The 64234-nt window shown below is 53.7% G+C and overlaps 5 protein-coding genes across 18 annotated transcripts; 4 read left to right on the top strand and 1 right to left on the bottom strand.

Annotated features, from left to right (window-relative positions):
* The first annotated feature begins 4568 nt into the window (after positions 1 to 4568).
* Mast3 (microtubule associated serine/threonine kinase 3) lies at positions 4569 to 27828 on the top strand. 8 transcript variants are annotated; one of them, XM_045148619.1, is made up of 28 exons: positions 4569 to 4701; positions 4867 to 4956; positions 13757 to 13845; positions 13921 to 13990; positions 14141 to 14161; positions 14608 to 14686; positions 15007 to 15167; positions 15283 to 15358; positions 15543 to 15752; positions 16065 to 16166; positions 16246 to 16378; positions 17201 to 17259; positions 17643 to 17728; positions 17837 to 18045; positions 18293 to 18431; positions 20591 to 20723; positions 20831 to 20996; positions 21233 to 21334; positions 21956 to 22078; positions 22512 to 22621; positions 22745 to 22881; positions 23237 to 23478; positions 23716 to 23931; positions 24200 to 24426; positions 24719 to 24841; positions 25028 to 25164; positions 25253 to 25434; positions 26055 to 27828. In XM_045148619.1, exons 1-28 carry the CDS (start codon positions 4655 to 4657, stop codon positions 26573 to 26575), a joined length of 3990 nt encoding a protein of 1329 aa, XP_045004554.1. In that variant the 5' UTR covers positions 4569 to 4654; the 3' UTR covers positions 26576 to 27828. The 8 variants fall into 8 exon arrangements, with proteins under 8 accessions (XP_045004554.1, XP_045004551.1, XP_045004561.1 ...); XM_045148616.1 differs by having other exon boundaries at positions 13918 to 13990; XM_045148626.1 differs by lacking the exon at positions 14141 to 14161.
* Positions 27829 to 29264: 1436 nt separating this feature from the next.
* On the top strand, positions 29265 to 38595 carry Pik3r2 (phosphoinositide-3-kinase regulatory subunit 2). 3 transcript variants are annotated; one of them, XM_004665935.2, is made up of 16 exons: positions 29265 to 29359; positions 30731 to 31440; positions 34032 to 34124; positions 34319 to 34366; positions 34464 to 34595; positions 34739 to 34949; positions 35315 to 35400; positions 35547 to 35655; positions 35731 to 35829; positions 35919 to 36099; positions 36196 to 36321; positions 36550 to 36692; positions 36866 to 37042; positions 37236 to 37307; positions 37439 to 37609; positions 37745 to 38595. In XM_004665935.2, exons 2-16 carry the CDS (start codon positions 31119 to 31121, stop codon positions 37974 to 37976), a joined length of 2202 nt encoding a protein of 733 aa, XP_004665992.1. In that variant the 5' UTR covers positions 29265 to 29359; positions 30731 to 31118; the 3' UTR covers positions 37977 to 38595. The 3 variants fall into 3 exon arrangements, with proteins under 3 accessions (XP_004665992.1, XP_045011586.1, XP_045011585.1); XM_045155651.1 differs by lacking the exon at positions 29265 to 29359 and adding an exon at positions 29556 to 29576; XM_045155650.1 differs by lacking the exon at positions 29265 to 29359 and adding an exon at positions 29560 to 29581.
* A 1537-nt stretch (positions 38596 to 40132) lies between these two features.
* Ifi30 (IFI30 lysosomal thiol reductase) lies at positions 40133 to 44531 on the top strand. Its single transcript, XM_045131286.1, has 7 exons — positions 40133 to 40290; positions 41285 to 41467; positions 41566 to 41640; positions 41818 to 41910; positions 42808 to 42960; positions 44124 to 44177; positions 44268 to 44531. The coding sequence occupies exons 1-7, from the start codon at positions 40168 to 40170 to the stop codon at positions 44331 to 44333; spliced, it is 747 nt and encodes a 248-aa protein (XP_044987221.1). The 5' UTR covers positions 40133 to 40167; the 3' UTR covers positions 44334 to 44531.
* A 1780-nt stretch (positions 44532 to 46311) lies between these two features.
* On the top strand, positions 46312 to 49273 carry Mpv17l2 (MPV17 mitochondrial inner membrane protein like 2). Of its 2 annotated transcripts, none has more exons than XM_045141574.1 (5): positions 46312 to 46514; positions 46615 to 46785; positions 48233 to 48309; positions 48551 to 48619; positions 48806 to 49273. In XM_045141574.1, the coding sequence occupies exons 1-5, from the start codon at positions 46328 to 46330 to the stop codon at positions 48866 to 48868; spliced, it is 567 nt and encodes a 188-aa protein (XP_044997509.1). In that variant the 5' UTR covers positions 46312 to 46327; the 3' UTR covers positions 48869 to 49273. The 2 variants fall into 2 exon arrangements, with proteins under 2 accessions (XP_044997509.1, XP_012805971.2); XM_012950517.2 differs by having other exon boundaries at positions 48491 to 48619.
* Positions 49274 to 49384: 111 nt separating this feature from the next.
* Positions 49385 to 55862, bottom strand: Rab3a (RAB3A, member RAS oncogene family). 4 transcript variants are annotated; one of them, XM_045141571.1, is made up of 5 exons: positions 55753 to 55862; positions 54518 to 54745; positions 53527 to 53645; positions 51859 to 51983; positions 49385 to 50153 (listed from the first exon to the last, which is right to left on the bottom strand). In XM_045141571.1, the coding sequence occupies exons 2-5, from the start codon at positions 54743 to 54745 to the stop codon at positions 49963 to 49965; spliced, it is 663 nt and encodes a 220-aa protein (XP_044997506.1). In that variant the 5' UTR covers positions 55753 to 55862; the 3' UTR covers positions 49385 to 49962. The 4 variants fall into 4 exon arrangements, with proteins under 4 accessions (XP_044997506.1, XP_044997508.1, XP_004666080.1 ...); XM_045141573.1 differs by lacking the exon at positions 55753 to 55862 and adding an exon at positions 55425 to 55447; XM_004666023.2 differs by lacking the exon at positions 55753 to 55862 and adding an exon at positions 54894 to 55030.
* Positions 55863 to 64234: the final 8372 nt, after the last annotated feature.

Below are 64234 nucleotides of genomic sequence, written 5' to 3'. Positions count from 1 at the left end.
AAAAAATAGTCACCACCACCCTCCCGGTGTTATCTCCATGTTCCAGAAGGGGAAACTGAGCCAGGGCATTCCCAAATGGCTTGCATTTCCTGGAACGGAACCAGATGCAGGTTCTAGACATGTGTGCCACACAGTCTTCAGGACTAAAGAAAATTCAAGACTGTAGATGTGGCCCAGCGGGTTCGACCTCCAGAGTGCATAAACTGGCACGGTGGGGCACACCTTTCATACTAACAGGAGGTTGAGGCAGGAGGTTCACTATGAGACTGAAGTTAGCCTTGGCCTATCTAGCCTGGGCTAGCTTATCAAAAAAGAAAAAAACAAAAACAAGCAACAACGATAACAAAAACAGGCTGGAGAGATTGCTTAGTGGTTAAGGTGTTTGCCTGCAAAGCCAAAGGACCCAGGTCTGATTCCTCAGTACCTATGTCTGGAGGTCTTTCCCAGTGGCTAGAGTCTCTGGCTTGCCCATTCTCTCTATCTGCCTCTTCCCCCATTCTAATAAATAAAAATAAAATATGAAAAAAAATGTCTCTTCTCAGGCAGGTAACGTTTGAGTGTGGACTCTGGGGTCCCAGTAGACATCAAGCCCTTGGTTTTCTGTTCTGTGCAAAGTGAGGGCAGCAAGAGCTGATGGGAGTCAGTGTCCTGAGCTCCTGAAGGGTCTTTAAGAGGGAGTCATCTGTCAGTGTCCCCACCCTGACCAGACCCCAAACGTTCGATGGCTATAGGGGTGACAGACCAGGAGAACAGACACAGAGCTGAGAGGACAAGATGATACCCGTGGATGAATTTCTTCCCTCACGGTTGTTGGCCTTGAGGCTGGAGAGATGGCTGAGTGGGTTAAAGGCGCTTTGTGGCAAAGCCTGATGGCCTGAGTAGAGTCCCCAACCCCTGTGCTTAAAGCCAGATGCACAAAGCGGCACATGTGTCTATAGTTCATTTGCAGTAGCACCCATTCATATTCCCCCTCTCCCTCCCTCTCTCTCTCTCTGCCCCCTCCCCTTGCCTCTTTCACTTTGTATCTCACAAATTAAACTGGGCATGGTGGTGGCGCATGCCTTTAATCTCAACCCTTGGGAGACAGAGGTAGGAATATTGCTGTGAGGCCACCTGAGACTACATAGTGAATTCCAGGTCAGCCTGGGCTAGAGTGAACTCTACCTTGAAAAACAAAAATCAAACAAAATACAAAACAAAACTAATTTAAAAACAACATTAAAACATTGTTGGCCTTTAACCCAGTGTGGTAAACCTTTAATCCCAGCACTTAGGAGGCTGAGGTAGGGGGATCACCATGAGTTTGAGACCAGCCTGAGCAACAGTGTGAACTCCAGGTCAGTCTGACCCAGAGAGAGATCCTACCTCAAAAAAGAGCAAGCTAAGCTGAGTGTGGTGGCATATACCTTTAATCCTAGCACTGGGGAGGCAGAGATAGGAGGATCATTGTGAGTTCAGGGCCACCCTCCAACTACAAACTGAATTCCAGGTCAGCCTGAGCTAGAGTGAGACCTTCCCTCAAAAAACCAATGAAAGGAAAAATAAAACCAAGGAAACAATAGCAACAAAGATTGTTGGTGTTTAGCCAATGTATTTTGCTTCATAACTAATTGTGCATTCATTAATGTTTATAAAATATTATTTATTTGTATCATGGAAAATGTTAATAAAAATTGAGAAAAAAACTTAAAAAATATTATTTATTTGTAAAGAGAGAGAGTGTGTCTATGGGTATGCCTAAGCCTTCTGCCACTGCAAACAAACTCCAGACACATGCATCACTTTGTGCATATGGCTTTACATGGGTACTGGGAATTGAACCTAGGTCGACAGGCTTTGCAAGCAGGTGCCTTTAACCACTGAGCCATGTCTCTGGCCCCTTAATTTTTAATTTTGTTTTGTTTTTTTGAGGTAGGGTCTCACTCTTGCCCTCGCCTAACCTGGAATTCACTATAGTCTCAGGCTGGCTTCAAACCCATGGTGATCCTCCTACCTCTACCTCCCCAGTGCTGAGGGAATTAAAGGTGTGCATAATCATGCTCAGCCTCATTTTTTTCAATTTAATTTAATTTATTTAATTGAGGCGCCCAACAGACTGTCCTTTTTATTGCATTTTTCAAATTAATTAATTAATTAATTGCAAGCAGAGGGAGAAAAGAGAGAGAATGGGCATACCAAGGCCTCTAGCCACTGCAAATGAACTCCAGATGCATGTGCCCCTTGTGCAGCTACCTTACATGGGTCCTGGGGAATCAAACCTGGCTCCTTTGACTTTACAATCAGATGCCTTAACCGCTAAGCCATTTCTCCAGCCCTTCCCTTTTTTCTTTTTTTTTTTTTTTATGTGAGAGAGCTAGAGTGTGAGAGAGAGGCAGACAGAGAGAGAGAGAATGGGCCTCTAGCCACTGCAAACAAACTCCAGAAGCATGTGTCACCCTATGTGGGTCCTGGGGAATAGAACTCCAGTCCCTTGTCTTTGCAGGCAAGTGCCTCAACTACCAAGCTATCTCTCTAGCCCTCATGGTTTTTAGGAGGGGTGGACAGTTTCCCTCTGTAGTCCAGGCTGGCCAGCAAATTGAGATCCTCCTGCCTCAGCCACCAAGTGCTGAGATGACAGGCATGGACCAATGCACCAGGTTTCACTTGCTATTTCACATAGTTATTTTTTAATGCTATCAAGGTGAGGTGCTGGGTGAGTCAGAACCTGGGGGAATGAGCACCAGTTCCCTGAGACCAGTGAGGGGCAAAGACCCAGAGGCAGAGCCAAGTGTAGTGTGTGTGGTGCACAGGAAGGAGGTCTGGCAGTGCTGGGAAAGGAAAGGTCTGATTTGGGGGTATGCTGGGTGACCTGGCCAGGGGTTGAAAGGGATTGCCTTCTGGGAGATGACCCCCACTTTATTTTTAATTTCAGAAGGAGTTGAGCCTGCCACGCCGTGGACGTGGGTGAGTTCACCTGGGGCTGGTTTGTTGGGTGAAGCCCTTTGGCTTTGGGTGGTGTGAATTTAATAGTTACTACAAAAAATTTCTACACTTTCCACCTTAATCCAACCCAAGCTGGGTGTGGTGTGGTGTGTGTGGTGTGGTGTGGTGGCACACAGCTCTAAGCTGAGCACTTCCAACACTGAGATAAGAGAATTGTGAGTTCTGGTCTAGCCTGAGTTACAGAACCAGACCCTGTGTTAAAAACCCGGTGGCTGGGGATGTAATTCCACTGTGGAGCAGCACTATGCAGCCTCCGTCCCAAGCACTACAAAAACTGAGAAGAAAAAAATAAATGTAAGCCAAGTACACTGGACCAGGCTTGGATGCCTCCCCTGACAGGAGCTGAGTTCTTTTTAGGGGCTATGGATCCAATCAGTGCTGTGACATCCCTGTTGGCTGGCATTAGGGGACCCCAAAACTCAAAGAACATTTTGTTCAGTGCCTTCCCGGGTTCCAGATGGGAGAAAGTCCAGGAGGGTGGCACATGCTTGGTGGGCTGGAAGCATGTGTCTGCAGACACCCCATCTTCTTTGGGGGGCGCGTTTCTCAGAGGAATCACTACACATTTTTTGAGCACTTATCATGTTGGAGGAACTGAGGACAGAGACAGCTCATCCTGTTCCTGCCCCTGTTGTAAAGAGACAGACAAGGACTGGTGCCCTTTGGGAGGAGGTGGCCACTAATTTAGATCTGTAGAGGAGAAACGGCCAGAGAAAGTGTGGGGGATAGTAACATTCCGGGGCAGAGGGACAGGCGTGGGCAGTGTTCCCGAGGTCGGCAATGGAGTGAGCACCGGTAGGCGGAGGGAGAGGAGGAGACCGGAGTGGACCCCAGCTCAGACACCCGCTCTGGTTGGCGTGTCTGGGTGCAGCGGAAGGAGAGGGCAGGCCGGACCTTGCTCTTAGAGCAGGTTGGCCAAGCTGGGTACTCGCCGGAGGGTGAAGTCCACGGCCACGGAGCACACTGGGACCAAAGACTCCCTGGGGCTTGGCTCACACCGAGCTACCAGTGTCGCGATGGTTCGGTCCACTCGGGGGCCCAGGTCTGGGAGAGCGAGTGGGACGACGCTCCTGGCAGAGGCGCCGCCGCGGTGTCTGGGGACGCGGTGGTGGGGTGGGGTTCGAGGTCCCTGGGGCCGGCGATGGAGCCCCAAGGGGCCGCCCTTCCGGAAGCGGGGGACCCAGGGGTGCTTGGTGTTCTCCCGGGCAGAGGGTGGCGACTGTGTTTGCCACTCGCTTCTCACACGCAGCGACTCATGGTCCCCGGCTGGGCAGACGTGCGGGTGACAGCCTAGAGCCCCGCCCCTCTGCCGACACGCCCTCTAACCAGAGTCCCGTATCAAGCCCCGCCCTCGAGCCCAGGCCCCGCCCCTACGTGCGCCCCGCCCCTACGTGCGCCCCGCCCCTTCGCCGAGCTCGGGGCGTCAGCGTCGTGGACCACGCCCCCGTCCTCCGGAAGCACCGCCCCTCGGCCGTAGGCCACCCTCCACTATTGCACGTCGGCCCGAAGCCGTGCCCCTCATCGCCGAGGCCCCGCCCCGCGCCCCGAGGCCCCGCCCCCACGTCGCGCCGCGCCCGCCAGTAGCGCCAGCCCCTTGTCGGCGTCCACCGCGTCGCAATCAGGGAGGTCTTCGGGTCCGGCGTGGGGGCGTTGGGACCGGCTGCGCGCAGCCATGAAGTCCCGTAGGGACAAGCTGCTCGTGCCCGCATTGACGCTCGAGTGAGTACCGAGCCCGGAGGGAGCCCCTGTCCCAGCGGGCGCGCAGGCGCCACCTCCGCCTCCGGGGAGCCCTCCCGGCTCTCCGGCCCGGCCCCGCCCTCCAGGCCTGCGCGACGCCCCGCAGCCCGGGCCGCAGGGTCACTGTCCCCGGCCTCTGTCTTGCAGTCTGTCTCCGAGCAACCAGAGCCCGTCCCTGCTGAGTCCCGGCAGCCCGTGCAGTCCCTGTAGCCCCTCCTTGGGCCTGCAGCCCTGGAGGTAAGTGACGGTGCGGCACCTCCGCCCAGGCTACCCGGGAACACGCCATCTGTAGGGTTGGCCCTGAGACTGGCAGGTGCTGGCTTCCCAGGGCCCGACCGGGCTGTGACCTCGGGGACCCGGTGCCCTCACCCTTCTGTGAGCGCAAGCTGCAGGTGGCACCGAAGACCAGAGCCTGCCACCCCAAGGGATAGTTCTGTCCAGGTCCCTAGCGTCCACCCGGGAGGCGCCGTGCCCGATCCCGTTTGCCAGTTGAAGAAACTAAGGCCTGTCCTGATGACATACGTCTGGAGGCCTCCTGGTGCCCAGCGCGGCCTCGGTATGACGTCTTGTCACTCACTTGCAGGCTTCGTCTATAGTTAATAGGAGAGGCGCTCAGCACGCTCCCCTAGACCTTGGAGGAAAGAACAGTGTGGAACCCACAGTAGGTCTAGCCAGACAACTCACACTCAGCGGGCACTTACTAGGCACCTGCTGTGTGCCAGATACTCATGCAGTAGCTGTGGACAAGTATCCACTGTCCTGTCTTTGGGGGATATCAATTGGGTGAGGAAGCGCGTACTGAAAAAGCGAAGGGACAAATGAGGCTGCCCTGATGGGACCTTTTGGGGAAGTGGTGTCGCAGCAGGGTGTGGACAGACCTGTGTGGAAGGTTCGCATCTAGCACTGGGGTTACTCTGCAAGGGTCGCGGAGCAGGTGGAAGGGTTGTTTTTTAGGATGCTTGGAAGGTGAAGGTCTTTTGACAACAAGAGTGGCTAGGGTAACATCCAAGCAAAAGATAGTGGGTCACCCGGTGGGAAGCAGGGTCTCCTGCCACCCCTGTCATCCCCACCACTAGTGGGAAGATAGGTGGGGGAGGCACAGGACCTCAGAGCACCTCAGGGGCACCCTGAGAAAGGGTGAGAGCGAAGTGACAGGGAGGGACACTGGTGGTGGGTGTGGCGTAGCAAGTTCTACTAGGAGGAAATACAGTTTGGGGCTGGAGTGAGGCCGGCGGCTACGGTATGGCCAGCAGAGGCACCGCCAGCAGGGGGCAGCAGAGCTCTTGCCTCTGGCTCCTTCCCTTGTGCTGCTGGAGGGAGTAAAGATGGATCCTCACGTGATTTTCTTGGCAACCATTTACACCTGAGTATGAACAAGATGCTGAGCGCTAAGCATCCTAGCAGTAACATCCCATTCGAAGCAAAGGCTTCAGAAGTCACAGATCCTTGAGGCTTCCCCCATCTGCCTTCCCACCCCTCACTGCTGTCACCTGACCTCAGAGTAGAGCTGATCCCACGTCAGACCTCTCCACCTGCCATCTCCTTACCCAGATGTTCCGTCGCTCCTTCCTCTGTGTGCGGGTCTGACCCACCCCACCACAGGGGAAGCCTTGGTACCGCTTCTTTCCATACCTGGCCACTTTCCTCTAAGTTGTTTTCTTAGTTTCAGGGTTTTATTTGTTCTTGTTTTTTCGAGGTAAGGTCTCACTCTAGCCCAGGCTGATCTGGAAGTCACTATATAGTACCAGGCTGACTCAAACTCACAGTGATCCTCTTACCTGTGCCTCCCGAATGAGTGCTGGGATTAAAGGAGTGTGCTACCATGCCCAGCTTCAGTTTTGTTTTTGTTGTGATGCTTGGGGTGCAACCAAGGACCTTGCACATGCTCTGCCCCAAGCCATGTTCTCAGCTTAGTCCTCCCTTGGAACAGCCACTCCCCCCTCCTCACTAGGATCCTAAGGGGGGGCTCCGCCTCTCAGCCACGCTCCCTCCTCCCTGGGAATCCTACCTGGGAATCTCTTCACTAGGATTCTAGGCTGGGCTCTAAATCCCAGCCACATCCTTGCCCCAAGCCAAGCCAAGTGCTTGGACTTGAGGGATTTTTAAATTAAAAAAAAAAACAAAAAACTTTTTTTGTTTGTTTTTCAAGGTAGAATCTTGCTCTAGTCCAGACTGACCAGGAATTCACTATGTAGTCTCAGGGTGGCCTTGAACTCACGGCTATCCTCCTACCTCTGCCTCCTGAGCAGTGGGGTTAAAGGCATGGGCCACAACGACCAGTCATCATCATTTCCTCCTATTATGATGGTCTTGTGTTGGTAGTGCCAGGCACTGCAAAGTCATGAATATCCAGGCCATTTTGTGTTTGGAAGAGTGTGTTGTAAGGAGTCCTACCCTTCCTTTGGCTCTTACATTCTTTCTGCCACCTCTTCCGCAATGGACCCTGAGCCTTGAAAATGTGTGATAGAGATGCCTCAGCGCTGAGCACTCCTCTGTCACTCCTCAGCACTATAGCATCTTTTGAGTCATCTCAGAGGTCACCACCTGAAAAGAGTAGCTTCTCTAATCAAAAGTGAGAGTAACATTAATACATGGATATGAACATTTACAGAAGTGCTTACCAGGTAGTTTGTTGAGTATGATACATGCTTGTAGCCAGACACCAGCAGACGGTACACCCCTAGGGCTCATGACTTCCCCTGTCATAGGTTTTTCAGTATCAGGCATGTATTTCCTCCTGTGGAGCAGGCCTCAAATCCAATTAGAGAGTGGTTGTTTTTCCCCATAACAGACATGTCACTATTGCACCTGTTGGCTCATTTAGCCTGGCTAGCCAAACTTAAGGCTTGCAGTGTCCACTGTTTATTTCCACTGATGGCTTCTCTCTGTCCCATAGAGCTACATGCAGTATAGCTTTTTCCAGCTTTCTATCAGCTGGTTTACAGGGAGGAGGTTCTCAACTCAGCTGCAGCAGGATTTCTCAGTGGCCTTGCAGTCCAAGCATGTGGTATTCAGCAATAGGGTCCTACCATCCATTTCTGGTGGGAAACCAAGAGCTTCGGCAATGTCCTGTAATGTTTTGGGGATATCAGGGACCTCCCTGGCCAACAACTCCCTGGAAAGTATCCCATCCCTGGCGCTGAAACTTTTCTAGTAACAATCTATGGCTTCTGGATGTGCTGTTGTCCAAAAAAGTAGGTTTCCATATGATTTATTCATACCTCTTAGATTTTGATTAACCCTCCCTCCACACTTCCTTTACTCAATCTCTTCCCCTGACCTCACTTAGGCCTTTCTGCCCCCACTAGTCTGTTCTTCTATTTCCATATATACAATACCATCTCCTTAAGTCCTCCCCTCTCCTCCCTCTCTTATATCCCTATATTAGGGTTCTCTAGAGGAACAGAACTGATAGAATAACTTGTATTAAAAGGGAATTTATTGGATAGCAGTTTGCAAGCCAGAGTCAAGAAACCCAGTAGCTGCTCAGTCCATGAGGCTGGATGCCTCAGTACTCCCAATTTAGCACTGAAGACCTAGAGGTTTCCTGGAGAGCCACTGTTCTTCAGTCCACGCTGGTCCTCAGTCCACACTGAAAAGCAGCAAGCAGCACTGGCAGCCAGGTGGAAGGAGGGGAGACTTTCCTTCCTAGAGCTTCTTAGATAAAGCCCCCTTCTGCAAGGGGACACCCACTTTGGGGAAGGGCTCACCCTGGGGGAAGGACTTCCTCCTCCAGTTAATCCTTCCTGGAAGCAACCCCACAGACACACTTATGAGGAATATCTGTGAATTCCTAAACAGATTAAGTTGACACAAAATTTAACCATCACAAACCCCTTTCTAACTTACTGGCTTCTGCTACCAAGTTTTACCCCAACTCTCATGCAAATTCAAACATTTGTAGCTAAGATCCGCATATGAGAACATGCAGCACTTGGCTTTCTGGTCCAGAGTTACCTCACTAAGTATAATCCTTTCCAGGTCCATCCATTTCCCTGAAAATTTCATAATTTCATTTTGGTTTTTTACTGCTGAATAGAACTCCATTGTATAAATGTACCACGTTTTCATTACCCATTCATCAGTTGAGGGACATCTAGGCCGGTTCCATCTCCTAGCTATTGTGAATAGAGCAGCAATAAATATAGTTGAGCAAGTATCTCTAAAGCATTTTTGTTGTTGTTTTTCAAGGTAGGGTTTTGCTCTAGGTCAGGCTAACCTGGAACTCACTATGTAGTCTCAGGGTGGCCTCAAATTCACAAATACACCTTGCTGACATGCACATCTGTTTGTTTACTGTGTTCATTTAGAACCTTGGGCTCCCTCAAAGGAGGAGGTGCTCATTTGAGGCTGGTGGTGTGAAAGAATGGAAGCTGGTAGGAGGCTCCTGGTGTGAGTGTTGAGGATGATTGCTAGCTGGCCTTGGACTTGCCTGCAGGACCAGCACTGTGAGGGGCGATGAAAGCCCTGGACACAAAATGCAGGGTGTATGGGATGTGCCTGTGGCCAGGTAGGGAGGGCAGGAAGGAGGCACTAGTCCCACTAAGAATGGATCTCATGGACATGGAAGACACAGCTAGGCTTTGCCATTTAAGCAGCAGCAGGAGGCAGAGTGGTCCAAGAGCGCATCAAGGACACCACTATGATCCCAGCCCTGAGAGGGAACTTGTCCAAGAGTGTTAATTTTTCTGTGAGGGCAATAGGGAGTCATGGAGGCTATTTGAGCAGGAGAGGTGGGTAATGAATCTTGGCAGTAAGGCGGTGGGCCCTCGGGACTGCTGGCAGAGCTGAGTTCTGCAGTGGGGGAAACTGAGGCCAGATGGGCTGGAAGAAGTGCTGCAAGGGTGGCCAGGGTGACAGTGTGTGAAGTGGACGGGGCAGCTGTGGTTGGGATGAGGGAACAAGTGCTTCCCTGCAGCTGTCTGTGCTGAGGTATGTTCCTCACATGTGGGGTGGGCGGATGAGGGTGTGGAATTCAGGGCTCCACTCCCTCTTGAGTCCCTAGAGCCACACCCACCCAGGCTGGGGCCCTGTTCCAATTCAATACAAGTCCACAGGCCACACACTCTCCAGGGCCCTTATGGTGGTTTGGGGTGGTTCCTCCAGAAGCAGCCCCTGCCCCTCACTGGGCTCCTGCCAGCCCACCTACCAGGTTCCTGCATTCCTGAGTCAGGTGTGGTTATGCACACCCTTAATCTAATCACTGTGGAGGTGAAGCTGAGATAGAATTGCTGAGTTCTAGGGCAGCCTGAGCTATTTAGTAAATCCCAGGTCGTCCTGCGCTGGAGTGAAACTCTGCCTCAAAAAAAAAAAATGATGGTCCTGTAGGGTAGCATATGCCTTTAATCCCAGCACTCTGGAGGCAGAGGTAGGAGAGTCCCCTTGAGTTTGAGGTCACTCTAAGACTACCTAGTGAATTCCAGGACAGCCTGGGCCAGAGTGAAGTCCTACCTCGAAAAACCAAAAATACAAAACATACCAAAACAGAACAAAACAAAACCCTAGGGCTGGAGAGATGGTTCAATGGTTAAGCACTTGCCTACAAAGCCTAAGGACCCACATTCAATTCCCTAGTACCCACATATGCTTGTGTCTGGAGTTCCTTTGCAGTAGCTGGAGGCCCTGGCGTGCCCAATCTTTTGTTTTTGCTTTTTCAAGGTAAGCGTCTCTCTCTGGCCCAGGCTGACCTGGAATTCACTACCTAGTCTCAGGATAGCCTCAAACTCACTGCATTCTTCTTACCTCTTCATCCTGAATGCTGGTAGTAAAGGCGTGCACCACCATGCCCGGCTTCCTTTTCCTTTCCTTCATGGAAACAGGGTCTCATGTAGCCCAGGCTGGCCTCAAACTCTGAACCTCCTACTTGGGACAACAGGCATGCACCAGCACACTGGCTTGCCTTCTTTTGCACTCTCCACTTTGACATTGGAAACATTCTTCATTTGTTTTCCACTTATTGTCACAGTTGATGAAGACCAAGACCCAAAATGTCCCATGGCCCAAAAAGGGTGCAGCCCTTAGTATGACCCCCACCTTGCTTGTGGGGGCTTTGTGAGAGGAGGAAGGAAGTATTGATTTGGTGCTCGCTGTGTGCTATATGCCTGCTCCGTCACTGGTTTACTTAGTGACGGGTACTGCGGCCCAGCGCTGTCAGCGCGCTTCCTGGGTTTCGCATGCTGCTCCGCGTTCACTACAAATCGGTACCGGTACCGGTAGGGAAAGGGGACCGGGAAGGCTGTACACCTCGGAGTTCCTTCAGGTCCCTAGCAACGCCCCGCCCACCGTCCAGAGCCGTGGCAACGCCCCACCCCCGCTGCCCCGGGCGTCCAGCGTCGCCCCCCAGGAATGCTCCTCCTCTGCTGCCTGGAGCCCTAGCAACGCTCCGCCCCGTCACCCAGGGGCCCTAGCAACACCAGAGGCGCCCCTCACGCCCCGCCTCACCATAGCAGCGACCCGCCTCCGCCGCTGTAAGCTAGCAACGCCCCGCCCCGTCGCCCTCAGCCACAGCGAGCCTCGCCCCCCTGAGCCATAGCGACGCCCCTCCAACCCTCCCGCTCACTGCGCTGCAGCCGCTTCCGCCCCCGTTCGCCCCGCCCCCAGGGAAGCCCCGCCCCTCCAGGCTCCGCCCCCGAGCTCTTGGGCACCGCGCGGTGCGCGCTTCCTCCTCGGCCGCCCCCCCAGCCGCAGCCCGCGGCGTCCCGGCGCGGCGGGGCTCGCGGGCCTGGTCGGCACCCATCGCTGCAGCATGTCCGACCCCAGTTACTGGACAGCGGTGGCGGCCCCGGGACACCGGAGCCGCCTGGCTAAGGGTGCGCTGCTGCAGCGCTCCAAAAGGTAGGGACGCCGCGCGGCCACCCAGCGTGGTGGCAGGGGGAGGGGTAGGTCGTTTCTGGAAAGATGTGGGTGTCCCCCGGGGTCCCGTTACCGTCTTCCCACCTCAGCCCCCCACACTTGGTGTTTGGGTTGCCACCAGTGTCCCAGCTGTGGATGGAGACTTGGTACGGGACTGGGATTCGAACCGTGGTCTCTGAGCTGCTCAGAAGTTTGGAAAAACTGTAGCGGTCTGTCCCGTGGCGCGCTCAGCGGAAATGTTGGCTCAAACGCAAATATTTGCAGCCCGTGGGTGGCGAGTCAGGAGCTCCAGTAGCTGTGGGGTTTACCCTAGGCAAGGCGCAGTCTCTTGGGGCCTTTTCCTCTTCTGCTAGGCCAAGAGGCTAAGCAAGCGGAGTGGACCGTATCCCACCCGACCAGCGAAGCTGCTCTCAGGCTGTGTGACCTCAGGCAGCTCCCCAACCTCGCTGTGCTGGTGTTTGGGTTTGCCCAAGAGTGTGGGTGGCAAGGGTTTTGAATGCCGAGTCCGGGGTTTAGATTACCTCCGAGGTACCAGGTCCTATGGCATGGTTTATAGTGTGGTGGGAGATGGGTCGCTGGGATGTGCAGCAGTGCTTGGGATCCTTGAGGCCGATTGCGTTGTGTTTCCAGGGCTAGGCCTGGAAGCCAGAGAGGTGTGGGCCAAACCCATGCCATTGCAAGTGGCCAACAGGGGGGGAAGCTGGGGAAGGATGTGGCCTCCCTATGTACGGTGAGGAGCAGGCTGGCAGGAAATTCTGCCACGACTGGAGGGATTCACCTCCGTACTGGCACCTCAGGCTAGGTCTTGACATCCGTTGCCTCAGTTTCCCTGTTTGGGTAACAGAGCTGGTATCCCCCCACCCCTTCGGGACTGTTTGGGGGTTTTATTTATTGAGGTAGGGTCTCACTCGAGTCCAGCCTGGCCTGGAATCCATTCACTGTGTACTTGCAGGGTGGCCGCGAACTCACAGCGATCCTCCTACCTCTGCCTTCCAAATGCTGAGATTAAAGGCGCCACCATACCCTGCTGCTTAGGATTTTGCTACATGTACCAGTTGGGTGGTTTAACTGACTGGGGGCGTGGCCTCTGCCAGCCCAGCTCTAGGAGAATAAGTCCAGAAAAAGGCGACAACATAGGGTGTGTGGGATCCATGGTATCTTCGCGCCATATTTCCATGTACCCAGCGTGGAGCCCCCGCCCCGCCTGTCTCCCTGCTGAGCTGCGTTGGCGGCCTGGCTGTGTGGGCTGCTTTGAGCTTGTCAGCTCCGTTGCCCAGCGACTGCCAGGGGTGGGGGCAGGAACAAGTGTCTCCAACTTCCAGCTGCCAGGCGGGGGCGACATAGGCCCAGGGTGTTGGCCAGAAGGGGCATAGGGTATGGTGAGGAAAAGTAGGCAGGAGTCAGGTCAGGCATGCAGAAGACATCCTTGGGGGTGAGGAAGGTGACTTTTAGGTTGTGTGTTGGGTCAGACTGAGGTGACAGTAGCCTCTAGGTAGGGGACGTGGCCTAACACCCTGGGGATGTCTCTACCATCTCTGCATCTGTAAGTGTGGGGACGAGGAACCTGTCAGAGTGTTCTGTTCAGTGTGGTATCCTGCCATGGTGATGTTATCTGGTGACCATGGATCCAAACGAAAGTTTGAGCTGGTGAGGTGGTGGACGCCTTTAATCCCAGCACTCCGAGGGAGGCTGAGGTAGGAAGATCTCTGGGTTTGAGACCAGCCTGGGGCTACAGAGTGAGTTCCAGCTGGTTAGCCTGGGCTAGAGTGAGACCCTGCTTCAAAAACAAAATCAGAGCCAGGCGTGGTGTTGTACACCTTTAATCCCAGCAATTGGGAGGCAGAGGTAGGAAGATTAGTTCTGAGATTGAGTGAATTCAAGGATAGCCTGAGCTAGAATGAGACCTTACCTCAAAAATCAACACAGAACAGAACAAAACAAAAAAGCAGAAAGGAAGTGTCATCAGGAGATCAAGACCTTAGGACCCAGAGTTCAAGGTCAGCTTGGGCTTTATGAGACCCTGTCCACCAGACAGAGGGGCTAAGTACCCCCAGAGTGATTCAGTTTGGGGACTTTCATTGGTTGAGCTTAACTTCCTGTCTGCTCCATGTGTACCCAGCTGGGCACGTGGTCCTGGAGCCTCAGGCCTGGGTCAGCCATCTGACCATAACCCCTCCTTCCACAGCTGTCGCAGCGGGAACCGCAAAAGCTTGGTGGTGGGGACGCCCTCACCCACTCTCTCTCGGCCCCTGTCACCATTGTCTGTGCCAACTGGTGAGTGTGGGAGCTCTAGGCGGGAGGCTGGGTCCTGTCTACCCCAACTCAGTTTCCCCACCTTCCCCTCAGCAGGCAGCAGCCCCTTGGACAGTCCTCGGAACTTCTCAGCTGCATCTGCTGTCAACTTCCCTTTTGCAAGGAGGTGAGTGTTGCTGGCCAGCTTCAGGGACTGTGCCTGTGGTTGGCAGGGTTACAAACTTGAGTGTCCACAGCAGCCTCTTCATTGGCTTTCTTCCCTTCCCTCCCTTCCCCTGACTTCCCTGTGATGGTCTCTCCCCATGGCCAACTGCAGCCTCCTCCCACACAATGACAGGTAAATGTAGAATGCCCAGGCAGGAGGAGGGACCCTGCCACAGCCCATAAGAGCCACTAACTCACTAACAAACCATAATATAGATCTCAAGCATGGTGTGCTGGGCTCTTGAGCTTACTTACTCACATAATAAATACTGAGTGCCTGCTGTGTGCAGTGCCCTGTGTGGGGTGCTGAGGGCATGTCTAGGAACAGGGGCTGAAGCTTGGCCCTCAGGGCATCCTTGAGCTGGTGGGGGTTGCCAGTATGTCACCCTACAGCAGAGCTTGGGTGGCGCACACTGGCAGCTGGGAGAGGTAGCCTGGGAGATGAAGGTGTCGTGTAGCCTGTGCCCTTCCCCCAGCCCCAGAGGGGCCAGAATCCACAGGGAGCCATGGTGCCTGCCTTGCGTCCCTACAAATCACAGGGACAGGGCCAACTTGCCATCTGTTCTTGTCCCTCTCCAGGGCAGATGGAAGGAGGTGGTCTCTCGCATCTCTCCCTTCTTCCGGCTATGGCACCAACACACCCAGCTCCACTGTCTCGGTACCTACAGCTCCACTGGGGAGGATAGGTGGGAGTTTCCCGGGTGTCAGACATCTTGGCTGTCCCCTCCATACCCTGTTCTGAGCATGTGGGACTTCAGTGATTCCCCCAGATGTCCCAGCCTTTGAAGACAGGTTCTGACCAGAGGGAGACTTGGGGCTGTAGATAAGAGTTTCTTGAATGGGAAGCATCAGTGGTGGGGTTTTGGAGGATGCATGAGATAGGCTGGAGAGGTTTACTGTCTGGTGACCAGCAGGTGGGCTCAGCCTTGGGTGGTGTTGGAGTCCTGGCTCTGACCTTGATGTCTGCCCTCTTGCCAGTCAAGTTCATCCTCCCGGGAGCATCTCCACCAGCTTCCGTTCCAGCCCACTCCAGATGAGCTGCGCTTCCTGTCTAGACACTTCCGCAGTTCTGAGTGTGTGGCTGATGATGAGGGTGGCCACCGCTCCCCACGCTTGCGACCCCGCTCCCGCAGCCTCAGGTGAGGATCATAGTCGCCCTCTTCCACCTCTGGCCCTCAGCTGTGATTTAGACCCACCTCCCTCAGCTCAGTATGAGGTCCTATTTCACAAGTCCTCCCTGCATCGCCCTTTCAGCCCAGGACGCACATCGGGAACCTTCGACAATGAGATTGTCATGATGAACCACGTGTACCGGGAGCGCTTCCCCAAGGTGGGCAGTGCCTGGTGGCCAGCCAGACCGGCCCCTGGGTCCCCTCCACTGCACTGCCTTGCTGGATGTACCCAATTTCTGTCTATGCCCATTATCTCTCCTCCCTTAACTGGCCTTTCCTGCCCACCCTCCACCTGTTAGTCATCCTAAGATTCCTTTGACATGTGCCCTCTCCCTGACCCAGGCCACTGCGCAGATGGAGGGCCGCCTGCAAGACTTCCTAGCTGCCTACGCACCAGGTGCACGCCTGGCACTGGCGGACGGCGTCCTGGGCTTCATCCACCACCAGATCGTGGAGCTGGCCCGGGACTGCCTAGCCAAGTCAGGCGAGGCCCTGGTCACCTCGCGCTACTTCCTGGAGATGCAGGAGAAGTTGGAGCGGCTGCTGCAGGATGTGCGTGTGGGCAGAGTGGTATAGGGTGGGCCTAGGCCAGACCACGCCCACACTGGGTGGGATCTGAGTGGACACCCAATTAGAAGCTGCAGTTCTCCAAGGGGTTGGGACCTTTTGGAGCCCACGCCCACTTTGGGTTGTGGCCTTCAGGTACCATCCTGGATGGCATCCTGGGCAAGCTCTATCAGTGAGGCTACGCCACTTTTGGTGGGTGTGTCAGGAGTGAGTGGGCAGGGCCCTGGTGGTAGGGTGCCTGCCTCTGTATGGGGTCCTGGGTGGGTGCAGCCCCAGTGATGCCTCGTCTCTCTGCAGGCTCACTTGCGCTCAGACAGCCAGGAGGTGGGCTTCATTGTGCAGCTGGTTCGCAAGCTTTTGGTCATCATATCACGGCCAGCACGGCTGCTCGAGTGTCTGGTGAGGACATGGGAATAGTGCTGTGGTGGCCCTTGGCAGTAGGTGGGACCCTACAGCCTGACAATCTGCTTGTGCCCAGGAGTTCGACCCTGAAGAGTTCTACCATGTGCTGGAGGCTGCTGAGGGCCAGGCCCGTGAGGGCCACGGCATAAAGACTGACCTGCCACGCTACATTATCGGGCAGCTGGGCCTGGCCAGGGATCCTTTGGAAGGTGAGGTGGGCTGATGTCTTGGCTCAGAAGTGGCATTTGTGGAACTGTCCCTGCATTGGGGAGGCATCAAGTGGCCAAACAATGGTGGCTGAGGCTATGGGGTAGACTGTCCCACTTGGCATGCCAGGGCGAGGGGCTCCCAGATGGAGAATACTAAATTGGAACTCAGGATTCAGCCACCCAGACCCAGCCTCTCTCTGTGACCCCCAAAACGCTCTACCCCCTTCTGCCATCAAAGGTCACTAGCTGCTGGTCCACTGTCAAGCTGAATCTGGGGAGTGCTTGAGGTCTCTCTGGAGCAGCTCCCTGAGCTGAAGGAGATGTGGGGAGCAGAGACCCAGAGCCCTGAGCCATCCAGAGTTCGTCAGTCTTTCTAGAAGGCTAGAAGGTTGTTTTTTGTTTTTTCGAGGTAGGGTCTGTCTCTAGCTCAGGCCGACCTGGAATTTAATATGGACTCTCAGGGTAGCCTGGAACTCACAGCAATCCTCCTACCTCTGCCCACCATGCTCGGCTCTAGAAGTTTCTTTAATCCTTACATCGTCCAGGATCCTGGGTTTGAATGAATGGCAGAATAGTAAGAGCTGGGTTGGGCGATGTGGCACATGCCTTTAATCCCAATACTCAGGAGGCAGAGGTAGACCCTGCTTCACAAAAACTAATAAAATAATAAGAGCTGGCCAAAGACACACCTAGTCCCAGCTCAGGATGAGCCCCAGGAAATTGGGTGACAAGGAGGAACCCAGTGAGGGAGCACACTATTGCCTTCCCAGAACTCAGGCGGGAGGCTGAGGGGTTCCAGGCCAACCCTATCTACCTTCACAGAGATTGTGCCTCTGAGTGACCTTGATGATGGACAGCCCCCAGCTCCTGAGTCCCCAGAGGTGAGCTCCAGAGCTTTGGGCCCATCCCTACTATCCTGGTTAGTCCAGAAGGGGGGCTGAGCTTGCTGAAGTTTTAGATGCTTAACACACGTGACTTTGAGGAAAGATAGCAAGTAGCATAGGATCAAGTCCTGAGGGCTCTTCTGTCAGGTGGCCAGCAGGCGGGCCTAGCCTTCGGTAGGGTTGAGGTCTTGCAAGCATGGAGGTGGCCCAGGGCTGATCTGGAGAGGCATGGAAAAGGTGTGTTTTCCCAGGAGATTGAATAAGAAGTGAAGAACGTGAAGGCTGGATGGGAGGAAGTTGTGTGGGTCATCAGGATGGCGACAGGTAACACAGAAAATTTAGTAGCCTGCTAGGACCCTGAGCTTTCTCTGTTCCCTTAGAGCCATGCCCTGGGTGGCTCATCCCGGAGGAAGCCCTGTGAGAGCGACTTCGAGACCATCAAGCTGATCAGCAATGGGGCCTATGGGTGAGTCCTTGTGCTCCCTGGCAGTCACTTCTCTGTGGGCAATTCCTGGTGCCCACGGGCCTGGTGCCTCTGTGGCCATCACCTTTCTGCCTGCCATGTCATCTGCAGGGCTGTGTACCTGGTGCGGCACCGGGACACACGGCAGCGCTTCGCAATGAAGAAGATCAACAAGCAGAACCTGATCCTGCGCAACCAGATCCAGCAGGTGTTCGTGGAGCGTGACATCCTCACATTCGCCGAGAATCCCTTCGTAGTCGGCATGTTCTGCTCCTTTGAGACACGCCGCCACCTCTGCATGGTCATGGAGTATGTGGAAGGTGTGCATGGGTGCCCTGGGCTGGGGGAGGTGGGATGTCCTGTGGGGGGAGCAGCAGGATCGACGTCCTGTATGGGGTCAACAGAATGGATGCCCATGGGCGTGGTCTTTGGGGACCTTCAGGCAGGTCAGTAGCCCAGGATGAGAGGAGGTGTGCACTTGGTAGGCACCAGATGTGTGCAGACAGTGGAGCTGTGGGGGGGAGGCAGCTTCCGCCTCCACCCATCTGAAGCCTGAAGCATCTGCAGGTGGGGACTGTGCCACGCTCCTGAAGAACATGGGCCCACTACCTGTGGACATGGCACGCATGTACTTTGCTGAGACGGTGCTGGCGCTGGAGTATCTGCACAACTACGGCATCGTGCACCGTGACCTCAAGCCTGACAAGTGAGCCTGGTGGGACTATGGGCATCATGGGGAGGGTTCTGGGGAGGCTTGTGGGCACAGTGGGGAAAGATAGGGACCAGAGAGGTTGGGGTCAGTGGCTAGGAGCTGTTCAGAGAAGGGCCTCTGGGCTGCTGGCTCAGGAGCCTTGCCTTTCTGGACTGAACTGGCATCTCAGAGCCCTACTGACAGGAAGGCAGGGCAGGTGTGCATAGTGAGTATCTGATGTGTACAAATGGAGAGTTTACAGTTAACAGTCACCTGCTGTATGCAAGGGAGGTGCTGAAGGAGAACAGAGGGCATTGCACAGGTGAGGACCAGATGTGTGCAGGGTGCTTAACAGGCAGTTTCATATATAGAGTTGAGTGTAAAGGCAACACCCAGCAGGTTTGCTCAGCTGCTGAGTGGTTGTGCAGGGAGAGTGAGAGCATTTGCTAGGGGGCTGGGACCGCCGCTTATTACAGTGCCAGTGGGCACCACATGCCAGGTTCTGTGTGGGAGCTTGGGAGACAAGGGGCCACCTGCTTTTCCAAACCTTCCTCTGCACTTAGGGAACATATGTGTGTACAGAAGACAGGGCCACACATTTATTGAGCACCGTCTGTATATGAAGCATGTTTATCAGATGCTTGCTGTGTGGAGATGGAAGTGTCAGGGTCAGGTGGCTTAGCATATATGCATTTGGCACCTATTGTATATCTGGCTTGTGGTTTGATAGTCTGTGGAGTCCAAACAGCAGAAAGCAGTGTACATACACAGTATGCAAAAAGGGCTGCTGTTTTTTTGTTTGTTTGTTTGGTTGGTTTGGTTTATCAAGGTAGGGTCTTACTTTGTCCCAGACTGGCCTGAAATTCATTATTAGTCTCAGGGTGACCTCGAGCTCATGATGACCCTCCTATCTCTGCCTCCCAAGTGCTGGGATTAAAGGCATGTGCCACCACACCTGGCTAAGAGCTGCCTCTTGATAGATCCCAAGTACACAGGAAATGCCAAATGAATCAATTATTAAATAATAGGTTGAGAAAATGAGATTCCTGGGGCTGGGCCTCAGTGGTAGAGAGCCAGCCTAGCATATGTGAAGCCCTCAGTTCATCCCCAACTGCATAAACCAGGTGTAGTGACACACAGCTGTCATCCCAAAACTCTGGAGATGGAGGCATGAGGATCAGAAATTCAAGGTCAATCTTGGCTATATAGTGAGTTAAGACTCCATTAGTCAGGCTAGACTACATGAGACCCTGTGTTGTAGCTTCCTAGAAGCCATGCATATCCTTCTGTAAGCTCACCTTTTAAAACATTCTGCTTCATTCTTTTCATTTGCACATGTGTGTGCTTGCATGGGGAGGGGGTGTCTCTTGCCACTACCATTGCAAATGACCCAGCCCCAGATCTAGATAATTACACTACTTTTTTTTTTTTTTTTGAGGTAGGGTCTCGCTTTTGGCCAAGCTAATCTGGAATTTACTACATAATCTCAGGGTGGCCTCAAATTCACAGTCATCCTCCTACCTCTGCCTCCCCAATGCTGGGATTAAGGGCATGTGCCACCATGCTGGGCCTTGCACTACTTTTTTGTGTTAGGCTTACATGGACACTTCTGGAGATGAGCCCAGGCCACAGCTTTGCAAGCATGTACTCCAGACCTTCAGTAGACTTGGAAACCCTTATGGGTGACATTCCTGGTCAGAGTGCTGCAGGCATGATGTCCCACTGTCCAGCTTAGAAAAATAATTCTTTTTTTTTTTTTCAATTTCTTACTTTTTTTTATTGTAAGCAGGGGTGGGGGGAGAGAATGGATGCACTAGGGCCTCGAGCCCCTGCAAATGGCCTCCAGCTGCACGCATTACCTTATACATCTGGCTTTACTTGAGTACTAGGGAATTGAGCCAGGGTCCTTAGGCTTTGCAGGCAAGTGTCTTAACCACTGAGCTGTCTTTCCAGCTCCAGAAAATACTTACTTTTAAAAATCACGTGTGTTTAGTGTAAACACAACTTTGTAAAAAGTGTTTTAGACCCACAGTTGGTTGAATCCATGGATGTGGTGTCCATGGATGCATAATGTCAGGTGTATACAGTAAGTGCTCAATAGCAGCTCAGTAGGTAGGGCAGTTCAGGCAGAGCCAGTGGACAGTCACCCTGAGTGTCCCACTGCCCATCCACAGCCTGCTCATCACATCCCTCGGCCACATCAAGCTGACCGACTTCGGCCTATCCAAGATTGGCCTCATGAGCATGGCCACCAACCTGTACGAGGGTCACATTGAGAAGGATGCCCGTGAGTTCGTGGACAAGCAGGTATGAGGCCCAGGCCTGGGGACATGCTGCAGAAAGATGTGATTTGGGACCCGCCTCCCTGTCTCTCCCTGGATGAGGCCTAACCTCAGTGTCCCCGTTGCACACAGGTGTGCGGCACTCCTGAGTACATTGCCCCCGAAGTGATCTTCCGCCAGGGTTACGGGAAGCCAGTGGACTGGTGGGCCATGGGTGTCATCTTGTACGAGTTCCTTGTGGGCTGTGTGCCATTCTTTGGGGACACCCCTGAGGAACTATTTGGACAGGTGGTCAGCGGTACGTGTCCTGCCCTCCCCACCCCTGGGGCTCGACAGAGACTTGAGCTGCAGCTTTCATCCTTGCATGGCAGGGGTGGGCTGGGGGGTGGGGTGGCAGATGGACGAGGGAAAGGTGGTCTCCATGCAGGAGTACAGCCTGGGCAGGGCCTGGGGTGTCACAGATAACTTGGAGCACCATGAGTGACAAGTGTCAGGTACTAGAGTGAGCTGCCCCATCTCTCCCTTCTCATTCAGATGAGATCATGTGGCCAGATGGGGAAGAGGCGCTCCCAGCTGATGCTCAGGACCTCATCACCAGGCTGCTGCGCCAGAGCCCAATGGACCGGCTGGGCACTGGTAAGCAGTCGGTCAGTTGACTGATGTGGACAGCTGTTGGCTGTTACCCTCACAGCCAGGCTTGGTTTGTCGTCTTTGTTTTTTTTTTCTTTTTTTGAGACAGGTTCTCACTGTAGCCCAGGCTGATCAGGATCACACTCACTTCAGTCCTCCTACCTCAGCCTCCCAAGTGCTAGGATTAAAGGCCCTACTTGGAAAGCTGCATGAAGGATGTTGTTGGGAGCTGGGGTTTTGAAGGGTGCATAGGAGTGCATAGAAACTCACACAAGATCTTAGAAGCAATAGCAAGCTAGTACAGTCTGGTGCTCACAGAGAGGGAGCCCTGCAACCAAGGGAGTCATGAGTCTGTGATGTCACCAGGGTCAATGTTCTGGGCCAAAGCCCCAGCCCAGAGCACACCCTGGGGAACAGAGTTGCAGGGAAAGGACTGTAGAGGGTGTGGCTCCTACAAAGAACCCTGGGAACAGGCCTGTCCCAGGGCAGAACCTGGTCCATGCCCCCTCCCCAACTTCTTTCTCTGGGAGGGAGGTGTGGAGCTAGAGTCACTGGGCTCAATAGTGGTCTGTAGACAGCAGCAGTGAAGTTGAGAGAGGTGCAGAGGGCTCAGTGGCATGTCTGTAGGTGGCACCCACGAAGTGAAGCAGCACCCCTTCTTCTGGGCCTTGGACTGGGCCGGGCTCCTGAGACACAAAGCTGAATTCATCCCACAACTTGAAGCTGAGGACGACACCAGCTACTTTGACAGTAAGTACCCCTTCCCTTCCCAGGGCAGGCTCTGTCATGTCAAGTGCCCAGTGGCATTCAGACGAATGTGCTCCCCATTCAGAGCTCCCTCTCAACACAGAGTGTTTCCTGCTCCACCTCCAGAACTCACTGCATCAGAGGTCTTCTTCAAGCTCCTAAAACAAGGACCATTGATTCCATTTGAGATTCAGAATTCCTGCCCACTCTGAGTACCCTGCGTACATCCTGATTTCTAAAATCAGGAAGCTCAGGCTCAGGGACAAGAATTCCTGGCCATGGTTGCATAGGTTTTGGGGACACAACAGAGTGTAATGTATGCCACCTAAACTTCCTGTGGATCCTAAACACCCAGCAGAGTTCTGTCTACCTCAGGGCTTTGCACTGATGGTTCCTCATCAGAAACACCACCTGAGACTGTCCTTTCTCCCCACAGCACGTTCAGAGCGTTACCGCCACCTGGGCTCAGAGGATGATGAGACCAATGACGAGGAGTCCTCCACCGAGATCCCCCAGTTCTCCTCCTGTTCACACCGCTTCAGCAAGGTGAGCCCCGGGTGGAGCGATGCTTAGTCTGCATTGGTTTGAAAGAGTTTGGCTGTGCAGCTGAGGTGACCGGTGTGCATCACTGCCACACCCAGCCCATTCTTGTCTTTCTTATAATCCTAGGTCTACAGCAGCTCTGAGTTCCTGGCTGTACAGTCCACGCCAACCTTGGCAGAGAGGAGCTTCAGTGAGGACAGGGAGGAAGGGTGGGAGCGCAGCAGTGAAGGGGAGAATGGTCGACGCTTAAGCATGGATGTGCGGTATGTGGACTAAGAGACAGGTCATGTTGAAGGAGCTTCCCAGTGGCCCAGTAGAAATGGGTGAGGTGAAACATGAGGCCTCTTTGCTCCCCAAGCACAGCAGACATGAAGCAGCCCTGCTCTGTGGCGGTGAGGTTACTGCTTGCCCTCCCTGCTGTTGGGGTGAGCATGGCTCACAAGCTCCCACTACTCCTTAGAAGCATATGCACAGCATACACAGGTCAGCTGGAGGTGGGCACTGGAGGCTGGCTTGAGAAGTTGACTAGTTTTCTAGGCAGACACAGGGAATTCCCTGTACTGGCCCTGCATGGCCTCATTGTCTAGGCTGAGCTGAGATGTGGCTCCTCCCCTGCAGGTTGAGGCCCTGGACACCTGGTTCCTCCTGTCACTCATCACCTTCTCAGCCTGACCGGGGCCCTAACCCCTCCCTCCTAAGCACTGTGAGTCTGGACATGATGCCCAAATTTGCCTTCTCATCTGAGGACGAGGGAGCAGGCCCAGGCCCTGCAGACCCCAAGAAGCCCATCTTCATCCTGGGGGAGCCTGACCCCCCACTGCCAACCACCCCAGTGACACCCAAGCCCTCCAGCCTTTCTGGTAGGTGGGGTCCAGGAGTGTTCATGGAAAGTTTCCCAGAGGGGCTACTGGAAATGGGTTCTGAAGGTTGAAGAAGTTTCTCCAGAGCTAACAAAGGCTTTTAGAGGACAGGGGTTGCATGGAGGCCTTACACCCCTAAATAGTATGCAGTTTGCGTCAACACGTTCTGCATCCTAGGGTGAGGATGGGGCCCTGTGGCGAGATAGAGAAGTGGGCTGACCCCACATGTCCCCACAGCTGACACAGCTGCCCTCAGCCATGCCCGCCTCCGAAGTAACAGCACAGGTGCTCGGCACTCAACGCCTCGGTCCCTGGAAGCCAGCAGGGGCCGCCGCCTCGGGGGCCCACGAGACCCAGGCCCTGAGAAGTCCAGGGCTTCCTCTGGCAGTAGCAGTGGGGGACGCGTGCCCAAGTCAGCATCTGTCTCGGCTCTGTCACTCATCATTACAGCAGGTAGTGTCTAGGCTGGCCTATCTGTCCACATGGGAAGGCTGTTGCAGGGTGTCATGAGCTGGGTTGTAGGTCCTGCCCAAGTCAGGGACCAGAGCTAAGTCGCAGCATAGGGCAAGCAGCTTGACCCTAGAAGGTTAGAGGGTGGAAGGACAGTGTGTGCCAAGCTGGGTATGATGGGTCCTTGACCCTGTGCCTCTGTGGTTGCTGTGGGGAAAGAAGGTGCACCCCAGGCACTGTGCGAGTGAGCAACACTTCCCGGTCTCTGCAGATGATGGCAGTGGAGGTCCACTCATGAGTCCCTTGTCTCCGCGATCACTGTCCTCCAACCCCTCGTCCCGAGACTCGTCACCCAGCCGGGACCCTTCTCCAGTGTGTGGCAGCTTGCGACCCCCAATCGTTATCCACAGCTCGGGCAAGAAGTATGGCTTCAGCCTGCGTGCCATTCGTGTTTACATGGGCGACAGTGATGTCTACACCGTTCACCACGTTGTCTGGGTTAGTGTGGATGGGGATGTAGGTTCAAGCTGAGGGTGAGCCCCTTTTGGTCCATTTGGGGGATGAGAGGTGAGACGGGTGGACTGCCAGCAGGATGCACATTATGCTCCTCTCCACATTGTCTTGCCATCACATGCTGTCATGCCTACTGTAGAGTTCCTAGCACCAGAGACTGTAGTTTACTGCTCCAGGCCTCAGTTTCAGGTTCTTCCTGCAGCCAACCCTGCCTGGCACTAGTGGGCAGGTTTGGACGTTGGGGCTAACTGCACTGGCTGTGTCCTTATGCCTGCAGAGCGTGGAGGAGGGAAGCCCAGCACAGGAGGCGGGCCTGCGTGCCGGGGACCTCATCACACACATCAACGGAGAGTCAGTGCTGGGCCTGGTGCACATGGATGTGGTGGAGCTGCTACTGAAGGTGCGGCTCCGGCCCTCCCTCCTGCCTCCACCGCTGCCTTGTTGAGTGGCAAAGAGCTCCTGCAGGGGAATGAAACAGGAAGGAACCATTGACCAGGCTGGGTGGATAGAGTGAAGGGACCTTAACCATACCAGGGCAGGGAGCCTCCCAAGTGACCTTGCCTCCCTCTCTCCCCCCCTCCCCCAGAGTGGCAACAAGATCTCACTGCGCACCACAGCCCTGGAGAACACGTCCATCAAGGTGGGCCCAGCCCGGAAGAGTGTGACTAAGGGCCGCATGGCCCGCCGCAGCAAGCGCAGCCGCCGGCGGGAGACCCAGGACCGGTGAGCTGCGCAGGAGTGTCCTGGCCTGCAGCCCCAGCACTCCCTGCCTGTCCCAGCCCCTCACCCTGTCCATTCACATTGTCCCCAGGCGGAAGTCTCTGTTTAAGAAGATCTCCAAGCAGTCTTCCACACTGCATGGCAGCCGCAGCTTTTCCTCTGGCCTCCACCACTCATTGTCATCCAGTGAGAGCCTGCCCGGCTCGCCCACACACAGCCTGTCCCCCAGCCCCACCACACCCTGCCGCAGCCCAGCCCCGGATGCCCCCGCAGGTGTGTGGGTGTGGAAGGCAGCCAGGTGGCATTCTGGCCAGCTCAACACTTGGGTGGAAGCAGGAAGGAAGGTCAGGAATTTGAGGCCACCCTGGGCTACATGAGACCCTATAAAAATAAAAGCAATAGGGAGACATGGAGGTTGTTTGAGCTGGGTTAGAGATGATCTGGGTATTAGATTGTTCTAGCTGGACTTGGTGGCACCTGCCCTTAGTCCCAGCACTTAGGAGGCTGAGGTAGAAGGGTCGCCATGAGCTCAAAGCCACCCTGAGTGTACATAGTGAATTCCAGGTCAGCCTGGTCCTACCTCAAAAAAACAAGCTTGTTCTAGAACAGGAAAGGGTAATGACTTGGCCTTATGTCAAAAAGCCTGGAATTTAAGCTAGAGTCAGACAGCACTGGCAGACAGGCTGTGCAAAAGGGAAACAGGGAATGCTCCTGGGAGGAGGTGGTGAAGCAGGTGGGGGTTGATGGAGGAGGGGTTCAACTCTGGTCCAGGGGAACTCCCAAGCTGTGTGTGTAGTCAGCAACTGTAAAGGATACAGGCTTTGTCAAGTTTGGTCATCCCAGGGCCTACATCCAGGCTGGGAACACCGAAGCCTTGCACCTGTCACCCACAGATGCAGCGTCCCCACCCAATGTGTCCCCGAGCTCCAGCAGCCCCACCTCTCCGGCTACTGGCCACACCCGCCCCAGCTCGCTGCATGGCCTGGCTGCCAAGCTCGGGCCACCTCGCCACAAGACTGGCCGACGCAAGTCCACCAGCAGCATACCACCGTCTCCACTGGCCTGCCCGCCTTTGCCAGCACCCCCACCACGCTCGCCTTCGCCCCTTCCAGGGCACATCCCCATCCCTGCCAGGTCGCCCAGGCTGCGACGAGGCCAGTCAGCTGACAAGTTGGGCACTGGTGAGAGGCTGGAAGGAGATGGAGGGCGACGTGGGCTTGGGGTCGACTCTGAGCTGGTCATCATGCGGCGGCTACACCTGTCGGAGCGCCGAGACTCCTTCAAGAAACAGGAGGCTGTGCAGGAGGTGAGCTTCGATGAGGAGCCCATTGGGCCCCGGCCCTCTGTGCCACACATTGCAGTGGAGGGCGCCGAGACTGGACCAGGGGCCTTGGGACTGGCCACCAAGGACTAATGGCCACCACTGTCCCTAGCCTCAGTCCCATGAATTTTCCGTGCAATGTCTTTTCTGGATGGGGACATGGCAGGCAAGAAGCTGGTGCCTTCCTGGTATTGTGGTATGGGTCCCCAGCACGAAGGGCAGGCTCAGAGCGCAGGTGATGTTATGTACATAGCAAACCCTTGCAAGTAATTTATTCCTTTTTATAAGCAAAAGCCTGGCATGCTGCCTGGAGAGGGTGGCTACCTGGTTTCAGCCCAAGACCCTGCTCTCTGGGCCAAGATGGAAGCACTTTGGACAAGCCTGTTGTTTTTAGTTTTGTAGTTTTCAAATGTGAGTACATTTGTGCACTTGTAACCCAAGACCCATTTCACTGGATGCAACCAAGCCTGGCCCAGTTTGGATATGATTTGGAAATCAGGTATAGTAACACATGCCTGTGACCCCAGCACTCAGGTTGAGGCAACAGGATCACTGTGAATTCAAGATCAGTTTGGGCTACAGTGAGAGTTTCACGTCTACCTGAGCTAGTGAGGCCCTGCCTTGACACCCCACCCACCCCAGTAAAAATATGACTGAGTCTATAAATGATGTGTCTTCTCCACAAAACTGTAACTCCAGTGATGATGGGTTCTGAAGACCATCTGCTACTATCTTAGTGCCCACTCCAGGCTAGAGTCTGAAGGGGAGTTTGTGAAAACTGGGTTTTGAGGTATGAATAGGTGTTCACTATGCAGAAAGGCCCACCCATTCCATAGGGTTAGCCTTGAATGTAGCAGAGGACCTCAGCAGACTGCTTGCCTAGCACGCTGCCAGACCCATGTTGCGTTCCCAGCATCACATACAACCTGTCCACAGTGGACAAATCTGTGTCCGAGGCCCAGAAGCCTGAGCCTGCGACACAGTCTCCCTGAGATGAGTCCACTGTGGCTGTGGGAACATGGCTTTTGCACTCTACTTGAGCTGCCTCCCGTTGACAAGACTAACCTCAGTGACTCCAGGAAGCACTTCTGTGTGCCAAACACTTCTCCCAGTGGCTTCCTGCTCTCATCGCTGTCACCGCACGGTCCCTGCACCCTAACAGATGCGCTCCAAGGAGCATGGAGCACAGCCAGCCTGAATGGAGGTTGTGCCCACCTGGCATTCCAGCCCACCCTGCACCTTTCCTGCCTCCACCCAACACTGCCTGAGCCTGAGGGAGACCAAGGCTGCATGGCTTGTCCTCCATCCTCCTGGGGCTGGTGGTGAATAAAGTCACTCACAGAGAAGGTCTCAGTGTGCGTTTGTGAGAAGGGGAAGACTGGTGTTGCAATGGCATCTGAAGGGGGTTTTAAAAGCTGTGTAGTTCTGCTCTGCTTCCAGCTACCTACAGCCCTTTTCTCCCTACAAGCATCCATCATGCTTGCTGTCCTAAAATACTTCATCTAAGTCTGTCAGCTACTTTGGGGGGAGGGTTCCAGACCAGTGAGGGCAATAGCAAATTCCTATTTTCAAGGTGGGGAAAAAGATAGCCAGGTGTGGTGGCTCACGCCTTTAATCCCAGCACTTGGGAGACCGAGGAAGGAGGCTCACAGAGTTTTCGAGGCCACCCTGAGATTAAAGTGAATTCCAGGTCAGCCTGAACTAGACTGAGACTCTACCTTAAAAAAACAACCAGAAAAAAAAAAAAAAAAGATGGGGCTGAGGAGATGGCTCAGAGGTTAAGCTTATTTGCAAAGCCTGAGGACCCCCTGTTCAATTCTCCAGTACCCACGTAAGCCAGAAGGACAAAGTGGCACAGGCGTGTGGAGTTTGTTGGCAGCGATTAGAGGCTCTGGTGCCCCATTCTGTTTCCAATAGTGCACGCCTTACATCCTAGCTCTACAGAGGTAGGAGGATCTCGGTGAGGTTTGATGTTAACCTGAGAGTACATGGTGAGTTTCAGGTCAGCCTGAGCTAGAGCGAGACACTACCTCGAAAAAAATTCAGATCAATAGCCATCTCTGAGCTTTTTATTGTGGAAGGAAACCTGAACCCAGCCGAGCGCCATCGGCTGCTTCCGGAGTGCCCGCCAAGTTCAGAAGTAGTCTTGATCAGGCCTCCAGCTGCAAGTGTCTTCAGCTACTTCCGGAAACAATCGCGCTTCAGGGCTCCCGTCCGCCACGTTCTCGCGCGTGCTGGGTTTCCGGACGCACCAGGTTGCCATGAGAACGCTTCCGGCTCCGCCTCATTTTAGGACCGCCGCTCTGGGCCGCGGTTCTCCTAGCTTCAGCCACTTCTCTAGCCCTCGGGAACCGCCGCACTTCGGCAGTTTCCGGAAGCGCTCGGGCGTCCCTCTGCCCTCAGATTCTGCTCTCACATCCCGATTACGCTCGGCAGTTCCCGGAAGCTGGCATGACCCGGGAGTAAACCTCCAAGGTCTCTTATTTGGGACCGAGCTCTTTCGGGTGTTCAGATTCAGCTTCCGTTGAGCCAATCCGCCTGGAGCATGTTCGGCCATTTCCGGACGCGCTCGAGCTCACAGTGCAACGGAGTCCAGCTTCGGAACGAGAGTTCACCCAACCCGTTTCCGCTCGGCTGTTTCCGGACACGCTCGTTTGTCTCGTGGCAAATCGCAGCCTGCTAGTCCCGCGGGAGTATGTTCGGTTCTTTCCGGAACCACTCAGGCGTCTGGCTCCTTACCCTTGGGAGGAGGAGTCATACGCTCGGCCCGAATGTGCTCGGCTATTTCCGCCAGGGGGCGGGCCAGACCGCTCGGAACAGCGGCGGCGGCGGCTGACGCGGGGATTCCGCGGCGGCGGCGACAGCGGTCGCGACGGGGTGAGTTGGGAGCGGCTGGGGTGGCCCGAAGAGCTAGATGTGCGCCTGGAACCGGGGTGCAGGGCCTCGGCGGGCGTTGAGCTGGCTGGTCCCGGCAGAACTCGGATCCCTGGGCGGCCGCACCGCGCGCCCGAGACGAAGCGCGGGGTCCCCGAAGCACGACGCACCCAACCTGGATCGGGGCATCGAGCACTGCCGAGCGGCTCCGTGGGATGCAGTAGGGTCTGGGGTCGAGCCCTTCCTGTGTACTGCGGGGTGCATGCAGGCCCGGGTGCGCGCGTGCGTGAGCACGCAAACCGTGCGTCACTCGGACCCCCCAAGTTCTGCATTCAGGGAGCTCCGAATTTCCCCCACGGCGTGTGCAGACCTGCCCTGCACCCGGGCCGTGTGGGGGTCGGATAGGCCGTTCCCTGCGCAATGCTTCTGGCAGCCTCCTTTTTCCCACCTGTAGAGTGCAAGCCACGGAGGTAGAGGAAGCCCTGCTCTCCACCTACACCCCTCCTTCAGGTCCCCCTAGGACCTAGGGGTAAAATTGTGTGAGCATGTTCTATAGCCACCATGCATTCTTGGCAACCGACTTCTCACCAGCCCAGCCTACTGTCTGCCCAGGGCACCCCTCTGCCCTCTATGAGATAGACATCCACCCCTTAACCCTCGGCGTGGATGCACTCAGGATTGAGCCTGCAGGTTGGAGCGGGGGACCCAGGCAGACACCTAGGGCACGGATGTCACTCTGTCACCTACAGCTAGACACCACCAAGGTGCCTTGCACCTGTCCCCCTACTCCTGGCTCTCCGTCTTACCCTGGCATTTCTAACTACCTCCTGTATTGTTTTTTTCAACCTGTTGAGAACTACAGACTGGAAACACCTCCGAACCCGACCTGTCCCTCCCCTTCAGGGACCTAAGTTTCTTTTGCTTGGACATCCCTCCAGGCCTTGGTTTGTGGAAGTCTTCTTCCTGGTCTCCACTCTTCACTGCTTCCTGCCTTGCTTAACCATTTGGAGCCTTTCTTGGGGTCCTTCCCATGCCCCTCCCCACTGCAGCCTGCTCGCTCTGATGTAACTAGGCACCTTGCCTTTGAATTCGGGTAGATATTCATTTAAGTTGTGCCTTCTCCTGGTCCCCCCCCAAAGAGCTCCTTGTTCTGAGTCTGTTTCTTCATCCCTAACAGGGGTGGTGAAGAGCTTGTTTACTGACAAATTCTTGTGAAGGCAGGCTGATATTGTCCTCATTATACAGATGGGAAAACTGAGGCCTAGAAAGGGGCAAGGGACTGACCCCAAATTCACCTAAAGATTCATTGATCGTAAGCTGGAATTGGGACTGCTTTTGGCAGCCTGGCTGATTTTGCCCCGTCCCTCTCTCTAGGTCAGTGTTCCCAGATGAGCATGGTGGCAGCCTGTGACTTTGGCTTCCTCTGGCACGGCTGGAAGAGCTGGCAACCTCGGGTGACTCCACTTGTGTTGGAGCGATCGTCCTGACCTGACCCAGCCTTCTCATGGAAGACACAGTGGCTGAGTGACTTGGGAGCAAGTCACAGACCCCTCCCGTGGGTCAATGAATGGTGCACACAGTGACAAGTAGCCCTACTTAGGGTCACAGTCATGGAAAGCCAGGCATGAGCGGCCCCTGAGGTCGCCTGTGACTTTCAGAAATACAGGGCTGAGCATCCCAAGTCCAGGTCCCTACACCAGCTCATGGGGCCTCTGGGGCCCTGCGAAGTGACTACACTGTCCTAGACCCTCCCCCGGCAGCCATGGCGGGCGCCGAGGGCTTTCAGTACCGTGCTTTGTACCCATTTCGCCGGGAGCGCCCTGAGGACCTGGAGCTCTTGCCTGGGGATCTGCTGGTGGTGAGCCGGGCAGCCCTGCAGGCTAAGGGCGTGACTGATGGTGCAGAGCGCTGCCCGCACAACCTGGGCTGGGTGCCTGGCTTCAACGAGCGCACTAGGCAGCGAGGACGCTTCCCCGGGACTTACGTGGAGTTCCTAGGACCTGTGTCTCTGGCCCGACCTGGCCCTCGCCCACGAGGGCCCCGTCCACTGCCTGCCAGGCCCCGTGACAGTCCCTCTGAGTCAGGTGAGCAGGGTATTTAGGAAAGGGAATGTGTTCCCCGACCCTCAGTTTCTTCAGCCACTGAAGCGTGACATCTCTCTCAAGAGAGAGCGATGTCAAGGGTTCATTTAGCAGTAGGGGGTGTGGGACACTGCTGTCCAGGGCATAAGTCAGCCATGGACCCAAGGCCAAACCCTACCCCTTGTGAGGCCTACGGGGTAGGCTCAGGAAGACATGAACGCGTGTCAGTGGTGACATACTGCAAGGAGGGAGCCTTATACAGAAGGAACTGGAGGGCCCCAGGCACTGAGCTCAGCAAAGGCCCTGAGGTAGGGATGTCACTGCAGGTTCTGGGACCAGCTAGTTTGCAGAGCCCAGTGAGGAGAGATGTCCCAGGGAGTGGGAAGGCGACTTGAAGGCTGGTGGTGCGTGTTGAGTAGGATGAGAGGGTCCTTCTAGCTTCCCCTGCGGGTTACAGGTAGGGGTCCTTACAGACCCTCTTCTGCTGCTCTGATTTTGCCCAACTTTGAGAACAAAGCAGCCAAACAAAGGTGGGGGTGAGGACCTCAAAGACCCTCAGGCAGATGGGCATGGTGGCACACACCTGTGCCAGCCCTTGGGAGGCCAAGGTAGGAGAATTGTTGCAGGTTCCAGGGCCACATGGCAGGAGACCCTGTGTCAAATAGGTCCCCCAGTGAGGCTGAGGCCTGGGAGGCTGGCTGGCGTGGGCCTCACAGCATCTGGCGTCCCTGGAGCTCAGGCTTGGCTGGGGAGAGCTGCAGGCGGGCCCCATCCGGGCGACCAGCCAGGATTTGCTGCTCCTCCTGGTAACAAGCGCCTCCTCCCTCCCAGACTGGCCCTGGTCCAGCCACCACACACCCCGCCTGGCCCTCCAGCCTTCCAGGGTTGGGGCCGACTCTGAAGCATCTCCAGGCCATTGGCTACCCCCCCACACACACACTGCATCTGCAGGGGAGCTGGTTTCCTCTGAGCCCATACCCTCTTCTCTAAAAGTGGGGTGTTCCATAGCCCATGGGACCTTCATATTTTACCCTAGGGTCTTGGGAAGTTTCGGGGTGCATTTTGTAGTGGGCACCACCCATCTCATCTCCCCTCTTGTTTTTTGGTTTTCCTTGGCGTTTTCCATGCTGCTGGGCTTGGCTCCAGCTTGAGGCACCACCTGGTCCTTCACCTGGGAGGCCCCGCAGGCCCTGGCTTGCCACTGCTGCCTGCCAGGGCGTCGCGCCGAAGGCCAGAGAGCCACTCTGATAGTAGTGGGGCAGGCAGAGCCTTGCAGAGTCAGGATATTTGTACCTGAGGCCCTGCAGAGTAGGAAGCACAGGCTCCCCATGCTGCCTGGGAGAGGTTTTCAGATTAAGAAAGGGAAGCCAGGTGTGGTGCATGCTTGTCATCCCAGCACTAGAGAAGTGGAGGCAGGAGAGTCGCCACAAGTTCAAGTTCAGCCTTGGCTACATTAGCAACATTCTGCTTCAAAAAAAAAGGCGGGGGGCGGGCATGGTGGTGCACACCTTGAATCCCAGCACTTTGGAGGCAGAGGTAGCAGGACATGAGTTTGAGGCCACCCTGAAACTACATAGTGAATTTCAGGTCAGCCGGGATTAGAGTGAAACCCTACCTTGAAAGGGGGGGAGGGTAGAGACTGGAGAGATGGCTCAGCAGTTATGGTGCTTCCTGTAAAGCCTTATGACCTGGGTTTGATTCTCCAGTACCTATGTAAAGCCAGATGCACAAAGTGGTGCATGCATCTGGAGTACATTTGCAGCTGCTAGAGGCCCTGGTGCACCCATGTTCTCTCCCTGTCTCTCTGCTTGCAAATAAAATAAATGTTAAAAGAAAAGGCAGACTGGAGAGATACCTTAGTTGTTAAGGCACTTGCTGGCAAACTCAAAGGACCCAGGTTCAATTCCTTAATACTCATGTAAGATATGCAAGGTGGCTTATGTGTCTGCAGTTCATATGCAGTGGCTAGAGGCTCTGGCATGCCCATTCTCCCTCTATCTGCTCTATCTGCCTCTCTCTCTCAAATAAATAAAATAAGAAAAAGAAAGCGGGGGAGAAAGACTGTGGCCATCTGCCTATAGTTTTCTCTTAAACAAGTCCTGGGCCCAGGGTTGCCCAGCATGCCATGGCAGAGCAGAAACCCACTGTGTGGATTTTTAGTGGCTGCCACAGTTACCACAAGCCACGCAGTATCCAACAATGGAAGTTTCCTTCATCACTTTTCTAGAGGAGTCCACAGTGGTCTCTCATTGCTTATCTCCCAGCTCTGGGAGACTCCAGCCATTGAGTGATGGGGAGATGACACCTCTTTGTTACTGTCCTTTTGTTTTGGGGGACTGAGTCTTGCTATGTAGCCCAGGCTGGCATGGAACTCAAGATCCTCCTGCCTCAGCATTCTGAGTGCTAGGATTTGTTCCAGATGGTGTGAATTCATGATGTTTACCCAGAAAATTGTTTCCCACTAGTTCAGCTCTCCCAACCCTCTGGCCCAAGGTGCTCCGCATGACCTGAGCTAGACCTCGGCTGGGCCTGGAGCTACTAAAGCTAAGATCCGACAGGCCACCAGAGCGTCCAACACTGTCCCTTCCTGCCAGGCCTCACACTCCCGGACCTGCCCGAGCAGTTTTCCCCGCCTGACGCCGCGCCCCCCATCCTGGTGAAACTGGTGGAGACCATCGAGCAAACAGGTGAGGGAGGGCGGCCCACTGTCTTCCGGCTCCAGCCTGCCTGCCCCCTGGTGATGGGCACTCGCTGGGCTGCCTGTGTCTGGGTGCTGTGGGCTTACGTGTTGAGGAGGGAAGATCTTCCTCTCGGCCTCCAGCACGAGGCTGCCCCAGACGACCATTGTTGGGGCGCTCTCCGATATCCCCTCGTCCCCCAGGGCTGGACAGCGACTCCTACAGGCCAGAGCTGCCCGCACCCCGGACAGGTGAGGATTTTGCTTGCTTACCTAGCGCCAGGGACTGGAGACACACCCTACACTGGCCCTGGCGGCCTAGTGCACATCTCCCCTGTCACACCTGCAGACTGGTCCCTGAGTGACGTGGAGCAGTGGGACACCGCCACCTTGTCAGATGCCATTAAGGGCTTCCTGCTGGCTTTGCCCACAGCCCTCGTGACTCCGGAAGCGGCGGTGGAGGTGCACCGGGTGCTGCGGGGTGAGCCTGCCCGCCCGCCCATCAGTCCTTGGGGAGGTCGGGCGCTGCGGGGAGAGGGGGAGGAGGGCGCTGAGAGGGCTGGCGGGGCGGGGGAAAAGGGGGACTCCGCGGCTCACTGGCCTGGGCACTGTGTCCCTCCGCAGAGGCCGCGGGACCTGTGGGGCCGGTGCTCGAACCCCCGACGCTGCCGCTGCACCGTGCGCTCACGCTGCGCTACCTGCTGCAGCACCTGGGCCGCGTGGCCCACCGCGCCCCGGCCCCCGGGCCCGCCATGCGCGCGCTGGCTGCCGTCTTCGGGCCACTGCTGCTGCGGGCGCCGCCAGCATCCCCACCGCCAGGGGGCGCGCCCGACGGGTGAGCGGGCTGATGGGTGGGGCCTGGGGAGGTGGGAGGAGCTTAGGTGGGCATGATCCCATCGGGTTGGGCGGCGCATGTGGAAAGATTGGGCATGGCCACAGCAGAGTGGGTTGGACTTGGGGCAGAGGAGGAAGAGGCTTTGTGGGCGTGGCCAAAGTGGGCTGGGCGGAGCTCCACCTCCTTCCCTCTAGCGCACCCCACCCATTGTTGGTTTCCTGTTCTCTCACTGGTGGCGAGCACCTGTGGAGTGCCTATGCACACACTTCAGCTGCCTGCTCCATTTACCCCAAACTTGCACATACGGACCGAGCACCCGGCCCAGCAGGCCCTACCCACCCTTGACCACACCACCTTCCCCCTAGGAGTGAGCCCGGCCTCGACTTCCCCGTGGTGCTGGTGGAGAGGCTGCTGCAGGAGCATGTGGAAGAGCAGGAGGCTGCTCCCCCAGGTGACCCCAGCTCACCTTGGGTCTCATGGCTGGGTGGCCAGAAATACCAACTCAGGGTCCATCAGGGTCAGTGGGCCCAGTTGCAGTAGGAAACAACCACAGTAAACAGTTGGTGCTTAACTGTGCACTTGCGTTTCTGTCCCCAGCACTGCCACCTAAGCCTTCTAAGGCAAAGCTGGCACCCACAGGGCTTGCCAATGGGGGCAGCCCAGCCTCTCTCCAGGACGCTGAGTGGTACTGGGGGGACATCTCCAGGTAAGGGTACTGGGGTGGGCCAGGGGCCAGCACATTTGGCTCCCCGTGTGGACTCCATGCCTGACTATCTCTCAGGGAGGAAGTGAATGAGAAGCTGCGGGACACACCCGATGGCACCTTCTTGGTCCGCGACGCATCCAGCAAGATCCAAGGGGAATACACACTCACTCTCAGGTGGGGACCACCCAGCCCTCCTCTGCCCACAGGGTGGCCGGGTGTCCCAGCAGGTGCTGACCCTCCATGTCCCCTCGCCCCACCGGCAGGAAGGGCGGGAACAACAAGCTCATCAAAGTCTTCCACCGCGACGGCCACTATGGCTTTTCGGAACCACTCACCTTCTGCTCTGTAGTGGCCCTCATTACGCACTACCGTCACGAGTCGCTGGCCCAATACAACGCCAAGCTGGACACGCGTCTCCTTTACCCCGTGTCTAAGTACCAACAGGTGCCTGCTTGGGCCTGGCTGGGTTGGGCCTGGCTGGGCTGGGCCCAGCTACTCAGGGGCTCCCTTAACCCTGCCTCTGCATCCTTGTGAGACCAGGACCAGGTGGTGAAGGAGGACAGTGTGGACGCGGTGGGCGCTCAGCTCAAGGTCTACCACCAGCAGTACCAAGATAAGAGCCGTGAATACGACCAGCTGTACGAGGAGTACACGCGGACCTCCCAGGTAACCCAAACACCACACAGCGCCCAGGGAGACCCAGGCCCTGACAAAGGCTGTGAATTCCCAGAAGTCCTGTGAGGTCTGACAGCTATGAAGGAAAGGGTTTGAGAAGTGGGGTTTTGAAAGCTGAGTAGGAGTTCATTCAGTTCAGAAAGGTCCAGAAGAATGTAGCCTTGACACGAGGGAGTTTTGTGGCATCTTGGGGGTGGCAGTGATGGTTCCCTTTTCCAGGAGCTGCAGATGAAGCGCACAGCAATTGAAGCCTTCAATGAGACCATCAAGATCTTTGAAGAACAAGGCCAGACGCAAGAGAAGTGTAGCAAGGAGTATGTGGAGCGCTTCAGGCGCGAGGGCAACGAGAAGGAGGTGCAGAGGTGAGGGACGGGCCAGGCTCCACTTGGAAGGGGCAGGTTTTAGTTTGAGTTGGCTTTGAAAGCTGCACAGAAGTTCAACAGAAAGGAACCCGAGGGGTCAGTGTGCAGCCCTAGACGCTGGAAGGAAGCACGCTAGAGCAAAGATGGGTCGTTCCCCCCTCCCCGCCCTCCAGGATCCTGTTGAACTCCGAGCGCCTCAAGTCACGCATCGCAGAAATTCATGAGAGCCGCACGAAGCTGGAGCAGGACCTGCGGGCCCAGGCCTCGGACAACCGCGAAATCGACAAGCGCATGAACAGCCTCAAGCCCGACCTCATGCAGCTGCGCAAGATCCGCGACCAATACCTAGTGTGAGTGCCCAAGCTTTCTCCCCCAGGGGTGCCCCTCTGTGCCTTTGCAGGCCCTGGGGAGACTGAGGAAGGGAAAGGTGACTCGGAAGTGCAAGAGACTGCAAGTCCATCCAGGGGAAATTCCAGTAGCCCCTGGAGGCAGCCTGGATAGTGCCCCAACCCACTGTGTACTCACCTACCTCTTCCTTCTCAGGTGGCTCACCCAGAAAGGCGCCCGGCAGAAGAAGATCAATGAGTGGCTGGGAATCAAAAACGAGACCGAGGAGTGAGTGCAAGGGAGGAAGGAGCGCTTCCCTCGGAGGAGGGTCCCATGGAGAGCGGGCTGTGTTGGATGAATAGGAGTTTGTGGGGCAGCGGCCCTGGCAGATAAGCCACCCCTTTTCCCCCTCCCCATAGTCAATATGCACTGATGGAGGATGAGGAGGACCTCCCCCACCACGAGGAGCGTACGTGGTACGTGGGCAAGATCAACCGCACGCAGGCCGAAGAGATGCTGAGTGGCCAGCGAGATGGAACCTTCCTGATCCGCGAGAGCAGCCAGCGGGGCTGCTATGCCTGCTCCGTGGTGTGAGTGCCAAACCAGGTGTGGGGGGTGGGGGCTTCCAGAAGCGGCTGTACAGCCTCTAGTATGTGCAGGAACAGGGGACCCACGGAGGAACCTGTAGGTCAGGACACTTCTGAGCCCTCGTGCCCCATCTGCAGGGTGGATGGAGACACGAAGCACTGCGTCATCTACCGCACCGCCACTGGCTTCGGATTCGCTGAACCCTACAACCTGTATGCATCACTCAAGGAGCTGGTGCTGCACTACCAGCACGCGTCCCTCGTGCAGCACAATGACGCGCTGCCCGTCACTCTGGCACACCCGGTGCGGGCGCCGGGCCCGGGGCCACCACCGCCACCGCCACCACCACCACCGCCTGCCGCACGTTGAGCCTCCCTCCACCTGTCCTAGTGTCCCCTCCCCTGTCACCACCTCTTGCCCCCTGTGTCCCCATCTCCCTATCCCACGTTTCCTCCCCATCACCACCCTCTGCCCTGCCTCTTGCAGGACCCCTGTCCCTTCCTGGCGGGCACCTGCCATGTTTACAGAGGCCCTGGGCTGCGTGGCCCCAGTCCCAGCGCCACATCTTTTTTAAGCCATAGACCTGGGTTAAGGCAGGAAGGAACTGCGCTGGGCTGCTTCCAAGAATCCGGGTACGGGCAGGCCCGCCCCACGGACCCCCACTTCCCCTCCAAAGGTGGAAGTGAAACCAGCCCTGCGTGGTCACCACTGTGAGACTGCAGCCCAGAACCCAGCCAGAGCCAGCCCTGGCGAGAGGTGTGGGCCCAAGGCTGTTGGGGCCCATTAGCTTAGATGGCACAAGATGAGCCTCCTCCACCATCACGCTGGGTTTTTCTTTTCCCCTAACTGTGTAGTCTCTTTGCTCCTTTCTGGACAAAAGTCCTGGGCTGTCCCACCCGTGGCCCCTCACCTGCACCTGCCCCAGGAGACTGAGTGGTGGGGGTTTTGTACGGTACCGTATTGATACATATATAAAACATTGACCATGGCTGCTGAATGTCTTTGGGAACTGGGGATTCTCTGGTCACAGAACACTTCCCAGTCTGCTTTCTGAGAGGTCTGCCCAGGGTCACACAGCAGGCCAGGAAATCCTGCCCCAACCTAAGTTGGAGCCCCTACTCAGGATAGCTGTGTCCTTCATAGTGTCACCTTCCTGTTACCCACAATTCCCTCTTTGCCAAGACAGACTTCAGAACCATTGGTGCCACTGGTGTTACCATGTACTCACAGCAGCCACCTCACCAGCCACAGCCATCCCTGCCCTGCCTGTGTGCAGGGGCACCTGTGACCTGCACACACCCAGGGCATGATCTAAACTCTCCTGTCCCTGGCGGGGAGCCCTCATGTCTTTTTAGTATTTTTGTTTTTGAGACAGGCTCACTTAGCAACTCAGGCTGGCCTACAACCTGCAATCCTCCTGCCTCAGCCTCGTGATTGTGATTGCTGGGACTACAGGCTGCTTTACCATGCCTGGCCTTTGTGGTGTGGGTGCTTCTGGACCGTCCCACTGACCCAGTCTAGAGTGCTGGCTCTGCCCAGAGTCCATGGGAGGTGCACTTCCTGGCCCTGTGCCCTAAAGAGCTCTGACCAGGAGTAGGCATGGTCAGGCACTTGTGAGGCCAATGCAGTTCAGACAGGAGGATCACATTTTGCAGAAGGAAAAGCAGACCTCTCATCTGGTGGTCCAAGCCAGGGTCAGTCCTGCTCCAGAGGGACTCAAAGACCCCAGGCTCTCTGCTCCCCCATGCTGTCTAGGCTTGCCCAGACATTCTCCACCCCAGCCCTGGGAAAGAAAGCACACAGCTGCTGCATCCCCCATCCCAAGCCAGGCCTGGGGGCCCTAGAGAAACCAGGCGCTCCTCCCTACGCCTCCTATTTTCCAGCCAGCTGCGGTTAAGCCTGAGTCTGGAGGATGAGGGTGGCTGCTGTGCCACGGCTTGGGAGGGATAGGGCTTGGGAGGGATATGGCGACAGGAGGGTCACGTGGGTTGGCCTTGGGGGGAGGGGTGGTCCTAGGGCTAGAGAGCGGCCTACTCAGGGCCTGCCACTGGCAAGCAGAGGATCGTTTCCAAAAGCAGTCAGTGGAGGCTGACATGGGACCACCCAGAGGGACCTGGACACGTGGACACTGCCCCATGTCTCCAACCTATTCAGTCCACCTCCATGACTCTGGCTCCAAGAGCCTCATATGACAGGGCGGGCTGGCCTCCAGAGAGGAGGAAACTGAAGAGTTTAACTTGGTGGCCTCCTGATTTACATAGCACCTGGCCCGGATGGATATAGCCTCCGGGGCGAGAAGGAGACTGGGAAAGGACGCGAGGGTCCTGGCCTCCAGGAGATGTGGGTTGTGGGCGTAGCATCACGAAGGCGTGGTCGCAGTGAGATGGAAGGGGGTGTGAGAACGAAGCAGGCAACCAAGACAAGGTGGACGGAGGGGCGTGGTCTCCTGGGCATGGCCCCCGAGGGGCGTGGCTACGTCATGTGGGCGTGGCTATCTTCTTCTTAAATTGACCTCCGGCCTCCATCCCAGAGCCTGCCTCCCTGCTTTAGCACCGGCAGTATGACCCCGTTCTCTCTCAAGTTCCTGTCGTTGCTGCTACTGCTGCTGCCGCTGTTGAAGGTCCCAAGAGCAATACGGGCGTCTCCTTACCAAGTGACCTCCGGGACGGCGGCCACCTGTAAGGTAGGGACACCCATGCAAGCCCCAGGGGCTAAAGAGGACCAGCGCCCTTAAGCTCAGCGGGGGAAGCCCCGTCCTCAGGGGACGCTGCTGGGAACTTGGTGTCGCCGCCCTGCCCCCATCCAGGCCCCTGACACTTGGCCACCAAGTACTTGTCTGAGACGCTCGGCTGCCCAGGTATGCCCGTCCCCAGCCATACTTAAGCACCTACTGAGTACTTCTGACTCCTGAGCCGGGGTCTCTCGCTTGGTGCTCAGCTCGGGCCCGCGGCCGCCCGCACGCATTCCTGTGACTTCTCGTGTGCGTTCCGCCCGAGCCACGGAGGCCAGAAGCGCCTCTGCCGCTAGCCAGCAGATGCCGCGCAAGCTGAGCCCCTTGCTCACAGCTCCAGACTCTCGTGAGTCCCAAGTGGAAGCCGGAAGTTGGCATGCATTAGGCGCCTCCTCTGCTAAGTCGGGCATGGGACATTGGTGAGGTGGCCACGTGTCTTCGGAAAGGAAAATAAGGAATATACGTGGGGGTGAAGGGCCTTGAAGAGGTACGATCATACATTAGACTCCTATGAGTACATCACCCAAAAGACAAAATTAAGGGCAGAGAACAGAAAAGGAATTCCTTGAGCGCTTGCTATGTGCACCGGTGATTAGCAAGCCTAGCTGGTCCTATTTTTTTGCAGATAAACTGAGATTGAGGAACATCTAAGGACACCGGAAAACCTCAGAGGGCTGGGGGCGTGACTAGCGATAGAGCCCCAACTAGAATCCCAGTGAGGAGGGGCGTGTCTGGGAGGTGGAGCCCCGCCTAGAATCCCAGTGAGGAGGGGGCGTGGCTAGGTGGTGGGGCCCCGCCTAGAATCCCAGTGAGGAGGGGCGTGGCTGGGAGGTGGAGCCCCGCCTAGAATCCTAGTGAGGAGGCGCATGGCTAGAAGAGTTTTAACCCAACATCACAGTTGGCTCTCATCCTGCAAGTGTCCTCACCCATTTCTTCCCCCTGTCAGGTCCAGGACCTGTGTCTTCGGGGACCTGTCAAGGAACCACCTGCACCACCTGTCAATATCACCCTGTACTATGAGTCCCTGTGCGGAGCTTGTCGTTACTTCCTAGTCCGAGATCTCTTTCCCACGTGGCTGATGGTCATGGAGATTCTCAATGTTACCCTGGTGCCCTATGGAAACGCTCAGGTGTTGGTTGGGGCACGGGAAGCCCAGTCGCAGGCCCCACGGAGGAGGGACGGAGCACATCTAGACACCCTGCACTCACCCTGCTTGCTTCTTGGCAGGAACAAAATGTCAGCGGCACATGGGAATTTTCATGTCAGCATGGTGAGCTGGAGTGCAAGCTGAACAAGGTGGAGGTGAGTGGGAACCCAGGCCAGCGCACCGGCGGGATACACAAAGCCAGGCTCACAGCTGCGTCCTCCACCTTCATGGAAAGCCAGCTCCATTCTTGGTGCCTGTGACTGTTCCAAGAGGGTCTTGGGGTGCTCTTGCCCCCCACCTCGAGCTCTCTCTGGCCCTCCCTCCCACCCCAGGCCTGCCTGTTGGACATGTTGGACAAGAACGTGGCCTTCCTAACCATTGTGTGCATGGAGGAGTTGGATGAGATGGAAAAGAATCTGAAACCGGTGAGGGTCTTTCCTTAAAGAGCCACAGGGACGGACCAAGCACAAGTGCACACTGGGCCAGGTCCCCTCTGAGCACCTCTCTGGGGATTCTGGATAGGATTCTACCACCCCCCCCCCCGTCTTGGCAGGCATTGGGGACCATCTCTAAATTGGGGAATGTTGATCTCTTAGTGACATAAGCCCATTTCTGGGCTGAGGGCAGAACCTTACACCTGAATGTGTGGCCCCAGATGGCAGGGTGCTGGGACACAGGCAGACCTTGCTTACTTTCCTGTACACTGAAAATTATCTTTATTTATTTATTTATTTTGTTTTTTTTTTGTTTTGTTTTTCGAGGTAGGGTCTCTCTCTGGTCCAGGTTGACCTGGAATTCACTATGTAGTCTCAGGGTGGCCTCGAACTCATGGAGATCTACCTACCTCTGCCTCCCAAGTGCTGGGATTCGGTCCTGACAATTATCTTTAAAGGGAGTGATTCACCTGCCCAGGTGTCCCATAGCTTATCTGTTACTAAGCATCCAGGCCACCTGATGCCACTCCTGGAGCTACTGGATCCCTAGCACTGGGGATGTGATGAGAAAGGACGCTGGGCACATTGGTGAGGGTGGAGGAAGGGTGTTCCCAACAGAGGAAGCCCAAAGGGAATGAGATACCGCAGGCAGCCTACAGTCTGGTCTTATGGAGGAGAAAGAGCTGACTGAGCCCCCACTTCAAGAAGCTAAACTTGGACATGGACTGAGCACCATTTATATTATTACTGCTTTTCTGCGGAGGCCACTATCCTCTTTTGTCAGTGAGGAAACAGGCTGGGCTGGGGCTCCCTGGAGACCGTTGGGGTTGGGTCAGGGAGATAACAGAGAGGAACTGAGGCAATGACCTGCTCATTTCTTTTTCGAAGTGCCTGGAGCTGTATGCCCCACAGGTGTCACCAGAAAGCATCATGGAGTGTGCACTGGGGGAACGCGGCACACAGCTCCTGCACATCAATGCTGAGCTCACCAATGCCCTGCAGCCGCCCCACGAGTATGTGCCCTGGGTCCTTGTCAATGGGGTAAGACTTTTAATTATTCATTAAAGAAAAAAACTTATTTATTAGCAAGGGGAGAAAAAGAGAGAGAATGGGTGTGCCAAGGCCTCCAGCTGCTGTAAATGAATTCCAGATGTATGTGCCACCTTGTGCATCTGGCTTTATGTGGGTACTGGGAAACTGAACTCAGGTGATTAGTGCCTTAACCACTGAGCATTTCTCTAGCCCCAATTAATCATTCTTTTTTTTTTTTTTTTTTTTTTTTTTTTTTGGTTTTTCGAGGTAGGGTCTCACTCTAGCCCAGGCTGACCTGGAACTCGCTATGTAGTCTCAGGGTGGCCTCGAACACATGGTGATCCTCCTACCTCTGCCTACCAAGTGCTGGGATTAAAGGCGTGCACCACCACGCCTGGTTACTCTTTTTTTTTTTTTTTAATGATACCTGAGTATGACAAGTTGTCATACTAAGTTTTTAAATTTTTTCTTATTTTTTTTATTTCTTAATGTTATTTATTTAAGAGAGAGAAAGAGGGAAAGAGAAAGAATATGGCTATGCCAGGGCCTTTGGCTACTGCAAACAAACTCCAGAAGCATGCGCCACCTTGTGCATCTGGCTTACATGGGTCCTGGGGAATTGAACCTGGGTCCTTTGGCTTTGTAGGTGAACGCCTTACCCAGTAAGCCATGCCTTCGGCCTAATTAATCATTTTTAATCATTTTGTTAAGAGTGTATGGTGTGCACACATGTACTGCCCTGCAGCAGGGGTGGGGGTGCTTACCTGCAGTGGCTGGTGCCAGCTTCAGATGACCCACTCCATGGCTCTTTTGCCATGCTGGAGTCTCTTACTGATCCCGTAGCTTGTGGTCCTTGGAGGAGCCTGGTTTCTGCTCTGCTTTACTGGACTGGGGTTGTAAGGCATGTGTCATCATGCCTGGCTGTTTGTCCTGGAAGTTGGTCCTGCTTGATAGCCTGTCCTGCTCTCAGCTGCATCCAGGATGGTAACTATTCTCAGCTAGTCAGTGGGAACAGAGGCAGGGGAACAGTCATGCTTGAGGGAGCCCAGGCTGGCCTCGAATTCATGGTGATCCTCCTGCCACCCACTTCCCAAGCATTGAGATCACAGGTTAGCACCCACCATGCCTGACTCCAGGTAATTTTTGTTGTCGTTTTATTTTGCTTTCTGCAGAAACCTCTGAAAGACACCAGCCAGCTCCTGAGCCTCACCTGCCAGTTGTACCAGGTGAGCTGGGGAAGGAAGCAGTGGAATTCTGGGGTGGGGGCAGTGTCTCCTCTGAGGATCCTAACCTCTAGCCTCTTTTTCCCCTGTCAGGGCGAGAGGAAGCCGGATGTCTGCTCCTCCATGGCTGACCCCCCCAGGGAGGTGTGCTTCAAGTGATGACCAGCATTCCAAGAGGGAGTTGAGACAGGAACAGCAAGAGCCCAGCTGTCCCCTTTATCTGATCTGCAGCCCTCAGATAACTGGAAAGCTTTTATGCATCCCACAAAACTCATAGCCAAAATTCCACCCCCAACCAAGAGCCTTGCTTCACTAAAAATGGTGCTGAATGTAAATTCATTGGCACATGTATCTAGACTTCATTTGTAGCAGTTGGAGTCCTTGGTGCACCCATTCTTTCTTTCCTTCTCTCTCTGCTTGCAAATATATATATACACATACACACACACACACACACACACACACACACGTACATACATACATATATATTTTTAATGTCCTTGAGCCAGGTGTGGTGGCACACACTTTTAATACCAGCATTTGGGAGGCAGAGTATTGCTGTGAGTTTGAGGCCACCCTGAGGCTACACAGTGAATTGTAGGTCCCAGGTCAGCCTGGGCTAGAGAAAAACCCTATCTCAAAAAACGAAAAAAAGAAAAGAAAAAAAAAAGCCTTTGCCAGCCTGAGGTAACAGAGTGAATTCAAGGTCAGCTTGGGCAACAGTGAAACCCTACCAAAATAAATAAAATAAATGTCCTGGATATTCATAACCTCACAGTTCCTGATACTACCTAAACAAGACTTTCATTAATAGGAAGAAAATATATCAAAATAAAAGAGAGGTGCATGACTTTAATCCCAGCAAACCGAAGGCAGAAGAAGGGGGATCACTGTGAGTTCGAGACCACCCTGAGACACGTAGTGAAATACAGGTCAGCGTGAGCTAGAGTGAGACCCTACCTCAAAAAAGGGCAGGGGCTAGAGATGGCTTAGTGTTTAAGGCACTTGCCTGCAAAGCCAAAGGACCTTGGTTTGATTGCCCAGGACCCACATAAGCCAGTTGCACAAGATGGCACATGCATCTAGAGTTGGTTTGCAGTGGCTAGGAACCCTGGTGCGCTCATTCTCTCTCAGCCTCTTTCCCTCTCTCAAACAAATAAAAATATTTTTAAAAATTAAAATGAACTAATCGGAAGGAGAGAGTTATGGTTTATTGTCTATGTTTATGGAAGCTATCAATAAAAGTTTAATAAAATAACATCAAAAAGGGGGAAAGAGGGTTTTGCCTGCAAAGCCAGATGACCTTGGTTCAATTCCCCAGGACTCACATAAGCCAGATAGATACACAAGGTTGCGCATGTCTTTATTATGTTTGCCCTGGCGTACCCATTCTCTTGCCCTCTCTAAACTACGGTTAATAATAAAAAACAAATTAGGCCGGGCGTGGTGGCGCACGCTTTTAATCCCAGCACTAAGGCGGCAGAGCTAGGAGCATCATCGTGAGTTCGAGGCCACCCTGAGACTACATAGTGAATTCCAGGTCAGCCTGGACTAGAATGAAACTCTACCTCAAAAAAAAAAAAAATTATATATATATATATATATATATATATATATATATGTATATATATATATATGTATGTGTATATGTATATATATATATGTATGTAGGGGGGGAAGGAGAAAATTAATATATGAGTGTTCAGAGAACAGAGTCCAAAGCGATTACGATGATTATTACAAAACAGACCACAGGCCCAGGTAAGATTAAGTCAAGGTCTGTGGGACTCTGCCACAGCTGAAACCTCGCGGTCCGCTCACTTCCTGGAGGCTTTGCGGTGAGATTTGAGCTGACCGCCGCCTTCTTCTCCCCAGTTCTGGCCTGATCTGCCAATCTAGAGAGTTATCTGCCGGGGATTGGCCAATTTATCTCGGGCCTTGGGTTCGAGAGGCTAGAGACCCAGGAGTGGGTGGGCATTTCCCTGACGCAGCCCGAGTTGTGATTGGCTGTTGTTGAGGGAGGCGTGGCGAGGTGCATACTCGGCTGTTATTGGTCGCTCCTGCTGGGGAGCTGCACGGCCATCCACGATTGGTCGGAGGTGGACTGGCTCGGCGCCTGACCTCCGCACGCCTGTGCGGGTCCCGGAGCGGTGATGGCCCTGGGCGGCGGGCGCTGGCTGCGTGGTGTCTGGGTCTCGGTGCGGCCGCTGTTCCGGGGCCGCGCGCTGCTCTTCACCAACACGTTGGGCTGCGGCGTGCTCATGGCGGCGGGGGACGGGGCGCGCCAGGCCTGGGAGATCCGCGCCCGGCCGGGCCAGAAGTTCAACCCGCGGCGATCCGGTGAGGACACCTGGGCTTGCACCCGCGTTTCCCCGCGCCGGCCTGGAGGGTGGTGGTGGCTTACAGGGTTTGCCAGCCTGACGTGTCGCCCTGTCCTCAGCTAGCATGTTCGCGGTGGGCTGCAGCATGGGACCCTTTCTGCACTTCTGGTACCTGTGGCTGGACCGCTTCTTGCCCGCGTCGGGCGTCCGAGACCTCCCAAACGTCTTGAAGAAGGTCCTTGTGGACCAACTGGTAGCATCCCCCATTCTGGGCGGCTGGTACTTCTTGGGTAAGAAGTAGCCTGAAGCATGGCACGACAGTGGTAGAGCCTGCTTTGTATTAAGAAAGCTGAGGTGCATTTAAGTTTTAATTCATTTGTTTTTTTTGTTTTTTTTTTTGAAAAGGACTCATGTAGCCCAGGCTGATGAACTCCAGGTGTAGACAAGGATGGCTTTGAACTCCTTATCTTCGTGCTTCACCATACCCTGCTTTTTTTTGACAGGGTCTTAATTGTGTAGCCCTGGAACTCATGGTGATCCTGCAGCCTCGGTCTATGTGACTATTTGGGTGACAAGTATTTTTTTTTTTTTTTTTGAGACAAGATCTTGCTTCATAGTCCAGGCTGACCTAGAACTCACTCTGTAGCTGGTGCCGAACTCATAGCATTCCTCCAACCTCAACCTCCCAAGTGCTGAGATTAAAGGCTATTCTGTAATTTTTTTTTTGTTGTTGTTGTTTTGTTTTTCGAGGTAGGGTCTCACTCTAACCCAAGCTGACCTGGAATTCACTATGGAGTCTCAGGGTGGCCTCGAACTCACAGCAATCCTCCTACCTCTGCCTCCCAAGTGCTGGGATTAAAGGCGTGCGCCACCACGCCTGGCTCTATTCTGTAATATTTTTTGAGACACGATCTCATATAGCCCAGGCTAGCCTTGAGCTCAGTATGGAGCTGAGGATGACCTTGAATTCCTGATCCCTCTGTTGGGATGACAAGCATGGGCGCACCTGCTTTATGGGGTACTGCGGATGGAACTCAAGGCTTCGTGATTGCTAGGTAACATTCCACCAACTGAGCTACACCCCCAGCCTGTTAACTTTTTTTTTTTTTTTAACTTTTTTGCATTGAAGTAGGGTCTTAACTCTAGCCCAGACTGGAACTCACTTTGTAGTCTCAGGATGGCCTTGAACTCATGGCAATCCTCCTCCCTTTGCCTCCCAAGTGCAGGAATTAAAGGCGTGAGCCACCCCGCCCGACTTTCTTTCTCGCCCTCCCCCCCCCAAGGGTCTCACTTGTAGCTGAGGCTGGCCTTGAACTCACGGCAGTCCTCTTGCCTCCACCTCTAGAATGCTGTGATTTTGGGAGTGACATCTTTGATGGTCTCCTGTGTGTGTGTGATCCTGGAATGGGCAACAGGTGACAGTAGGGACTGGACAGGCCCTCATAGAGCCAGTGTAGGGCAGGTCACGCTGATGTAGGAGGGATGGGGACAGTGCGTGATAGAACTGCAGGGAGGAGGAGCGATGGCTGGCAGAGGCTTTAGGAGGACTCTGTGTAAAGCCCCCCATTCGCCCTCTGGGCCAGTTCCACTTTCTCCTCTTACTTGACACCTGATGTCCCTGGCTTTCTGCGGGGACACTGTGCTCAGAGGGTCACCCCGCCCTCCATGCTCAGTCAACTCCCTGCCTTCCGTGGTGCTTCCTGGTCCCTGACACTGGTTTCTTGGTGTTCTTCCCAGGACTTGGCTGCCTGGAGGGCCAGACTCTGGACGAGAGTTGCCAGGAGCTACGAGACAAGTTCTGGGAATTCTACAAGGTGGGGATGCCAGGTCCCACACATCAAGCTTGCCACCCAGGCTCCAGCCACGCCCCAGGGTTCTGGCCTCACCCCCTCTTCCAACCTGTCCTTTACACTTGCCCCGCCCCCTCGCGGCGGCCCCATCCCCCTCCCTACAGATCCCTTACAACTCCCTTACTCATGCAGCACCTCCCTACAGGTTGACTGGTGTGTGTGGCCCGCGGCCCAGCTGGTGAACTTCCTCTTTGTGCCTTCGCAGTTCAGAGTCACCTACATCAACGGACTGACACTGGGCTGGGACACTTACCTGTCCTACCTAAAGTACTGGGTGAGCACAGAGGTAGGGGAGCCTGTGGGTGGGTGGCAGGTGTGGGTGAGGTAGCGGGTCTCAAGCACCAGAGTCCTGCTCCAGGTCCCCGCAGGGTCTGTATAATGGGTGGACCCCAGCCTAGGGCAGGCACGGAGGGTCCCCAAGCACCTGGAGGGACGTGACCAGATCCCATTGTGTGAACAGAGCCCTGGTACTCTGCCATCTTCCGGCTGCAGCTGCGTGGCCCTGGGCACGCGCACAGACTGACCTGTCAAACTCTGAATGAATGCCTTCAGATAGAGCAAGGTGGACACAGCAGAAGAGGAGGGGCACACAGCAGGTCAGGTTTGGTGCCCCACCTGGGCTCCCAGACATGGGGCCCAGCCAGTCCTTCCAAGCCAGCATGGCTTCGGTTTCTCCATCTGGAACACAGCATCCACACTGACAGCTGTCCCCAGCACCTTCAGCCGGGAGCTTGTAACCAAGATATTTCACTATTTTACCCACAGCCAAGGCCCTGCCCTGGGCCAAGCAGCCATCCTGGGGACCCAGGGACCAAAGCAAGGTCTTTACCCTAAGAGTGGTGTCTGGCCTGGAGTCAGTTTCTGAAACATTAAGGCAAGGCCTAAGAACTGTAGCACTGTGGAAATTCCATTAAACTTTGTGCAATTGTAAAGCTTGTGGGTGAGCAAGAGCAGTGTGGGGGCCAGGGTAAAGGAGGTGGAAATATATGGATGGACCCAGCCGTGGGTAGAGCTGGCACGGGTGGACACACAGACACAGCCTGGTCCATTCGCTTTATTGGAGGTGTAGTATTCTTACGACATTTTCTAGGGGAGTGGGGGGACACGTTTGACACGCATGATGTCAGAAAAAGTCTGGGGTCTGTTCCAAGTACCCCATTTACCCCACAAAATAAAATATTGGGGGAGAAGAGTCAGCTAGGACTCTGATCCCCATAGTCCACACTGAGACCCCCAGCCATGGCCTGGCCCCTCAGAACCAAGCCAAGGGGCTGGTAGGCCCACTCTCCTGCCATGAGCCTGCTGCAGGGTGTCATTTTTCACAACCAACGTCCCCTCTTCACAACCAATAGCTGCTGATGGGGCAAACTTAAAAAAAAAAAAACCACAAAAACTGGAGATCTCCAAAGGAGGGGGAAGTGACCACGACACGCCACAGCAGAGCAGGGGCAGGTCTGTATGTACAGGACAGGGTGTGGGGGTAGGATGCATATGCCCCTGGGGGACATCTTCAATAAATAAATAAATAGCTACAATAATAAATAAAGGTAATGGGGAGGGGGGACACGTGCCCCTAGGGCAGGGGGAGAGTCAGCTGAGGGCAGGACAGGGTGGCTCTCAGCAGGCGCAGTCCTGGTGGGGAGGCGTCTGCTGGTCAGTGAGCTGAGGACCCTGCTTGGCACCTGTGACTGCAGGGTCAGCCGTATCCAAGGACTCAGACATCTTCTCACAGATGACATCTACCAGGCGCTCAAAAGTCTGCTTGACATTAATGTTGTCCTTAGCACTGGCTTCAAAGAACTCGAACCCTGTCAGGAAAGTGAGGAGTGATGCCTTAGCCCTCACCCCAAACCCACTCCCAGAGCCACTTCCCAACCACCACCCTGCCCTGTAAAGGCACTGATAGGTCCTTCAGGGAAACCATATTGGACTGGGGCTGGGCATGGTGGCACACACCTTTAATCCCAGCACTTGGGAGGCAGAGGTCGGAGTATCACCATGAGTTCAAGACCAGCGTGAAACTACAGAGTGAGAACCAAGTCAGCCTGGGCTAGAGTGATAACCTACCTTGGAGGTGGGCTGGGGGGAGAGAATAAAAATCTCAAAAAGCAAAAAATACATTGGACTGGGGTCAATCCTGCATTTCCCATCCATCTCTCCCATTAAAAATTGTCTACCTTGACAAGCCACTGTATCCATATCACTCAGCCTGGCCCCATACATAGGCTCATACATAGGCTCAGGCTGGAGAGATGGCTTGGCACTTAAAGGTCTTTATAAAGCCACCTGATCTGTGTTTGAATCCCCAGTACCCATGAAAAGCCACACAAAGTGATGCATGCATCTGGAGTTCATGTGCACCGGCTGGAGGCCCTGGAGTGCCCATTCTATCAATCTTTCTCATAAAAAACTAGACAAACCAGGCATGGTGGTTCATGCCTTTAATCCCAGCACTCGGGAGGCAGAGGTAGGAGGATCACCATGAGATCGAGGCCACCTGAAACTACATAGTGAATTCCAGGTTAGCCTGAGCTAGAGTGAGACCCTACCTTGAAAACCCAAAATTAAATAGTAAAATAGAGAGCCAGGTATAGTGGCACATGCCTTTAATCTCAGCATTCAGGAAGCAGAGTATCATCATGAGTTTAAGGCCACCCTTACAGTGAATTCTGGGTCAGAGTGAGACCCTAGCTCAAAAAAAAAAAAAAAACAAAACAACAAAGGCTGGAGAGATGACTTAGCAGTTAAGGGGCTTGCTTGCAAAGCCAAAGGACACAGGCTCAATTCCCCAGGACCTATGTAAGCCAGATGCACAAGGGGGCATACATGTCTAGAGTTCATCTGCAGTAAGCAAAGGCCCTGGTGAACCCAATCTTTCACTCTCTGCATCTCCCTCTTTCTGTCTTTCACAAGTAAGTAAATAAAAAGTTTAAAACAAAACAAAAAAAAGCCCAGAAGAATAGTAATAAAAAGACTGGAGAGAAGGCTCAATGGTTAAGGCACTTTGTAAAGCCAGATGCACAAAATGGCACATGCCTCTACAGTTTGGTTTGCAGTAGCTAAAGGCCTTGGTGCTCCCATCCTCTCTCTTCGCTTGTAAATAATTAAATATATATTTAAAAAAAAATAGCCAGGCAGAGTGACTCACACCTTTAATTCCAGCACTTAAGAGGCAGAGGTAGAAAGACTGCTGTGAGGTAAGAGGCCACCCTGAGACTACATAGTAAATTACAGGTCAGCTTGGACTACAGTGAGAGACCCTACCTCAAACAACTAAAAACTAAATTAAAACTTACATATATTTACAAAAGCTCCATGTGTTCTTTCTGAAGTGCCTCCTGCCAACAACAGAGCAAACCAAGGAGCAAAGCTGGCCCCATCTCCCACCATGGACATAGATGGCAACAGTCTGGGAATGAGTCCTTTTATGCGAGCCAAGCCCCATCCACACCTATCTCTGAGGACACCTTTGCTATCTGTCCACCTGGGGCTGCAACCATACTGGGCACTCACCCAGGTGATCGGCCAGCTGCCGGCCACGTTCTGATGACACTACTCGCTCATCCTCCATGTCGCATTTGTTCCCCACCAGGAGCACCTGCGCATTGTCCCAAGAGTACGTCTTGATCTGAGTCGACCTGCAGGGGGCAGCAGAGGACCGAGGTAGAGGACCAGAGTGGCCAAACCCTAGCCCAGAGTCCTTGGTTTCATCCTTGGAAGAGAGCTTTTATTTTTACTTTATTTTTTGTTTTTTCTAGGTAGGGTTTCACTCTAGTCCAGGCTGACCTGGAATTCACTATGTAGTCTCAGGCTGGCCTCAAACTCACAATGATCCTCCTACTTCTGCCTCCTGAGTGTTGGTATTAAAGGCATGGGGTACCACACCCAGCTTATTTTACCCTTTTTTTTGGGGGGGGGGGTCAAAGTTCAGTCTCGCTCTATCCCAGGCTGACCTGGAATTCACTATGTACCTTGAGTTCAAGGCCATCCCGAGACTACATAGTGAATTCCAGGCCAACATGGGCTAGAGCTAGACCCTACCTGGGTATGTGGGGTAAGGTCTCAGCTGGAAGTGGTGGCACATGCCTTTAAACCCAGCATTCAGGAAAGTGAGGTAGAGTCATCCTAAGTTCAAGGCCAGCCTGGGCTATGGTGCAACCTTCCTTTTAAAAAAAAAAAAAAAAACTAGCTAGGCATGGTAGAACACACCTTTAATCCCAGCACTCAAGAGGCAGAAGTAGGAGGATCACTGTGAGTTTGAGGACACCCTGAGACTGAGACTACACAGTGAATTCCAGGGATAGAGTGAGACTTCGACAACCCCTCCCCCAAGAAAAATAAAAAAAAGGACTGGAGAGATGCCTTAGTGATCAAGGCACTTGCCAGCAAAGCTAAAGGACCCAGGTTTGATTCCCCAGAACCCATGTAAACCTGAATGCATGACTAGCACTCTGCCCTGGGGCAGCATCCCCAGCTGGTATTTACATCCAGCAGGAGCCTTGCAATGGAGCTCAGGCAGAAGCCATGAACTCGTGATTCCCCTGCTTCAGCCTTCTGAGTAGCTTTACAGGTATATGCACACCAGATGTCAAATATTTTTTGCAAGCTAGAAAGAAGGCTCAGTGGTTAAAAGTATGTATTTGCAAAGCCTAGTGGCCAACTCCCAAACACCCACATAAAGCCAGAAGCACAAATGAGGCATGTGTCTGGAGTTCATTTGCAGTGGCAAGAGGCCTTAGCTCACCCTTTCTCTCCCTCCTTGCAAATAAATATACAAACTTATTTTTAAATATTTGTCCTGCCAGGCATGGTGGTACATGCCTTTAATCCCAGCACTTGGGAGGCAGAGGTAGGAGGATCACCTGCGTTCAAGGCCACCCTGAGATTATATAATGAATTCCAGGTCAGCCTGGACTACAGCGAGAGCGTACCTCAAAAAACAAAAGCAAAAAAAAAATTTTTTTTTTCCTATTTGTTTACAGCTTCAGAGGTCCATTTTTCTTTCCCCCTCTCAGGATGACCTTTCTCTTCTGACCCTCCAGTTTCCCCAGGGCTTGGGTTACCCTGCCTACTTTCCCTGGCTCTAGGGAGAGCCCAGTGCTTCCTGCTTGACAGGCAAAGGGCTCTACTGACTGAGCCCTAGCCCCTCAAATTCTTTTCTTGTCAGAGTAGGAGGCTCACCAGTCCTGCACTGCATTGAAAGACTCCTCGTTGGTAATGTCATACATGAGGATGAAGCCCATGGCACCCCGGTAGTAGGCCGTGGTGATGGTCCGGTACCGCTCTTGCCCGGCTGTGTCCTGGGAAGATAGGGACAGTGATCAGACTGAGCACACACAACCCACACCAACAGGAAATGCATTCTGGGGTTGATCCAGGGGGTGAGGGAACTCGCCCAGGGACATGTTGAGTTGCTTGGGTCCAAGGATGGTAGCAGTCTAGTCAACCACAGAAGCGCTCAGTCACTTGTGCAACACCAGCCACTGCCCAGGTGACACGGCCTAGGCCAGCAACTGGGGATGGACACTGCTGTTATCAGAACAGGGGAAAATCCCCAGCCACATGTGTCCCTATGTTGGATGGTGGCAAGGACTGAGGAGGAAGATGAAGTCATAAGTCGATGGAGGGGGTGACATGGGTTATAGATTGAAACCTGTCCCTCCAGACCTTGGGAAGCTGAGGCAGTAAGATCAGGGGTTCAAAGTCATCCTTGGCTACATACGAGTTGTAGACCAGCCTGGGCTACATGAGTCCATATCTCAACACACACATACACACACATGAGCACATGCTCCCAGAAAATGGAATGGGAAGGAAAGGGGAGCCTTGGGCAAAGACCCTTCAGTAGTATGGTACCCAGAGTGTAAGAGGGGCAGAGGTTGAAGAGGAAGCTCACACCAACCAGGTTCTCCTGGGCAATGAGGAAGCAAAGAAAAGAACAGCTGGGATGGGATTAGCAAGCTCCCGTCAGAAGCCTGGGAGGGGTTGAGGAGGGAGGCCCCGATTCTTCCAACCTTCCTGTACAGAACAACTTCAAGATGGGGAACCTGAGGCTCCAAGGTAACAGCAGCACTGATGGCACAGAGCTGGGCTGATACTCCACCCCCTGCTGCGTAACATAAATGCACAAGGAATGAAGTCACACGTGGTGTGAGATGCTTTTCGGACCCACCCAAATCTGCAGCTTGATCCTCTTGTCATTGCGGTAGATGGTCTTGACCTTGAAGTCGATGCCCACGGTGCTGACGAAGGCAGGTGTGAAGGAGTCATCTGCATAGCGGAAGAGGAAGGATGTCTTGCCCACACTGCTGTTGCCGATGATGAGGATTTTGAACATGTAGTCGAAGTTCTGGTCCGACGTCTCCTTCTGTCCATAGCGCGCGTCAGTAGCCGACGCCATCTGAGGGTGGAAGGAAGGAAACATAAACCGGGCGCCTCAGCACTGGGAGGGGGCAGCAGAGACACCCCAGCACTGGGTGAGGACAGCAGAGACACCCCAGCACTGGGTGGGGACAGCAGACACACCCCAAGGGCTGCCTCCACTGCACCTGGAGCCCAGGAATTGGCGGGGGTCGCCCCAGCACTAGCCAAGCTGTGACCTTGAAAGGCTAAAGAAGGTTGGCTCAAGGAGGCCAGGATGGGGAGGCCCCTATGGACCCGGATCCAGGGGAACCCTAAAGCTCGGAATGACTATCCGGCTCCTCCCCACCAGCCTTCCACCTGCACACGCGCAGCATCTATCAAGGATGCGCAACCGCAGATCCCCCAAACTCCCAGGCTGGCAGAAATGGGGCTCGCAGGGATTCACGTGACACCAGCGGGCGCGCGCAAGCTCACGTGCACAAGCCTGCGCATGCGCACCCAGGTGCCCGGGTCAGACCACAACCCGAGTGTGTACACCACCTGGCCTACAGCACAGTGAGAATCCACGCTCGCGCCCGGCTCTGTACACACGTGTGCACGTCGCCACCACGGATGCGGATGTGAGTGCAAACCCACGCGTGCGCAAGGCTACCCGAACCCATGCACTGGTGTGCAGTTGGATGTTCGTGCACGCCTGTACAGAGCAGCACACTCACCGCGCGACGGTGTCGCTTGTAGCACGCTCCGCAACCACCCACGGGGGTCACGTGAGCCAGTCTAGGTCCACGCAGACGCGGGCACGCACACGGGTGTGCACACCACGCGCACGCGCAAGCGTCCCGCAGGCCTCACCTCCCCCTCCGCCGCAGAGCGGGGGGGGGGGTACCGCGGAACATCGGAAAGTGGGGTGTGGGGTGCACCCAAGCCCGCAACCCGCCGCGGCATCCGCGGTGCAACCCGCGTCCCCTTCTTCGCCACCTGTCAATCAAACGCAGGTTCCACGGTCCCGGAGGTCCGACATCCCGCGGCTGCCCCAGCGCTCACCTTGCCCGGTTCCGAGGCAGCGGCGACGCTGGCTGCGGTGACTGGCGGTGGAGGTGACCCGGAGCCACCGGAACTGCAGTGGGCTGCGCGGCAGCAGCGGCGGCGGCGGCGGCGGCTCAGACCCCTGCAGTCCGCGGTGACGTCCTGCAAAGAACGGGGCGGGGCTCGTATGCAAATGAAATCCGTGACGCAATTGAGGGCGGGTCCAGGCGAGGAGCTGAGCCTCACGGCGGCGCAGACCCAGAAGGGGCGGGGCTCTGAGCGTGACGCAGAGGGGAGGGGCGGAACCCTACTTAGGAGTCCAGGAGGATGGGGCCTGGGCAAGGCGGGGTTACTCGGCGCCTTGCCATTGGCTGAGGCGCTCGAGCGATGGATCAGTCAACCAATCAGAGGCTTATTATATCTGAGGTCTCATAATGGCTGTCCAGAGTTTAAAGGGTGGAGAGGGTCAGCTGGGGCTTTGTGGAGAGCGTTTGGGGGCTTCATAAGTTGTTGTTATTTCCAGCTAGATCTGCTCCCAATTTTAGCAAGGAGTCCCTGAGATCCTTTCTCCCGAATCCAGTTTTGTTTTCTAAGTCAGTCTAATGTAGCCCAAGCTAGTCTCCCAACTCTGTGTAGCTTGAATCCGGGATCCTCCTGCCTCCACCTCCAGAGTGTTGAGATGGCCGAGCGTGGTGGCGCACGCTTTTAATCCCAGCACTCGGGAAGCAGAGGTAGGAGGATTGCCGTGAGTTCGAGGCCAGCCTGAGACTACCTAGTGAATTCTAGGTCAGCCTGGGCTAGAGTGAGACCCTACCTCAAAAAAACAAAGCCGGGAGTGGTGGCACATGCCTTTACTCGGGAGGCAGAGGTAGGAGGATCACAGTGAGTAGGAGGATCACAGTGAGTTCGAGGCCAACCTGAGACTACATAGTGAATTCCAGCTCAGCCTGGGCCAGAGTGAGACCCTACCTCTAAAAAAAAAAAGTGCTGAGTTGACAGTCGGGCATCACCAGCCCATCCCCCACCACGACACACAAACACTTTTCAGGATTTAAATAAAAGAAAAAGATCCCCAACTAACAGATGTTCAATAACCTGCAAACGGCAAACAGGACGGGGGCTAGGAGAATCCGTTTCTGGGGTAGGAAGAAGATATAGTGCCGTTCTCGTTAGCTCACTGAGGCTGAAGGGTCAGGAGTTCAAGGTCATCCTGGACTACTCAGTGATTTCGAGGTTAGCCCCCACTACATGGGAATCTTGTTTCAAAACTAAAGAAAATCAGGTCTCTGCCAATTTCCAGACGAGGAAGAAAGGTGCTGGAGGCTAGAAAATTCCCTCTCCTCCCTGTTCAGGGGGCGTAGAAACTCGTGTATCCCACCCCTTTCCCCAAAGCTCGCAGAAAGACCCAAAAAGTCATCATAAGCCCTCCCCCGCTGATGTTCAAACCCTCTAAAGGCTGGGGTGGGCGGTGGGGGGGAGATGGCGCTGAGCAGGCGAATTTGTCTCTCAGGTGCTCTCTGTTTAGTGTCCCCAAATCTTGAGGGCATATCTCCTGAGTTTATGGGAGCAGAGGGGTGACCCCACCCCATGGGTTTTGCAGTAATAAACACAGTAGGGGACGCGTAGCATGGAAAGAGTCCCGCTTTGCTGCGCCCCTGCCGGAGCGGAGCCTGCGATGCGCACTCGTCCTGTTTATGAAAAAGCACGCCAGCTGCGGAGGCGCCTGGGGACCAGAATAGCTCCGCGCCATACCCAGCGCCCCGCGGCGACGCCTTGATCTTCCCGGAGGTAACTCTCCCCTCCCCCTCCCAGCCACTGCAGAGAGAGAAACCGACACAACGCCGCACAACACTCCATCTACCTGCCCTGGCCACTTAGCCCAGACCAAAGTCCCCTGCGAGCTCCAGGCATGAATCTCAGTGATAGATGTTGCACTTGCTTCTGACTTTGGGCACGTGGTGCTCAGAAATACCTTCCATGCTGGGTGTAGTGGCCACGCCTCTAGTCCCCGCACCCTGGGGGTTGAGGTACAGTATCTGTGAGTTCGAGGCCAGCCTGGACTAAGAGTGACTTCCAGGTCAGCCTGGGCAAGTGAGACCCTACCAGGTGGGTGGGGGAGAAGGGAGGAGTGAGTGGAGGTAGTAGAAGGGAGGGAAGGGGAGGGGCGGGGAGGGAAGAGAAGAGAAGTTAAGATCTCCTGATTAATTTCCAGCTGGGAAGGGGAGTATGTAAGCATGGAAGGAAACGTGCATTTGCTTCTGGGATGGTGTGGTGGTTTGATTCAGGTGTCTCCCATAAACATATGTTCTGACTGCTAGGCCCCCTGCTGGTGACAATTTGGGAATTAAAAGCTCCTGGCCAGGGTGTATTGTTGGGGGAGGGCTTGTGGGTATTATAGTCAGCTTCCTCTTTCCAGTGTTTGGCACATTCCTGCTGTTGCTGTTATCCACCTGCTGTTGGGCAGGAGACGATGTCCATCCTCTGCTCATGCCATTGATTCCCCTTGCCATCATGGAGCTTCCCCTCCAGTCTATAAGCCAGAATAAACCCCTTCTGCCATATTTTTTTCTATTTTTTGTATTTTTTTCATATTTTTTGTATTTTTTTCTGCTAGCTATGCAAACTTGACTGCAACAGTAAAATTGGTACTAAGAAGAGGGGTCAATAATGCTAGAAATCTGTCTGAGTGGCATTTGGCCCTTTGGAACTGCTTTGTGGAAAGAATGTGGAATGTGTGTGGAAGGATTTGCTTTGCATCTAGTCAGAGTTGAAAGACCTGAACACACTAAGAACTATGGACTGTGAGGTTTGGCTATGAGAGTGAGAAAAGAGCTTTGCCTAGACAGGGCTAGAAATAGTTCATGTAAGAGGCTTGCTGCTTACCTGTGTCCTGGGAACTTGGGCAGGGTTGCATTATGTAGAAATGGACTGGTGTGAGCAGAGGGATATGGCACAGAAAAATAAAAAATAAAAAAAGAAAGAAAGATTGAGAGATTACAACCATTGAGATTGGGCCAGCGGACCTGCATTGGGACAACAGGAAGAATGCAGATTCTTTTGAATTATGGGGCCTGAATGCTGGAGGAGTGTCCTGTTCTTCAAAGTTATATTTATTGCCCCCTGGATTAACAAGTTATTAGCCCAGTTGGTTCTATGGGGTATAACATACACAGGAAAAAAGAAGGTCATTGAATTTGCAACATGGTTTTGTATATTGGAAATGGCCATGGGCAGTGTGAAGCAGGCTTTTTAGATTACCTGTGTGGAGCCCAGTGGAGCCATGAGGATGAACCATGGGTTACAGTGGAGACCCAAGGGAGATTCCAGGACTATGAGATGGCTGCCAAGGAGACCTGCCTGCACCAGATGACGTTTTCTGGGACTATAGTAGCCTAGTTGGAGGGATGGAATTGGAACTCCAGAGACTTATCACTAGTTAGAATTGAGGCAGAAAGATTAGGGGTTCAAAGTCATCCTTGGCTACAGTGCAAGTTCCAGTCCAGCCTAGGATACCTGAAATTCTGATTCAGAAAAAGAAACAAAGTCTGGAGAGACGGCTTAGTGGTTAAGCCACTTGCCTGCAAAGCCTAAGGACCCAGGTTCAATTCCCTAGTACCCATGTAAGCAAGCTGCACAAGGTGGCACATGCATCTGGAGTTCATTTGCAGTGGCAGGAGGGAGGCTGTTATGGTAGTCCCTATCCGCATGGTAATGACCCTCCAGTGTCAGCAGGTAGGTGGCCAGTGTGACCCAGGGGATCTGGAATGTCTTGAGCAGGTCCTGTTCCTGCTCATCACAGACCCCCAGTCAGAGCCTTGACCTTAAAAAAAAAAAATTACTGACAACGTCCATATATATGGACAATAAACCATGATAATTCCTCCTCCTCCCCCAGTTTCCCCTTCGCAAGTCCACTTTCCATCATATTTCATCCTCCCTCAACTAGTCTCTCTCTATATTTTTTTATTTTTATCTTTTTTGGTTTGTTTTTTGAAGTAAGGTTTCGCTGTAGCCCAGGCTGACCTGGAATTCACTATGTAGTCTCAGGGTGGCCTTGAACTCTCAGCGATCCTCCTACCACTGCCTCCTGAGTGCTGGGATTAAAGGTGTGTGCCACCAAGCCTGATATCATCATCTTTTCCTCCTATTATGAGGGTCTTGTGTGGGTAGTTCTAGGCACTGCAAGATCATGGATATCAAGGCCAATTTCTGTCTGGACAATTGCATGGTAAGGAGTCCTACCCTTCCTTTGGTTCTAACATTCTTTCTGACACCTCTACAATGGATCCTGAGCCTTGTAAGGTGTGATAGAAATGTCTCAGTGCTGAATACTCCTCTGTCACTTCTCAGCACTATGGTGCCTTTTGAGTCATCTGAGAGGTCATTACTATCTGAGAAGAGATCCTTCTCTAACCAAAAGTGAGAGTTGCATGGGTGTGAATAGATATATATTGTTTTTCAAGATAGGGTCTCGCTGTAGCCCAGGCTGACCTGGAATTCACTATGGAGTCTCAGGGTGGCCTTGAACTCATGGCAGTCCTCCTACCTCTGCCTCCCAAGTGCGCCACCACGCCTGCCTATGGGTGTGAATATTAAGAGAAGAGCTTACTGGGCAGTTTGGTGAACATAATCTATGTTAAATGCCAGGCACCAGAAGGCAATTACACTCCTAGAACTCATGACTTCCCTGGCCATAGGCTTTTGACTAGGTTTTCAGTACCAGTCATGTATTCTCTCCCATGGAGCAGGCCTCCAGTCCAATCAGAAAGTGGTTGTTTTCCACATAACAGACATGCCACTATTGCACCCATTGGCTCATTTGGCCTGGCTGGCCAAACTTAAGGCTTGCAGTGTCCACTGTTGTTTATTTCCCTTGATGACTTCTGTCTCTCCTATTGCAGCATAGCTTTTTCAAGTTTTCTGTCAGATGGCCTACATGGAGGAGGTTTTCAGTTCAGTTCCAGCAGGGTTTCTCAGTGACCTTGCAGCCCAAGCATGTGGAGTCTTCAGCAATAGGGCCTTACCATTTATTCCTGGTGGGAAACCAAGGGCCTCGGCAATGGCCTGTAATATTTGGGGGGCATCAGGGACCTCCCTGGCCAACAACTCACTTGAAGGTATCCTATCCCTGGCACTGAAATTTTTTTCTAGTAACAATTTATGGCTTTTGGGTGCAACATTATCCAAAAAAAAAAAAAAAGGTTTCCATTCAAACCCTTTTAGATTTTGATTAGGCCTCTCCCCACCCTTCCTTTACTCAGCCTCTTCCCCTGAACTCACTTAGGCCATTGCACCCCCAGTAATCTGTTCATCTACATATACATATGTTACCTTTTTCTCAAGTCCTCCCCTCTCCACCCTCCCTCCCTTAGAGCCCCTTTCTAGCTTATTGACCTCTGCTACTGATTTTTACCCCAACTCACATACAAGTCTGAACATTTGTAACAAGGATCCACATATGAGAGAGAAAATGCAACATTTGGCTTTCTGGGCCTAGGCTACCTCACTTATCTTCCAAGATCCATCCATTTCCCTATGAATTTTCATAATTTCAATTTTTTTTAGTGCTGAATAGAACTCCATTGTATAAATGTACCACATCTTCATTATCCACTCATCAGTTGAGGGACATCTAGGGTGGTTCCATTTCCTAGCTATTGTAAGTAGAACAGCAGTAAACATGGATGAGCAAGAATCTCTAAGGTAGTGAGACAAGTTCTTAGGATATATGCCTAGGAGTGGTATAGCTGGATCATATGGTAAATCTGTTTTTAGCTGTCTCAGGAACCTCCAAACTGATTTCCACAAGTCTGTACCAGTTTACATTCCCACCAATAGTGATCTGATTGGACTTGGCTCTTCTGCATGGAGAGAGATAAGGATCTATTTTTATCCTTTTACATATAGATATTGTTGCAGTCCGATTCACATTGCTGGTAGAAATCGCCCAACCAAGAGCAGCTTGTGGGAAAAAGAGATTTATTTTGGCTTACAGGCTCGAGGGGAAGCTTCATGATGGCAGGGGAAAACGATGGCATGAGCAGAAGGTGGACATCACCATCTGGCCAACATAAGATGGACCACAGCAACAGGAAGGTGTGCCAAACACTGGCATGGGGAAACTGGCTATAAAGCCCATAAGCCCGCCCCCAACAATACACTCCCTCCAGGAGGCATTAATTCCCAAATATCCATCAGCTGGGAACCTAGCATTCAGAACACCTAAGCTTATGGGGGACACCTGAATCAAACCACCACAGATATCCAATTTCCCCAGCACTAGTTGTTAAAGAGGCTGTCTTTTCTCCAGTGGATATTTTTGGCATTTTTTAAAGGTTTATTTTTATTTTTGTTTATTTGAGAGAGATATACAAAAATAGGTAGGTGGAGAGAGAGAGAATGGGCACGCCAGAGCCTCCAGCCACTGCAAACAAACTCCAGATGCATGTGCCCCCTTGTGCCTCTGGCTTATGTAGGTTCTGGGGAGTCGAACCTAGGTCCTTTGGCTTTGCAGGCAAGTGCCTTAACTGCTAAGCCATCTCTCCAGCCCATTTTTGGCATAAATCAGATAGCTATAGCATCTCAGACTTATGTCTGGGTCCTCCACTCTGTTCCATTGATCAATATGTCTATCTTTGTGCCAGTACTGTGCTGTTATTGTTACTATGGCTGTGTAATATAGCTTAAAACCAGGTATTGTGACACTATCAGCCTTATTTTTGTTGCTCAAGATTATTTTGGATATTTGAGGGCTTTTTGTGTTTCCAAATCAATTTTAGGATTAGTTATTCTATTTCCATGAAGAATACTATTGGAATTTCTTTTTTCTTTTTGGGTTTCCGAGGTAGGGTCTTGCTCTAGCCCAGGCTGACCTGGAATTCACTCAGTAGTCTCAGGGTGGCCTGGAACTCATGGTGATCCTTCCACCTCAGCTTCCCAAGTGCCAGGATTAAAGGCATGCACCACTACACCCAGCTGCCACTGGAATATTGATGAGGATTCCAATAAATGTGTGGATTGCTTTTAGTCAGACTGACATTTTCACAAGATTGATTCTTCCAATCTAAGAACAAGGGATGTCTTTCCATTTCCTAGTGTCTTCTGCAATTTCTATCTTGAGTGTTTTAGAGTTTTAATTGTAGAGATCATTCACTTCCTTGGTTAGGTTTATTCCAAGGCAGTTTTTTGTGTTTTTTTTTTTTATTATTTCTTTATTTATTTATTTGAGAGCGACAGACACAGACAGAAAGACAGATAGAGGGAGAGAGAGAGAATGGGCGCGCCAGGGCTTCCAGCCTCTGCAAACGAACTCCAGACGCGTGCACCCCCTTGTGCATCTGGCTAACATGGGACCTGGGGAACCGAGCCTCAAACCGGGGTCCTTAGGCTTCACAGGCAAGCGCTTAACTGCTAAGCCATCTCTCCAGCCCCCCCCCTTTTTTTTTGTTTTTGAGGCAATTGTAAATGGGAGTGATTCCCTGATTTCATCCTCAATGTTTTTGTTGTTAGTATATAGTAAGGCTACTGATTTCTGTGTGTTTATTTTGATCCTACTACATTACTAAAAGTGTTTATCATCTCTAACAGTTTACTGGTAGAGGCTTTAGGGTCCTTATGTACAGAATCATATCGTCTGCAAATAATAATTTATTTGATATCTTGCTTTCCAATTTGTATGCCTTTTATGTTTGTCTCTTCCCTTATTGCTATAGCTAAGACTTCGAGTACTATATTAAATAAAAGTGGAGACAATGGATACCCTTGTCTTGTTCCTGATTTTAGTAGAAAAGCTTTAATTTTTTCCCCCCATTTAGTATTATATTGGCTATAGGTTTGTTATAAATAGCCTTTATTATGTTGATATATGTTCCTTTTATTCCCAGTTTCTTTAGGACTTTTTATTTATTTATTTATTTATTTATTTATTTGAGAGCGACAGACACAGAGAGAAAGACAGATAGAGGGAGAGAGAGAGAATGGGCGCGCCAGGGCTTCCAGCCTCTGCAAACGAACTCCAGATGTGTGCGCCCCCTTGTGCATCTGGCTAACGTGGGACCTGGGGAACCGAGCCTCGAACCGGGGTCCTTAGGCTTCATAGGCAAGCGCTTAACCGCTAAGCCATCTCTCCAGCCCTCTTTAGGACTTTTATTATGAAGGAATATTGGATTTTGTTACATGTCTTTTCTGAATCTTTTGAGATGATCATGTGATTTGTGTCATTCAGTCCATTTATATAGTTTATTACATTTATCAGTTTATGTATGTTGAACCATCCCTGCATCTCTGGGATAAAACCTACTGGGTCAAGGTGAATGGTTTTTTTTTAACATTTTATTTTTTATTCTTATAATTGATTTTTTCTTTTTTTAATGTTTCATTTTTATTTATTTGACAGAGAAAGAGGGAGGGAGGGAGGGAGGAAGGTGGGGGACAGAAAGAGAGAATGGTGATGCCAGGTCTCCTGCCATTGCAGACGAACTCCGGAAGCATGCATCCCCTT

Source organism: Jaculus jaculus, chromosome 1, assembly GCF_020740685.1.
Source record: "Jaculus jaculus isolate mJacJac1 chromosome 1, mJacJac1.mat.Y.cur, whole genome shotgun sequence".
NCBI lineage: Eukaryota > Metazoa > Chordata > Mammalia > Rodentia > Dipodidae > Jaculus > Jaculus jaculus.
The sequence above is the reverse complement of the archived record's forward strand: the minus strand, read 5'-3'. Positions and strand labels throughout refer to the sequence as shown.

Coding starts and splice junctions, on each gene's coding strand:
- Mast3 (XM_045148616.1), top strand. CDS start 4,655: ATGAAGTCCCGTAGGGACAAGCTGCTCGTGCCCGCATTGACGCTCGA. Junction 15,753..16,064: donor TGGAGCGGCTGCTGCAGGAT/GTGCGTGTGGGC, acceptor GTCTCTCTGCAG/GCTCACTTGCGCTCAGACAG. Junction 22,622..22,744: donor GTTCACACCGCTTCAGCAAG/GTGAGCCCCGGG, acceptor TTATAATCCTAG/GTCTACAGCAGCTCTGAGTT.
- Pik3r2 (XM_004665935.2), top strand. CDS start 31,119: ATGGCGGGCGCCGAGGGCTTTCAGTACCGTGCTTTGTACCCATTTCGC. Junction 31,441..34,031: donor TGACAGTCCCTCTGAGTCAG/GTGAGCAGGGTA, acceptor CCTTCCTGCCAG/GCCTCACACTCCCGGACCTG. Junction 34,125..34,318: donor GGAGACCATCGAGCAAACAG/GTGAGGGAGGGC, acceptor CTCGTCCCCCAG/GGCTGGACAGCGACTCCTAC.
- Ifi30 (XM_045131286.1), top strand. CDS start 40,168: ATGACCCCGTTCTCTCTCAAGTTCCTGTCGTTGCTGCTACTGCTGCTG. Junction 41,911..42,807: donor TGGAAAAGAATCTGAAACCG/GTGAGGGTCTTT, acceptor TCTTTTTCGAAG/TGCCTGGAGCTGTATGCCCC. Junction 42,961..44,123: donor CCTGGGTCCTTGTCAATGGG/GTAAGACTTTTA, acceptor TGCTTTCTGCAG/AAACCTCTGAAAGACACCAG.
- Mpv17l2 (XM_012950517.2), top strand. CDS start 46,328: ATGGCCCTGGGCGGCGGGCGCTGGCTGCGTGGTGTCTGGGTCTCGGTG. Junction 46,515..46,614: donor GTTCAACCCGCGGCGATCCG/GTGAGGACACCT, acceptor CCCTGTCCTCAG/CTAGCATGTTCGCGGTGGGC. Junction 46,786..48,232: donor GGGCGGCTGGTACTTCTTGG/GTAAGAAGTAGC, acceptor TGTTCTTCCCAG/GACTTGGCTGCCTGGAGGGC.
- Rab3a (XM_045141571.1), bottom strand. CDS start 54,745: ATGGCGTCGGCTACTGACGCGCGCTATGGACAGAAGGAGACGTCGGAC. Junction 53,646..54,517: donor GGATCAAGCTGCAGATTTGG/GTGGGTCCGAAA, acceptor CTATCTTCCCAG/GACACAGCCGGGCAAGAGCG. Junction 50,154..51,858: donor GCAGCTGGCCGATCACCTGG/GTGAGTGCCCAG, acceptor CTTTCCTGACAG/GGTTCGAGTTCTTTGAAGCC.